This window comes from Symsagittifera roscoffensis, chromosome 10 (assembly GCF_963678635.1).
Source record: "Symsagittifera roscoffensis chromosome 10, txSymRosc1.1, whole genome shotgun sequence".
NCBI lineage: Eukaryota > Metazoa > Xenacoelomorpha > Acoela > Convolutidae > Symsagittifera > Symsagittifera roscoffensis.
The window spans coordinates 32348940-32420364 of NC_087071.1; the positions used below are offsets into that span (position 1 = coordinate 32348940).

The 71425-nt window shown below is 35.6% G+C and overlaps 5 protein-coding genes across 5 annotated transcripts in view; 1 reads left to right on the plus strand and 4 right to left on the minus strand.

Moving 5' to 3' along the window:
* Window positions 1-12338: 12338 nt before the first annotated feature.
* LOC134855539 (carbonic anhydrase 2-like) lies at window positions 12339-15759 on the minus strand. The gene is made up of 5 exons (XM_063872081.1): window positions 15271-15759; window positions 14587-14715; window positions 14127-14242; window positions 13409-13561; window positions 12339-12634 (listed from the first exon to the last, which is right to left on the minus strand). The coding sequence occupies exons 1-5, from the start codon at window positions 15527-15529 to the stop codon at window positions 12515-12517; spliced, it is 777 nt and encodes a 258-aa protein (XP_063728151.1). The 5' UTR covers window positions 15530-15759; the 3' UTR covers window positions 12339-12514.
* A 1725-nt stretch (window positions 15760-17484) lies between these two features.
* On the plus strand, window positions 17485-23365 carry LOC134855147 (uncharacterized). Its single transcript, XM_063871560.1, has 4 exons — window positions 17485-18178; window positions 20772-20900; window positions 21226-21385; window positions 22817-23365. The coding sequence occupies exons 1-4, from the start codon at window positions 17999-18001 to the stop codon at window positions 23098-23100; spliced, it is 753 nt and encodes a 250-aa protein (XP_063727630.1). The 5' UTR covers window positions 17485-17998; the 3' UTR covers window positions 23101-23365.
* A 107-nt stretch (window positions 23366-23472) lies between these two features.
* Window positions 23473-35911, minus strand: LOC134855148 (exostosin-1-like). The gene is made up of 10 exons (XM_063871561.1): window positions 35410-35911; window positions 34653-34777; window positions 34159-34282; window positions 30207-30388; window positions 29154-29355; window positions 25955-26074; window positions 25297-25569; window positions 24806-24988; window positions 24401-24564; window positions 23473-23844 (listed from the first exon to the last, which is right to left on the minus strand). The coding sequence occupies exons 1-10, from the start codon at window positions 35893-35895 to the stop codon at window positions 23505-23507; spliced, it is 2199 nt and encodes a 732-aa protein (XP_063727631.1). The 5' UTR covers window positions 35896-35911; the 3' UTR covers window positions 23473-23504.
* Window positions 35912-40014: 4103 nt separating this feature from the next.
* Window positions 40015-71425, minus strand: part of LOC134855152 (serine/threonine-protein kinase RIO1-like) — a 127196-nt gene continuing 95785 nt past the window's right edge. The window contains exons 2-8 of the mRNA XM_063871567.1: window positions 48152-48338; window positions 46959-47152; window positions 45803-46006; window positions 42083-42272; window positions 41276-41443; window positions 40677-41101; window positions 40015-40412 (exon numbers count right to left, since the gene is read on the minus strand). Coding sequence (XP_063727637.1) covers window positions 40062-40412; window positions 40677-41101; window positions 41276-41443; window positions 42083-42272; window positions 45803-46006; window positions 46959-47152; window positions 48152-48260 — 1641 coding nt within the window. The 5' untranslated portion in view covers window positions 48261-48338 and the 3' untranslated portion in view covers window positions 40015-40061. The remainder of the gene's footprint in view (window positions 40413-40676; window positions 41102-41275; window positions 41444-42082; window positions 42273-45802; window positions 46007-46958; window positions 47153-48151; window positions 48339-71425) is intronic.
* LOC134855149 (histone acetyltransferase KAT6B-like) overlaps window positions 52167-71425 on the minus strand; it is a 228685-nt gene continuing 209426 nt past the window's right edge. The window contains exons 2-13 of the mRNA XM_063871563.1: window positions 68139-68230; window positions 67859-68069; window positions 67568-67692; window positions 67410-67494; window positions 66454-67335; window positions 66102-66263; window positions 63289-63472; window positions 61577-61955; window positions 61138-61324; window positions 57867-58045; window positions 56500-56622; window positions 52167-56027 (exon numbers count right to left, since the gene is read on the minus strand). Of these exons, the coding sequence (XP_063727633.1) occupies window positions 52503-56027; window positions 56500-56622; window positions 57867-58045; window positions 61138-61324; window positions 61577-61955; window positions 63289-63472; window positions 66102-66263; window positions 66454-67335; window positions 67410-67494; window positions 67568-67692; window positions 67859-68069; window positions 68139-68171 (6075 nt within the window). The 5' untranslated portion in view covers window positions 68172-68230 and the 3' untranslated portion in view covers window positions 52167-52502. The remainder of the gene's footprint in view (window positions 56028-56499; window positions 56623-57866; window positions 58046-61137; window positions 61325-61576; window positions 61956-63288; window positions 63473-66101; window positions 66264-66453; window positions 67336-67409; window positions 67495-67567; window positions 67693-67858; window positions 68070-68138; window positions 68231-71425) is intronic.

Consider the following 71425-nt stretch of genomic DNA (forward strand, 5'->3'; position numbering starts at 1 on the left):
TCAAAGCCTTTAAAGCTACCGAAACGAAAGGATTCTTTCCCTATGAGTGGTTCGATAACCCAGACAAACTTGATCTTCTTGAATTGCCACGGTATGAAGCCTTTTTCAATAAACTTAGAAACAACAATCCTCTAGACAAAGACTTCGTCGATAATGAGCAGCTGAGAAAGAGTGGGCTTGACGAAAAACAAGCACTGAAAAACAGTCAAATCGAAACTGTGCCTCCATCTGGTTTGGATAATTAGAATTACTTACGAGAGACTTGGAAGAAAAATGGAATGACTGTAATCAAGACTTTTTGAAGTGGTACAATAACAAGGATGTAGTTCCAACCCTGGACGCAATGCAAAAACTGATTTAGTTTTATCATAACAAGGGAACTGACATGTTAAAACTTCAATGTACACTTCCAAATCTAGCAAAAATATGTCCACATAAATCTACAAATTACAGGTTTGATCCGTTTTGCGAAAGGGATAAAGATTTGTATGAAAAAATACGAGAAGACATGACCGGCGGGCCTTCCCTTGTATTCACTGGAGAAGCTGTGGTTGAATAAACATTCATCAGAAATTCATCAATTGTTTGTAAATTAATCGTTGGAATTGATGCAAGTCAGCTCTACCCCTTCTCAATGTGTCAAGCTATGCCAAATGGACTGTACACGAGATGAGAATTTGACACTGATATGCAAAAATTCAAGGCTAGATAAAACGGAACTCGCACTTTTGAGAATATGGTGATATATTTTTATCAGGAAACAAGATCAGAATGTAAAGTTGAGAGCTTTTTTAAATCTAGTAAGTAGAAAAAATTTCGACTGTTTTAATTTGGACGGTTATTGTGATCACTGTAAGACAGTGTTCGAAGCAATGGGACGTTACTGCCACTTTTGTTCTTGTCAAGAAGCTCGTCCCTCCTTAACAGATCACGATATTGAACGAAGAAATCAGAAGAGAGAGAGAGAGGGATGATATGAGACGGGAATACATAAAAAAGAAAGAATACAAAGTTAAGGAAATGTGGGAGTGTGAGTGGTGGGAAAGTTTCAAAACCAATAGCAAGATCAAAAATCATATCAAAACACTTTTTCCTTACAAAAAAAACTTCTTTCTACAGACTCCCTTCTAGCAAAAATAAAAGGTGGATCCCTTTTTGGCTATGTTCAGTGCAATTTAGTTGTTCCAGATGAAGTGAAATCAAAGTTTGCCAACTTTTCTTCATCTTTCAAAAACACCGATATTGGAAGAATGATATTGGAGACTACACGAAAAACTATGCAAACGAGAAGGAAATATTAAAACAACCTGAAAGAATGCTGATATCTAGTTTCAGACTAGAAAATGGAACAGTTACAACTCCTCTGTTCAGCTTTTGTTTAGAACTTGGGTTGCAGAGTACCAAATTTACCGTTTTGTTCAGTATACTCCACGGAAATGTTTCAAAAACTTCCTTCAATCAGTGGTTGATGCGAGAAGAGAAGGAGATGAAAACCCTCTATCAGGCGTTGTAGCAGAAACTATGAAACTTTTGCGTAATTCCTCCTATGGATATCAGATCATGAATAGATCCAGACATAGAATTACGAAGTATTTGAACGATGAAAAAACTCATAAAGCGATCAATGAGTTATTGTTCAAAAGATCAAATACAGTTGAAAAAGACTTGTATGAGGTGGAGTTGTTGAAATCAACCATTGAGCACCCCGAGAACCCATTATTGTTGGTTTTTTCATACTTAAGTTCTGTGATGTAAATAAATTTGAAGAATTGGGATGGACTCAGATTCACTTGACTTAGAACTTGTTGATCAAAACCTATACGACTGTATCCAACTAGAAAAAAGAGACATTTGGGAAAAAATGAGGGAAAATGACTGCAGGGACTCTTTCAATGCAGATGAAAAATCTAATTTCTTTCATCGAACGTGTTGCAGTATCAACAAAAAGTATGATAAGCGGGAGCCGGGAATTTTGAAAGAGAAATTTAGGTGCACAGAAATGCTAAGTTTATGTAGCAAGAAATATTGCTGCAATGGCAACAAGTCAGATAAATTCAAAATCAGTAGTAAAGGTTTGAACAAACCAGTTATAGAAGATTCTGGAGATGGACCCATGGCAAAGTACAGGAGAATGCTCGATGAAGCAGTTAACTTTACAACTACTAACAGATGATTGAGAACCGTAAACCGTATGGTGGCCACATATGAAGAACCAAAGATAGAACTTCGTTGTTTTTATTCAAAAAGACAAGTTCAAGATGACAAAACCATTGAACTTATAAGAAGTGATGCAATGAAAGAAATTTATAACAAGTGATGCAATGTATTAAAGTTTGTACGAAGCAGTATTTTGTTGGTGTTTTATTATAAAGTTGCTGTAGAATTCAAATACGATGCAGTGATTTAAATAATTTCTTGGTGATTCAATTTTTTTCTCGAAAAATTGACTTTATTCGAAGTTTCAGTAGGTTTCAGCGTAGTTTCAGAGAAATAAAACAATGTTTCAAAAAAGTAGGACTATCTAATAAATTAGTTAATAAGTCGAATTATAACAAATCTTATCGTTTTTTGAAGTTTTTTAAAAAAAAATCTCATTTTATACTCAAAAACTTTTATCATTGACTTACCATGTATCAAAAAACTAATTAGAAGACCTTCATTCCACAATCTATACGTAATTAACCATTAATTTTTTCCAAATAGATAACGCGCGCCGAGATTTTTGAGAAGAAACTAGACATCTCTACACAAAACCCAAAAAAACACAGATTTTTTCTATCATTACGTTACCATCACACAAACCATGAAAACTTACCATTAGTTTTCCCTATCTTTTTACCTTGTAGACTCTATACCCAAGGTTATTACAGCAAGGCTGACCCGGAATCTTTAACGTATCTTAATAGATAAGGTCAGCTACGCCCCCCCCCCCCCTGATCAGCCCAAACATCTACTACTATTTCTTTTCTATTTAAATCTCTTATTTTTTTTACAAATCACTAAAATTGTTGATATGAAAAGTGACATTAAAAAAGTAGAATCTACTTTTTCTTGGCGCAGGAATCCTTAAAGCAGACTCTTTTGCTCAATTTTCAAATCCAGTTTAAGTTTAAAAAAAGTGTTTTTGTGTTTTCTGATGTTTAGACCTATGTTTCGACTGTGCTCGACCTATGTTTTGACTTTCTAGACCTATGTTTTGACTTTCTCAACCGAAGTTGAGTTTGTTTCGATTTTGTGCTTGACTTAAAATTGCTTCTCGACCGCGGAACTTCAGCCGCAAAACTGCACTTGCTCGACTTTCAAAGTCGAAACATAAGTCGAGCACCTCGGCCCGGGTTGCAGCTATTATTTTGTTACAAACGGGTTTTTTATTTAGTTGCATAATTGTGCCATCATGTAAAATTGACCTGGATTAGGACTTGTGTAGATTTTTGTGTGTCTTCAATAACCCTGATAAACTTCCACTGTTAAAAAAATTGTTCCGAAGTTTGGTCCTTTATAAAATTGCTTCATACATCGAATAAAGCTAATAAATATTCTTCTCTAACTATTCACAGTAATAGAACCATTAAAAAAATTAAAACACGATGAAAAATTTACTTTTTATGTCCACACTCTTTTCTTGTTCAGTAATGTTTGTGCAAAATAGGGGCGGCAGCAGCAGCGGTAGTAGATCCCGAGGAGGTAGCTTGGGAGGGGGAGGGGGGTTCAATCTTAAAGCAGGTTGAGATGCCTTAGCGGGTTGGCTTCGTGGTCGCGAGAGCAGCCAGCCTTCTGTATTTCCACAAGAACGAAAAATTGAAGCAGGTGATGGAAGTGAAAAAAGCTGCGACTGAATTCAAAATTGTATGATTACCTCAATGTAACGAATTGCTAACATTTTGAAAAAATTGCTGTGATTCAAACTAATTGTTCTAATTATCATTAGAAAAAAACTGCAAATGACTATGAAATACATTTTTGGGCACTGTTTTCCAATAAGTTGATGAAAATATTCCTTTAATTTGCTTCATGTTGGCATTAAGGTTGCGGTAAGCAAAAGATTCACATCAAAAACGCTAGTTTGCGATCGATGTTACTCGTTATATTTTATTCGATGTACTTTATTTTCAATCGCTGTCATTTGTTTGAAATTCTTTTGCAATAAATCCACGTTTCCATTTGCATAACCACTTACACGTCCGTTATGGACAAGGCAGTCATTAAGAACCATTATGGACTGGTAAATGGTTATACAAACAGTTATACTTCGAACAATTAACGAAACAAACCAGTAGGTTAATTTGAAGCAATCCATAACAAAACTTAGAAGTAGTGCATCCGGGTCGAGATCCCGCTCAAAAACCGCTCAAGATATTGTTTTCCAGCAAGACTTGTTATCCAGCAAGATTTGAGCGGTTTGAGCGGTTTGGGCGGTTTGGGCGTTTTTTTTGGAAAAACCGCTCAAACCGCTCAAATCTCGTCTAACAAACCGCTCAAAAACCGCTTATTTCTTGCGGTGATTTTTGAACGGTTGTTCAAGCAAGATTTCAGCTGTTATTAAGCGGTTTTTGAGCGGTCTTATAAAGAAAACCAATTAAAACCAACAAAAAGGCCTGGAAAGGTAATGTGACGCTGAGATGCAGTTGAAATACTATCTACAATTTAAAAAAAGGGCTCAACGGTTCTCAACTCAAGCAAGATTTTTTTCGATGTCTTGACCAAAAACAATGTGAGCCACTTTTTTCAAATGCTCGAGCAAAATAACCACTGGAAAATATTTAAGTATCTGTATGTATGTATGTATGTAGATATGTATGTAACCCACATTTTCGATCGTTTCGAGCAAACACAAAACTGTATTTCCGCTTTTTTCAGTAGTTTTTTAAGAGTTATTTGTGTTCTTAATAACAGGTTACTCTTTCTCATTACATTTTTATGCTTGCCCGAGTCGAGATTTTTCACCTAATTTGAAGCAAGATTTGAGCGGCTTGAGCGGTTTTTTTAGACAATTGCGCTCAAAATCTTGCTTCGAAATTAGCGGTTTGAGCGGTTTTTGAACGTTTATCTAAAAAAAAACTCTCAAAAACCGCGCAAGATTTGAACGGTTTTGAGCGGTTTATCTAAAAAAACCGCTCAAAAACCGCGCAAGATTTGAACGGTTTTGAGCGGTTTATCCAAAAAAAAAACCGCTCAAAAACCTCGCAAGATTTGAGCGGTTTTTGAGCGGTTTTTTTTGGATAAACCGCTCGAAACCGTTCAAATCTTGTGCGGTTTTTGAGCTGTTTTCTTAGATAAACCGGGTTAAAAAGATCAGGTAATAATAATTTCAAAAAAAGGAACGATGGTACTTTTGTAACATGAAAACAATATAGGTTTCAAAATTTAAATTAACTATCGAAACCATGTTTTCATAAGAGCACCTGAACCGTGCGTCTCACTGAGTTTGATGACTTCGGTACAGAAAGCTGAGTCTCTTTGTTTTTAGCTCAGTGGTCACACAAATTTGACATTGAATAAATTAATAACAAAAATAATGTTTATGGATAACGATATGCAAATACTTCCAAGGCTGCAGTATGGTTATTGCAAAATGCAGTTGCAGCTGCTATACCACATTCCCCGGTTGTCAAGTAAATTTTATAAATTGTTATAAAATTTAATAACAAAGTCAAATAAGAATTTTGGTACTCAGTTTCAATTAGTTATTCCAAGTATTTTTCTTTCGGTTATCTTTAAACTTGCTATTTTCCTTCGTTTTCATCATGCTCTTCTTCAAATTGGAGTGGTAGCCGCCACTCAGCGTTTCAAGAACGATTGATGTCCAGTGCTTCGCTCCCGAATTTCCTTCTGAACAGATGCATTTCCAGAAGGCCAAGTTGGTCTCTTTGTGTCCGTCTTAAATGTTGCAAATTTAGTTCGGTATGCCTCCAGTGCGACCTTATTCAAATCCGTGAGATTCTCATCAGATGAAATGAGTTTTACGGAGTGTTTGATCGGGTCCCCGTACCGACTAGGGCCTTTCGTACTTCTTCACTTCTTCTTACGGATGTTCCTCCTTCGCCCGTTTCGTCCGAAAATCCGGGTGGAGTAATCTGGTATTCATCGTCTTCCCTAGCGTCCCTAGACGTCAGTATTTCCTCCGCTGCTCGTTGAACTCAACGTGCAAGACTTTGGTCCGCCATTCTGATCCATTCCGCAGGTGTTAAATTTCTGCTGTTGAACGTATCGAGGATTGTTTCTGGCGACGTATGTCGCGAGATCTACTTGCTTTTCTCATTGGGCTTTTTCTGAGGCGTTGGTGACGATGGGAGAACCGTCGCTGGGCTTGGCGGAAGCATTGTGTGTTCGTGATCTTAAGATATCGTCCAGAAAACAAAAAGCGTTTTTTGCATGGTTAAGTGTTCTATCCATTGCCTTCTGAAATTCGGCTGGCATGTCCGCCAGCCCGTAGAAACCTGTCAGAAACCTATATGTTCCGGTAGCCTGACCACCCACAATACTGAAATTGCACTGTTTGGCTGTGTCCGCAGTTAGTCGAAGTTGATTATAGGCATACTTCAGATCGAGCACCGTATATAGTGTACCGACTGTCTTTGCAGTTACTACTTGACTTACTCCATCTAGCAATTCGTCAACATTAGGCATCTGATATTTGTTTTTATATAGTTGTCTATTTATAGGTTTTGCGTCCAGGGCCAACTTAATGGAATCGTCTTTTTTCTTTTTTTACTGTGGTGACAATTGGAGCAACAAGACAATCACTTGTGCATATATCCAATTTGTCCATGTGTCCTTCCGACAACAATTTTGAAAGCTCCACTTGGACTTTATCCTGAATGTGTATTAGTGTTCGCCTACCTTTTTCTTGTATCGGGCATAGAGGGTATTTAAATTTTGTGCTCATTGTATGGATTTTTGATTCGGTTGTACGGTTAAAAAATGGCCTTGGAATTGTTCATAAAGTTTTTGTTTCCAACCTTCTGACGGCTCGCACAGTAGCACGTCAAACCTGGATCTCCGTGTTGGTGCCGCCCTTTGAGTTGTGTGAATCCCCATTTTACTTTAGAGGTCCAGTCACAGAATACATCTCGTACCTCGTTCTGTAACTAATAACGGCGCCTCCTTTACTTCCCAACCGGCTGACCGGATATTTGCTGTCAGTGTTCCCAGGATTAAGATAGGGCATTTGTTGTAGTCTACAAACTGTGCAGACAAGTTAAGTTTTTCCGCTGGAATAAATTTTGAGTTTGGAGATCCTTCCAAAATTAGTTTTGTCGTTGTTCAATTTAAGAACGATACCGGACTCCCCGTGTCTATAGTCACCATATTCACGATATGATTATCAGTTTTCACCAATGCTTTTAGTGCTTTTATTTGGTGCGATTGTGAGTTTCAACGCACCTCGATTTTGTCCGTTTGTTTATGTAATTCTCAACAGCTGCAATTGTCTTTAAATCAATTTTTACAGACATTATCTCGAACTCTTCACAGGAATCAAAGTTTTGTATTAGATTACATTCTTTTTCTGAGCTAGAATAATCGTTCACAACCTCGTTTACTTGCTGCGATTGACACATCTTAGAGAAATGGTTCGGTTTGTTGCAATTCTTATAGGACTTCCCCATCGCAGGGCAGCTTTTCAGGTGTCCCTCCTCGAATGGTCTTCCGCATCTTGTGCACTGTTTCTGATCCCCCTGGGACCGTGTGTTATTTCTGTTTTTATAGGTTTTCTTTTGGTTTGGTCTCGACTTTGTCTTCTAGGGTTTTGACCATTGTTCCCAATTGCCATGATTGCTTCCTGTTTTGTTTTGATTTGTGAACCTGAGAATGGACCTGTACTAATCGTACTCATTGATGATTTTTTCGAAATGCTTGTGTGTTTGTTTGGTCTGTTCGAATTTTATTGCTCGTTTCAGTACCTCTTCCGGTGTGAACGTTTCGAACGTTAACATGTGTTGCAGTACAACATTTCTCATCCGGGATATAATTAAATCGCTAACAAGTTCTGCCTCCAGTTCTCCTACTTCCGCTTTCGCTGCTTGTGCAGACAACGCCGCATGAAACAATTCCAGAGTCTCAATCATTTCATGCGATCTTGTGAACAATTTGTATCGCTCATAGGTGACGCTTTTTGTTTTTTCGAATGATTTTTTTGCCAATCTCACCATTTCTCTGAGCTCCACTTTGGATATTTCCGTGTGTGGATTTTTTTGTACGAATCTCTTTTTCCCTTCTGTGCCGAGGGCTAGATATAATCTGGATGTTAACCGTTTTTCTATTTCATGATAAAATAAGTTGTGCCCTACTTTCGGTTTTCGTGCATTACGTTCTTCATTTTCTAAGATGACTTTATCCCGTAATAATTTATCTCGAGCTTCTCGTTCTGGTATTGCCTGAGCACCTTCACCTGTTTTCGGCGTTTCCGTACGTGGAAGTGGTTCTTCTAATACTGCTTTTGGGTCTTCTAGTAATACTTCCGGAATCACGTTTTCTTTAACGGTAACTGCTAGCAGGAATTGGTCAAACCAAATTTTGAAGTTCCATATTGGATCCAAGTTTGGTGAAGTCCAGAAAACAGGAATTCCCATGTCTGTTCTGTTGTCTTGAGACAGGAATCTTGCTGGCTGCTCCATATGATACCAAGTAGAACGATGTTATTCTGTAACTTAAAAACGATCTAGGTTTCAAAAATTTAAATTAACTATCGAAACCATGTTTTCATAATAGCACCTGAATCGTGCGTCTCACTGAGTTTGATGACTACAGTACAGAGAACTGAGTCTCTTTGTTTTAAGGTCAGTGGTCACACAAATTTGAATGAATTAATAACAATCATAATGTTTATAGATAACAATATGCAAATACTTCCGAGTCTGTAGTACTGTTACTGCAAGTGCAGTTGCAGCTGCTATACCACACTGTGCATGTATTTAAAAAAGCAAATTTTTAAAAAATGCAAAAAAAAATAATTTCCATCATAGACGAAGTGTTTTGTGCTATAGCACAAAACATTTCGTCTCGGATGGATTTTTTTTACTTTTCAAAAATTCTATTAGTTAAGTTTTATCTTATTCCTAAGAAAGAGGAAACTAAGTAAAATATTGTAAAACATGATTCAAATAAAAGTTAAAAAAACCTTACATTTTTTTATGATTATAAACCTACTAGTTTGCATATATTTGCTCAATATTAGACAAAACGTCTATTTTTCTTAACTCTGAGAAGAACTTATGAATTTTTTAACATCTTCCGATTACAAAAAGGAGGGATTGAAATGGCATATCACTCAACATGTTCAACATACCATTCAACCCGTTCAAAAAAGAACCAATTTTGTTAATTGCGCGTCGTGAAAAAGAACAAAAAACCCCATTTTCCATTTTTTTGTTCTCGTGTTCTTTTCCGACTAAAATTTCTGAAAATCAAACGATAAACAGATTTTTTAATATAAAAATTTGGTTTTAATTTCCTGCATTACAAAAAATTGATCGTAAAATGATACAATTTTTAGTTAAAATAGATTTTGAAACTGTATAAATGAGTAAATATATAGCAAAACTACAAAGCTTATAACAGAACGAAAAGCCAAAAGTTTTGATGACACTTTCACTCCAATTTTTTCGTTCCGACCATTGAAAACTGTGGAAGAATTTCGTTTTTGGATGTCTTTTAGTTCTTTCTAGGCAAAATCAGGTACCACAAAGAAACATCGAACTGAGTCGAGTGAAATAATAGAGCTCTTTTAGTCGTGATTTTAACGACAATTAAAACTATCCAAAAAATTTTACCTCTACAAAAAACAAGTTTGAAACTTTTGATTTTTCGTCTAAATTCGGGCGAATAAAACGAGCGAGCATAAAACAAGCTTAAATTTTCTGATGTCAAAAAAAATCTAGCTCCTCCTTTGAGAACAAGTTTTAAAAAGCCAGCAAAAAAAAATTGTAAATAAATTAGAAACAAATTTCGAAAAACTTTTAGATTTTTTCAAATATTTATTTTATATAGAACTAATTTACTCAATTTGATTTTCCCATCAAAATTCTAAGTAGACCATGCTTCAAATTCACAGATCACCAGATCACGCCAAAAACAAAAAACGACGCTTTTTGAAAGAGGACTCTTTGTAGCTTTTTAATAAATATGGTCAGAACATTCTGTGCTACTTGCACAGCAACCCGCTATCTTTTTTGCTATACAATTTGATGAAAGTTTCAAAACTTAGATTTGAATATTTTATTTTTCATGTCGCATTTAGCGTCTAGCAACGTGTTAATGAGACAAAAAAGCATGTCTCAATTCAATGTGGAGTAATTTCTAGCCGCATCGAATTGCAGTTTACGCGTTAACTGCACGTTGAACTTCCTCATATTTATTAAAAATGATCACAAGAATTTTGAACTTAAGCTGTGAACTCAGAACATTTATTACATTTTAGATAGTTTCTAAAATTCTACACAAAAGGAGCTAGCTAAAAATTCAAAGCTTGCCTCATGATAAAAACAATACTGTTCGTATATCAAGATAAAGCTCTGAATAATCGTACTACCCTGTTTTTGATCTCATTTAGTTTCGGAGAAAGAAAAGTTATATGAATTATAGGTTTTCAATTGTTTGTTTTTTGTATCCTGATAACAACAGTAAATAAATCAGTTGTAAGCTTGGGTTGTAGAGGGATGAGATATGACCAATGAGATTGGCTCGATTCGTATTTGTAGCAAAATTGAAAGCGATATTAATTTTTTAACGTGGGATTAAATTAATCCAGAACATTGCCAAAAGTTTTACCAAAAAAACGACTGTAGCTAAATATATTTTACGTCTTAATATCTTCATTGGCTTACAAATTTTTTTTGTTAAAAATTTATGTTTGGTGTGAAGTAGAAAACATTGCAAGCATATCTACTTCTACCTTTTTCAAAACAAATCAATTTCTACGCCAAAATGGAAAATTAGAACAGCAAAAACCAAATAGAGCAAAACTTGACAGAACACTGTACAAACCGTAAAAAAAACAATCTGCGTGAAACGCAACAAAAAAAAAACAAGTTAACCGTATAAAAAGTTATCCAGTTCTAATTTTTGAACACTCCCATCTATTTATAGAAATGTGCGAGGGCATATTTAGAATTTTTCAAGGTGGGGCGGATTTTGAAATGAATTTAGAAAATTTTGTCGGTCTTTTTTTTCGGTCGACCAAATTGACTTCTTAAGCTCTCCCAAATCATTACAAAGACTCCATTTTGACAAAACTTTTTGCGCCGTACGCAATTTTTTTTTTGCAAAAACAGGCCAAAAAAGCGTTTTAGGGACTTCTTGGAAAAATTTGACCAAAAAGTTGCGTTTTTTCGGCGTTGCGCTCCCACCTCAAAATTGGATAAATTGGCTCCCTTAGAAATTTTTTAGAGTGCGTCATCCAAAAATGGATATTTCAAAATAGTGCAAAGGGGGATCCTTTGGGTAGGCAGGTGGTCGAATTCCTGAGGGGGGAAGCGTATAATTATAATTACAATAATTAGGTGTTTAAAGGACTTATAATTGGTTATAATCGTTATATTTTTCCAAGAGATTATAATCTCCGATAATCGATTATAATTGAAAACCCTTAAAATCAATTCTATTCGATTATAATCGATTATAATCTCTTATTTTGCCGTAATTTTGTCAATTCAAAACTAAAGTCGAATTATATCTTATGAGTTTTTATTTTTGTGTCAATAAAAAAATCTCTAAGAGAGAGATCTCTTGAACACTTTGGTTCATCTGAACACAAAGTTTTACCACGAAACAGAAGTTTCATAGAGATTCTTTCATATGAGTGGAAAGGTATCCGCGGTAGATGAAAAAAAGTCTTCCGAATCAATCATGAAACTAAATCAATTTGCTAAAGTTTTGGTGTTTAAAAAATCTTAAAATATGCATCACAAAACAACTCTAATGGTGAAGAAATTAAAAAAAAAACTTTTAAATTTGAATTAATTGGAAAACTTTAAAAATGTTTTTCTCATTTTTCATAGGAGCTAACGCCTACAAAAAGCATAAAATATAAGCTATTTAGATGCAATTTCGAAGACAAAATGGACAAACAAAAGGGATTATAATCAATTATAATCGATTATAATGGATTTTTGTGCAAAACTAATGAACTAGAAATTTGAATTAAAAAATGGATTGAAATCGATTATAATTGATTATAATTGCATCGAAAAATAGGCGAATAAATAATTGATTATAATCGATTATAATGCATTATAATTAATTATAATTTGATTTTAAAAAGAGAGATTAGAATCGGTTTTTAATTGATTAAAATCGATTGTTTCTCAATGTTAGTAAGACTGGTACTAAAATCGTAATATAATCAATTATTAACGCTTGAAACTGGATGCGGGAATATTAATTTGAATTTTTTTATAGGACAAAATAGTGTCTGTTCAAATCATCAATTGGTACATGATATAAGTTTTTTATCAATTTTGTAGAATTTTCAGTTTGTTCACGCATCAACTTGTTCACATTTTTGTTCACGCACCATCTAGCAGGACCAGTAGATCTTCCTGCCCTTCAGAGGCTGAACAGCCCTGTAGTTGGCATCTATCTTCCCGCCTCTCAAATCTCCCAACTTTCTCAATTTATCCATATAGCTTTTCGACACCTAAAAATAGAGATATCGATTGTGCTTCTAAATCCAAAAGCAAAGCAATTGAATGACGAGCGGAAGAATTCGTTCGGAAATAAGTCCGATGAGCTGGCGGAATACTTGTGAAGCGCCAATGTTATGCAAGTTTAATTTTTTACTCCAAATTCGATTCCGAATAGCACTTTTAGTAGTTTTTGAGGCTCAAATTTACACACGTGAGCAGTTTTTTTTGTCTTCGGACATACTCATTTTTTGTACACGTTTATGTGGAGGAATGGATGATTGAAGAAAAGTTTAAAAATTACAAAAACTCCATCTGAAAAACAATTTGATTGAGTGAGTATCAGAAAACTATTTTGATATGGACTCTTTAACCAAAACGAAAAAAAACACGCCCAAACAGTAAAAAAAATTTCATTCAATTACTTTCAGGAAATAAATTATATGCGTATTAAATTTTAGAACAATAAAATTTTTGTAATATGGGATTTTGGGAATCAACGCCCAAAAAAGGGAACCGGAGCCTCAAAGTTGCGCAAAAAAACTTATTTCACATGAGCATCGGTTACCTTTTTGAGCATCGATTCCTGAAAACCTGTATTGAAATGGTTTTTGCTGCTCTGAAACTTTTCAATGTGAACAAGCAAACCAATTCGGAAAACAGTTCTTGCGCAAAAAATGTACAATGAAAAATTTCTAGAAAAAAACTGTATTGAAGTTTTACGACTTTCAAAACCCATTTTTGCTTATAAAAAACTGTTATAGTAAGATTTGTATATTTTTATATACTTCTATGGCGTCTCTGAACACTATGTGCAAGACTACTTCTGCGAAGGGGGGAGTGGTGAGGGATCCCTGGTAGGCGAAGTACTCCGAGGATCCATGAGGGACCAGGGAGGCGAAGTTGATTGCGGGAATCGACACAGATCCCGGTTTGGTGACCTGGAAAAAAATAAAAGTTACAACTTTTCGTTAATATTTGAGAAGTAGCTATTATATAAGTTCGATATGGTCTAAAATTATAGTCATGGCCACACCTGGTCATACATGGTCATACCTTTGTTTGAAGTCACCCACTGTCTGTTGTACGAAAAAAACAGTGGATGACCTCAAAAGTGGCATAATCATGTATTACTATGAATATACAGAGGTTTTTGTGCCTTTTTTCTTTTGCAAAGCACCCTGCTAATCTTTACTGTTATATTTTTCTTCCAAAATGTCTATAGAAATCGACCCGCTGAAAAATTTTAGGCCAATCGAAATTTTTTTTAACTTCAAATTTAATCCTCCTGTAAAATCATTCGTTAGTTTTTATAATTGAAGCTGATGCGAAGTGAGGAAAAAGAAAAAAGCCGATTTTTCCAAAAATAAGTATTAGCAGTTAAAAAAACATACGGCATACAAAATACAAACAAATTAAACCATAGTATCATTTTTTCTTCTTACAATTGCGTTATCATATACAATGTTTTATCATTGTGTAACCAAGGAAATATTATTCGATGACCTTATGAATGTGTTTTCCGATGATGTCATCAAATGACCTCTGAGCTAGGGGCTCGGAACGTTCTGTCTCTTCCAGCATAATACCCCACACTGCCGCTTGGTCCTCGCAATCATGACCTATTAAAAAGAAACACTCAATTTTTTGAAGATTTCTGAATATGCTTTTTGGTTGATGGACTCAAATAGAAAATAGATGAAGTCAAAAATCCTTATCATCGACTGCATTCAATTTTTAGTCTATTTAAAGAGTCTGTATCTTCTATTTCAATTTTAAAATGTCTAAAAAAATTTGTGGTTATATTCATTCTCCTTGATAATTTAAATATTTTTACATTTTTAATTTTTTCATTTTTCATTTTTCATTAAAGCTGGAAAAGATATTCAATTGAACTTCTAACCTAAAGATTTATTTAGAATATATTGAAATTTGTAATCTAATTGAACAATTCGAAAAGTGTGACCTTGGCCTGGTGCCCACTTGAACACGAAGTGAGTCTCTCCCGCGAACTTCTGTCCCTCTATCAAGTGTTCACACCCGTAGTCCCCACTCTCCCCCCAGTGTGTGTGGAAGTGGTCCAGAATGTACTTCCCTAATAAATTCACAATTTACTCATAAGGAAAATCTAACAAAATGTCTTTCGGAGATCTTGCCTCCTTTTAAACTAATTACGGTTATGATCTTTAGATAAAAAGACTTCGATAAAATTCAGCAACAAGGAGAAGAAACTATCGTTGATTATTAGTCATTAATGAAAGCTGAGGCAGCTGGCAACTCACTAGCTGCAAGTTTCTGGCAAGTTTTGTACTTTTGTACTTAACCATGAATTGTAAGTATTTTGCATTTACTATTTTGAAAATGCAAACATAAGACTAGCAGGATATAAAAGTCAACTGATTACGTCTTTCCCAAGAACCCGCAAGATTGTTTTGAAAATGCCTGAGTTTCTGGGAAAACCGCGGTTGTGCCCCTGGTTAAGACCTATATTCAATTTTTTGGCTATTTTTGTGGGCTGGGTAAAGTTGTTTCACCTTCTAGCAACGAGCACGGATCATGGTGAGCCTCGAACATCCGACCATTCGATTTCAAGACACTAACCATTTCGATTTCTAACCACTTCAAGACACGCTTCACTATATTACCTTACCTTTTAGAAGACTACCCGACAGTTGCCATTTCACACCGCTAGGGGGAGCAATACTCAAAGTATGCCCATTATTAGTCATGGTCCAATCCGCTTTCGGGTCCCCCGCAACGCAGCTTAGTCGGAAGTGGGGCAGCAAAACCTTCTCGGCTTCTTTTTCCCGAATGTCGATTGGAGATTGCCTATTTCCCTTTATGGAAACTGGGAATTGTTTCGGCCAGCAAAACTGTTCGTTGTGGTGCCACGAATTATCGAAACTCATTTTGAAGAATTTTTAAATTAATTTCAGAAAAATATGTGTTTATAAAGAAAATTACAGCAAATGAATTGCCAAACTGAAGGCTAAATTTTTTTGACTGTTTGCTTAGATTCGTGAAAGTACATATAATGAAGACTTTTGAGCTCGTGATATATGTTTGAGAAAAACAGATTAATGATTATTTTTTTGTTTTGCAGGTTAAAAAATGTGACTGAGAAGGCGTTTTCAATAAACTGTGGTTAACTTATCTGATTGGTCGAATTTAACTTCATAAACTTCATAACTTTTTACTACTCTCGAGTTTGTTGTTTTCATTGCTTGATATTAGTTGATATTTAATTTGCTTACAAAACATCAGTTCATGTTGAGCGCTTGGTTTGCTCTTTAATGAAAAACTGCACAAGGTGTGACCAGGGCGTGCACTTTTTATCAAACAAAAAACGACATAGCATGTTTTTTTCTAATGGAAAAAAATAAATTTTGTACTGAAAACCGAAAGCGTGTAGACAATTTGGTTTCGCGATGGATTTTGTAGTCAACATTAGCTGCTAGAAAAAGTCGTTTCACAGAGTTGATTAATAATACTCAAAAATTCTGAAATAAACTGGGAGGCAAGAAAAACTCTGATTTTCACTGGTTTTCAATATATTTTTATCTCCAATTTGTTTTCATGAAATTAACTCTTTTATCTCAAAATACAAATCAAGTGAATGATTTCAAACATAGCAATCATTTATTGCATAAATGGCGTGGCCACGTTCTCAAAACGAAGTTTTAGAAACACGCGTTTTGTAAAGCAGCGCGTACTCTTTGATCCAGTTTGATCCCATCACATTAAACATAGCTTATATGTCGTTTGTGATACTAAATCTGAAAATAACATAATCATGAATACAAAAAGTTCAACTGAAAAAAAAATTGGGTTGACCTCACCTGGCAAATGTGGGTTGACCTCAAAAAGGGTAAATGTAGATTGACCTCAGAAAGGGCAATCTATCAATTTTTCAGTGGTAGTTTCTAAAATATTCATCAAAACAGAACAGAGTTAATTTACTTGCTCAGTTTTTAACATGGAATCGATCTAGATTACAATTATGGTTTCTGTAGAGGATCTATCAAAGACTAAGCAGCAGCCTGTCTAAGGATATTTCGTATCTCTTATTTCTCCACACTCCAGACAGTTATTTTGATAAGCTTTTCTTTTGCGACTTTAAGTCATTTTTGAGCATTTTACGAATATCAGACCATCAAATAAAGTTTAGCTGTTTGAGCGTCTAAGCCACAGTTTCATCGTTAAACAATTCTCAAAAATGTTCCTAAATCACAGAAGTCTCAAAAGCACGAAATCGTTTTTTTTTTGTATCAGGAAGTTTTAACCATCTTAGCATCTACAGATTGTCATCTGAGAAGCCTCAAATGGAAGGGAGTTAGGAGTTTTTTTTCAGGAAGTTTTAATCACCGTAGCATCTCTACGGATTGTCATCCGAAAAGCCTCAAATGGAAGGAAAATAGGAAGCGTCAAAGCGCAAAAAAAGGAGAGATGAATAGCCATTCAGGAAAAAGTTTCGAAGATTTTTGTATTGAGAAAATATCCACAGAGTGTGGATGAAATGATTTTGTAAAAACAAACACATAAAAACCACATAAGACTTTAAAAAATATATTGTACCCAGAATATGGCAATGACCAGTTTTCAAAGATATCAAAGTTCTGCTCAATCAATGTATTTAAGGCTATATTCTAATGCCTTTTGCATTTTTCGCGCATTTTAAATGAGCGTACCATTGCGCTTCAACTATTGACTTAATCTTGCCATGAAAGTGTGTAACTATACCATAATTTCTTAAACCCAAATGCTATGAAGTTTCTACTATGGCGTGTTAGTCTTAACGCCAAGCTATCGCTCGGTAACTCTTATGCAAACATCATTTCATAGAATAATTTGATTTGATCTAACTCGGACTTTTGAAAGCTCGGTTACTTGCAATATATTTATCGATAAGGTGCATTAAATAGCCCTTTCTATTATATTCAATTCTGAAATCATGTAGCTATTAGACCTTGAGTTACAACTGACAGTTTCGACCCATACCAATTTTTTTAATCTAAAAGTTACTTGTTAATTGAATCGAAAAAAACCTGCTTAGCTCATTTAAGAGGTCATCAACTGTCATTGTTCATTGGTCATTTCCATTCTTGCAACTTATTGTGCTAAACCGCACACTATATAGTTATAACAAGTTATAAACTTTTTATAATAGTTTTAAGCTATAACTGGCGACCAGTAGGCTGCAACCATGAATTGATATGATGAATTTCATCGTAAAAACGCATCAATAAGGTTTAATAAAATCAGAGAATCCTTCCTTGCGCCTTTTCATTACTTTTGCTATTAACCAGGGGGTGAAATCCAGTTACAAATCAGATAAATTACAAATCAGTTATAAATTATAACTCGGATTGATTACAAGAATGGGTCGTGAAAAAGCGGCCTTGTCTGTGGTGATTCTTCTGATCCAACTGTGTGTCATCAGTTTCACAGTGGTGAGTGTGACTAGTCCCAACTGGGGCTACCAGTCCAGTGAGTCCCCCCTCAACAGAGAAGATATAAGAGAGGTGGAGATAGGACTCTTCAGATTCTGCGACTCGTTGGTAAGTTAAAAACCATTAAGTTAAGAACCATTAAAACATTTGTATTTAAGATGATAATTATAATAATATTATTATTTTTAACTCAATAGCCAAGCACAGATTTCAGATTTTTCCATTAAGCAGCCTATTTTTCCTTAACCCACTCCACCTTGACAAATCTAATTTTCCATTTGCAAAGTAATTTTACATGTTATTATTACTAAAGTTTGTGATTTTTTTCTACTCGAAAACTTTCAAATGCATGGTTGTAAGTTGGTGTAAAAAATGAACCGCAACTGACAAAACTAGGACTAGGAGGACTTAAATTGAATATTGTAGAGATCTTACAGAGAATGAAAACCGATTTTGTAAACCCAATTGCTTAAGTAAATTGATTTAAAACGGATTTCGACGTTTTTTCTGTTGTATGAAATCTATTGAATTGCGCCAGAAGATTTAAATTGCTTTGATTGAATATTCACAGTTCACCAACTATATTGAAAGCAAAATTATTTTCAAGTTATCTGTTCCGACTTTCGATACGAAAGTAACGGAATATTTGTGCTCGGGGTGGGTTTTTTTTTCAGACAAATTTCGACTTATGAACTAGCCATTTTTGACGGAACTTTTTTTTATATCAGTCGAAAGGTATTGTTGTCTTGAGCTCAAATTTGAAAAGATATTTTACCTGTGATCATTTTTCGTAAAGTTACGGGGGTTTAAAGATTGCCATTTTGGCCAATTTGGGACAATTAACGCACGATAAATTTCGCGCTATTAACGCGTAAGCGGAGATTTAATCCGTCTTATAAATCATTCCAAATTGGTTCAAAGAAGCTTATTTGCCGTAAATGGCTTGTTACAAGGAGCGAAATCTATCCTTTTGTACTTTATATGGCGTGTGGGGTGATGATTTTCATTAAAAATTTCAAATTCAGAAAAAAAAATTTCAATTTATTTTATTTCATTGAATTTTTTAATGTTATTACGGCTCCATAAACCTTAAAAGGCAGTCGGAACATTCAGGGCTTCGCCCTGATACGAGCAGTCTTGTTTAATTTTGCTTTTCAAAATTTCTTCAATAAAAATCTGTCGGAATCGATGAAGCTACTTGAAAATTTGTTTAACGCTAGCTATATGTTTCAATGGATTCTATAAAAGTTTTGATGTTTCAGGGGTCTCCCGGTAGGAAGAGTAAACTTTTGAAAAAAAATTGTTGTATTTTTTTCTTAGTTGAAATGTTCGTAAACTTTTTCAGCGAAGTCGCCTCAGTACTTAGCAATCTAATTAAAGAAAAACATTTACCTGTGATGTATTCTCATTTCACTGACTTTTGTATTTGCGTTCTGGTCAAACGTCGTTACGAAAAACTGGGTCAATAGCATAAACTATGTTTTTAGTGATGCATAATTGGCAAATGTTTTGAACTAATTGGAAACTCAAAAATTGTTTGAAAGAATGAATGAAATTAATTTAAACCGATTTGAATTCGCCTTTAATTTACACGGTAATTGAAGCTGTATTTTTATGAAATGGATCCAAATAGTTCGAATGAATAATTTTAGCTATTTTTATGCTCAAGTTAAATCAATTTCAAATCGATTTGAAACCGAAATTTTGAAAAATTTTCTACAGTTTTTACATCAAATCTCAAAATACCATAATAGAAAAGGCGGTTCAAAGCTTTCCGTGTCAATCTTAAACTTTTGTATCAAGAAATAAATCAAAATTCAAACAGTTGAATTTGAGAAATATTCAATGCCGGTCGAAGTGAAGACCGATTTCTTTTCGTTTTCAGTGTGAAATTGTCAGAATTCAAAATTTCGATGTAGTTTTTTGAACAACTTTTAAAAATTTATAAACATGACACAGATTTTATCATTCGATAATAAACTAGATGATGTATATTCTCAGTTTACTGAGCATTGTCGAAACTAAACACTCGACTTCGTACATCGATGTCGTTATAAACTTTTCAAAGAAATTTTTTTTTTTATTGAGTGCTACATCATTATGGAACGACCTACATTAACATAATGTATAAATACAGAGGCAAACCTAACTTCGCACCAGTTGCGATAAAAAAAATGAATAACTATGATTACGTGAAAATGAATCAACTAGCCAAAACTGAAAGTCTAACAATTCAATATAATCGACAAATCCAAAATTCATTTGGCTACACCGTTAGAAACTTTACAAAGAGCAATTTAAAAGGAAAAAGAACCTTCAGGGCCAAATTTAAATGAACACTTTTACTTGCGAGTTAAGGTTAGAAAAAAGAAGGTTCGTACCAATACACTATGCTGCACGCTAGTGAAATAATATAAGCAAAATTAAATATTTATTACAGATGTGACAGCCTATGGAGAGATATCTTGGAATAAATTTAAATTCACATAATTTGTTCAATTGCGTTTAAAATTATTTCAGCCTATTTTTATTCCAACATGGTGCCTTTCATTTTGATTCTCTGCTTCTTAAAGAATAATGTGCTTTTTGTTTACCTTTTCCAGAATTTTATCAGCCCTGACACATTGAACTTAGCTGAATTTTATATCTAGATTTATTATAATACCCTTCATTGGTTCATGGGCTACAATTTTTTGGATAGCGTGACCGTGACATTCGGAGGGATGATGCGACCAAGTGTGTGCGATGCTTCAACACGGCTCTGGCTAAGACATACGACACTTACTTCACACTCGGAATATCACAGTCGTTTCTCCCTAGATCAACTCAGGTATATTTAACCGCAGTCATCGGTTATTTTGTTTCGATGAAAGTAGAAATATATTTATTCTAGTAAGCCAAAAATGTAAGTTTTATAGAATTTTCAGGATTAGCGGAGAATATTGGAGGTTAAATAATTTTATATGCAACATATCGATGAACCTCTTTTTTATGACATTTTCCAAAAATTTTCCAGCTAAGATGTTGTGATCATAAAATTGGCCGCTTTTAAATTTTGATCCATTGCTAATACAGTTTTTTTCACTTCAACTCATTTTACATTCAAATTTGTTGAGCTTTCGATAAAAAAAATAACCCCATTTTTCCAATTTCAGACGTCTTCCAATTCCCTGGCACGAAAGGGCGCGCTTCTACAGACACTGGCTATTGTGCTTTTGGTGGCTGAGACAGCGTTTTTCTTCCTGTTTCTCTTTTACAGTCAGTTTGCATTGCTCTTGAAAATCTACCGACGACTGCAAAATTATCTACTATTGGGTAAGTGTAGTAAGGAGCGGCGGATTTATTGCAGTCATAGAAAATTAACCCGCTCATCACAGGGATAAAGTTAACATTATTCATCTTAAATATACCCTTCTGTCCCAGTTCTGATTCTCAGTCTCACTATCTTTTTGGATTAAAAACACCTCGCGCTTTGTGTAAAATACTCAAATTTGATACTGTAATTAAACACAAAGGCGAAGCGGCGCTTCGCAAACACTTGCGAGAACACGACCAAAAAACAGCTCTATCAAGTGAAAAAAGAAAGTAGAAGTGCGACCTACTAAGAGAGTTCGAATATGCGACCTACTACAATCAAGAGATGTTGAGTCTCACGCATTATCCACTCAACCACGCAAGTTTAACAACCGACAAACACTAGTCATGAATAAACAGCTATATATGCTAATAAATTGCCAATGCGATTCATCCAAAGTCGCACCAAATACAGACTCAATTTTGCAAGTAAAAATTTGGAATATAACAAACTGAAGGCATCCCCACTATCTTGGCATGTAACAAATTGCAAAGCATAAAGCCACGTTGTCTACAAATTATGCATTTCAAAAAAATTGCGAGATATATTGAGTTGAAAAAATTTCCGAAAACGAGTTTTCATTATTGTAATGTTGTTTGAAACAGATCTCTTTTTTCGGTTCAATTGATGAAATATAAAACTGCAAAAATGCATCAACTGTGTTAACTTATTACTATTCAAATGTCAACGCACATGGTATCAAAAAGCTGTAAAGAAACACAAAAAGTGGCTACAATACTTGCGATTTAGGTTGGCAAAAAAGAAGGTTCGTACTAATACTCACTTCGCAAGTATAACTAAGAGGAAAGTAATCGTCCTCCTTCCTAAAGCGTTTTCGGGAGAGAAGAGAGGTTAACTTGGCCCACTCACCCTTGAATTTATTGGATAGGTACGGTACGACTTCGATTCTAGTCTAGATCTACCTCAAATAATTGAAAAAAATACGGTTTCAAGACACTGGTATTCACAAGGGAATGATATTTTAAATTTCAAATGCCAAGTTGGTTAAACTATGGTTGTCCTATAATCATGAGAGCTTACAAAATAATATGTTTTTTTTCTGCGTTGTTACAAATTGGGCTTCAATATTTGGATGAAACTGTTTGAAAAATGTCAAAAAAAAATTAAATAAAATTGGGAATGATTTTGTCGAACTACTAGAGGCGACAGTTCGACAAAATTATTCCCAATTTGAGCGTAAATAAGAAAAAGTCAGCCCACCGGATTTTCCGAACAAACTTTTTCATTATCTTTTCGAAATTAGAATTGCCACCGAAACGGCTGTTGCAATTAGAAATGTATAAATAAGTTTGAAGTCTTAGAACCATTTTGTAAAAGCTATCATAGATTCTGTCATTCTTAGAAACGATTTTCTTCTTTTCTGCTTTTAGCATCTCTAGTCTCCAACATCTGCGAACTCGCATGCTTAGCCGCCCTTTTAACTCTCTTCCGCGACAACTACAAAAACATCCAGATGGGTCTGGGACAATCTCTGGCATTCGCCACAGTCGCACTTGCAATTCTGAGAGTGTTCCTCATATTCAAGATAGTACATGTTATTGTCAGAGACTACAATCGGAGTTTGAGACGAGGTGGCAATGAAAACTACAGGATTCAGATGAAGAGAACTACTGTTACTAAGAGTACTAATAAAAGTGCTACCAGCAAAAGTTGAATAAGAAAGAGCTCAGAAAACGTCATCAAATATTATTTGATTTATATTTCGACCTCAGTTTAAAATAACCTATTTGAAGGCAATTGATCATTTTCGATTTTCAGTTTTCAATTTTAATAATCATTTGATGTTTTGTTTTTTATATTTGACTTCTCATCATAAAAACTTTGCAGTTTGAATTTAGCTATTAAGTTTGTTACCATTATCAACAATTGAAAATTATTCCTTTTTTAAAATAATTTAATGTAATTCTTATTTGAATCAATTTCTTTTTCAAGCCGACGCAGAAAATCTACTTGCAGTGCGTATAGTCACTGGCAAAAACTGAATAGATTATCAACTGTTCATTTTAAAAACTAAATGAAAATGTACAAAAATACAAAACTAACTCTAAAAAAATCTATCTATACTTGCACAATTGCATTTGAGCCTTTTAAAGGAACATATCCGATCACGTTTCTAAACCAGTTCAAACAGTCAGTCTCTATCGACAGTATCGTTTCTTTCGATTTCGATTCACTCTCTGATTCATCAATCTTCTCATCTATATTCTGATCATCGTCTCTATTTTCGACCTCCATTTCTTCCGGTTGTTTGTTTTTGTTCATTTTGACCCCAATTGATGGGGTTTGAGTCACGTGACCGACTAACATGTTCATGATGACTGAATTGCACTGTGGTTTGTTTCTCATTTCAGCTGTGATTGTCGAGTTAAAATAAGTTCTGAGAAGATGATAGTAGTACCTGAATTGAAACAAAAACTCACTTCAAATTTAGCCAGTATTAAACTCAAAACACAAAAAATTTCTACAAAGAAGAAGGTTGCTTTTGACGAAATTTTGAAGCATTTAACGCCGAAAGAAAATTAGATAGAAGCCACTATGTCGAAAATCTCCCAAAAAAACTTCCATAAATTTGTCTCCAATCGTTTTAAACAGTTCGTTTTGAGAAAAAGTAGGACAATTGAAGGTTAAACTAGCACAAGAGGAAAATGTACGAAGCGGTAACAAAGCCGACAACACTTGAACAGAAACTAGTTGAGCCTCGTTTTTGCTACCAAACTCAAAATCTCAAAAAATGGAAAAAATTCTAAAACTCGGTTGCAAGAAACTTGCTTATCGAAGGGATAAAACATGAATCTTTATGTTTAAATCAAATCAGATGTTTTACTGCATGTTTATTGAAGACGTTTAGCTGCATGCGCGCACGTTTTAAAATTGACCGAAGGGTCAGAACGCGGAACAAATATTTTACCGGTCAGATTATTGACATCTAAAACAACGCAGCACTATGTACTAACTTGTGATGTATGGCCATGGTTAGATTGACCATAGTATAATAGTCTTCTGTCTCTTTCACCACTGTGTATTCATTCTTCAGAGCAGACGAGAGATAGTGGTTGCTCATTTGAAAGCCAATCAGCCTGTCAGGATAATGCGAAGCAACTTCAATTAGCAACTCAATCTAAACAACATTGGCTTATATTTTAGATAACGCGGGGTTTTTGTATCAATTGTACGTGAAATTTGAATACTACTTTGAAGTTTATGTTTAAAACGCGCATTATAAAAACCCGCGATACATAAATCGCACATAAAAACAAATGCAAACCGAAGATTTAAGGGACCAAATGCTTTATATTCGGGGATCCGTCAAAAACTAAGTGAGCCAACTATCATATTTGTATGCAATTTGCAGTTCAAACCTGTTCAGGAGATAATTCCTCGCCATGACTGCAATCCAGCATTATCACAAAGGGCGCGTCCGATGGAGCTACGAGGTCCAAATCATAGACTGATTGCACGCTTTTCAATTGCACATTTGAAGGCAGCCAATCTGTCTGCATCTTTTTCAGGCTTAAGACTGGTTTCGAAATAGCGAGGATTACCTAGAAACAAAACCGATAGTTCAAATAACTGACAATAATATGTAAACGTGAATAAGTCCTTTCCCTCCCCTCCCCCTTTTTCTGCAGCCACTAATTCGTAGTTTGAGAGCGTGGAAACTTGCAATTTATGATCATAAAGCGAGGTTTGACCTAAGTATTGAAATTGATACTTGTGTGCGTCAATTTTTGCAATTATATATTTTCAATCCTACGAGGGTCCAAAAACAAGTTGATTGAAATTTTGAACGATTTTTAATTGATAGAAAATCTCACAAGCCAGACTGAAAGTCATTTGCATATATACATACATTATGAGCTTTCTTGTCTTTCGAAACAGCTTCAACAATACGGGAACACTTAGTCAATTCATTTCCGCTTTCGTTTTCACCACTCCAAACCACAATCGAATATCTCAATTCCGAATTGGCGTCTGATCCAGATGAAATATCATTTAAACTGTGTCTCCAAAATGGGAAGTCGACATAGTTTGTCGAGTAGTTGAGGTCGACAAAAAGAGCACCTGGATAGCTGTTCCAGACCCACTTTGGGAGGGGGTTGGGTTTCAATCTGTCGTACAGAATCTAAACAAGGACATCCGGATCTTTTTCTTTGGATCACAGTAAATACAGCAAGACCTGAAGCTCGTCTAAGCTGAATTTTTAAACATCAAAAAAATAAATGGTCAGAGCACAAACTACCTGGTCAAAAAAACCTTTAGAGCATTTTAGAAATTATAAATCAAATCTGGGTCTCTGGAAAAAGATAGCTATCATAAATAAGAATTTTCTATTCATCAAAGATGTTATTAAAATCTACTACAGATCCAATCATCATTTTTTGCTCAAAAAAAACATTTGATACAGATCTGGTTTACCATTAAAGGATCCTTCATATAATTATATTTTGATGATTATGAGTTTAATGAACTAAAATTGTTGTACAATTGAAAAAATCCTCTAAGCATACCTTGAACGTGGCTCTGAGTATGGTGTCTACAGATGAGAAGTAAGAATGGTACATGAAGTGGACTTGTCTCTTCATCTCAATCACCTCCTCACTCCTCATGTTGCGCAGGTGGGAGGGAATCTGGAACACAATCATTATAGTTTTCGTCTATATTGAAACTATATAATTAACAATACCCTTGTTTTCAAGGAAACAATTTGTTTATAATTTACAAAAATTATCAAAAAACAAATCCCAGGTGGGCCAGTTAGCTGCTTAACGACAGATGTCTTCAAATTGAACTTGTTTAGGCAATTTCAGATCGAAAGTGAAAAGTACAAATTTCATGTCAAAAATTTTTTTTATCACCAAGCTAAAATACTGAATCATAGCCAAAAGACAGCTGCAAAAGAGTCAATGAACTCAAGCAAACAGAAAAAAAAATAACTAATTTTGTTTGCAAAAATCTCAACTTTCGAATTTCAAAAAAGAAAAACATACCCTTAAAGCTCTTTGAATTTCTTGAACAATTTATGATTGGTAGTTTTTTGATAAAATTAACCCAATTTGAAAAAACTGAATCAATAATTAAAAATTTTATTTCGCTGGAAATCTGAAAACTTAATTCCACTTTCGAAACTAGAAGTCGATCACGTTTGCTGCGACCTTTACACTTTTGTTGTTCGATTGGAGTTTGCCTTCCTTTTAACAGAAGAAATTTGAGATAAAAAAAGTTGACAAGCCCTCAAATATGTGACAAAAACAGAGGCGAGCAAAAACATTCGCTTGCAGCCGAGAAGTGAGCGCAGAAACTTTATATCATGTTTTTCTGAGCGGAAAACTATTCATTTTGAGATTTTTTGCCATCTACTTCAAATTTTAGTTTTAAAAGGGTTTCCAACGTACGCGTTTAACTGAGAGAAACTATTATTAATTAAGCAGAAGCAAAACGACCTCGACATTATAAAATTCTACAAACAGAAGCGAAGCTGTGCTTCGCACCACTTGCGATACAAAGCAAGAAAGACGCTAAGTCGGAAAGAACCACAAAAAAAATCGAAAACGTGAAAAAAACAGATCTATCAAAATGAATCAGGCTAGTTTTGAAACAGAAACATGCCAACACAAGATAATGTGAAATTAGCATCGAAAGATAATATACCCAGCGGCAACAAAGCCGAAAATACTTTGTCGGAAACCCTTTAAGACAAAAAAATCAACAAGACTAGGCTTATAAAAATTTACACAAATTTAAAACGTCCCCCACGCCCTCAAAATACACAAACAAAAAAAAAACATTTTTTTTTGCCCGTGAAATAAAACAACCTGAGGCTAATAAGCCGATACAATATAGACCGAAACCTATTTAGCCAAAAAAGGTAAATAAAAAAGCCGAAAAACAATTCAAAATAATTTAGACTAATTAAAGGTCATTAGATCCCCTTCAGCCTCAAAACACACAAAAAAAACCATTCAATTTTTTTTCGCTCGTCAAAAGACGCAATGCGAGGTCATTAAATAAATATAATATAGGCCAAAATCAAACAAGCCGAAAAAAGGAACAGAAAAAAAAACAAACAAGCAATTTCAATAAAAGTTTCCATAGAAAAAAAACAATCATAATCAGAGAAATAATAAGCTGACAATTTTTTTTCGAAACGGAATATTTCACGTTTGAAAAAAAAGGTCCTATCAGATTCGAACCTAGGAAGTTTGCCGTCCCAGGCGTATTCATTAATTCCAGACCAACTGCGCCGGTGACGCAAAGATGTTTGAACTTTTTACACAGAGACAAAGCTGCGCAAGCACATGCGAGAACACGATCAAAAGGCAGCTCTATCAAAGGAAATGAGAAAATGTAGAAATAAGCCTCGAATTAGCAAAAAGTCGGCTACGTGTAGGATTCGAATCTGCGACCTACTGCAATCAGAGATTTTGAGTCTCACGCACTAACCACTCAGCTTTGCACGCTTAACCACATAAAAACACTAGTCACGAATAAAGCAGCTACATATGCTAACAAATTGCCAAAGCGTTTCAGCAGGTGGCACCAAATACAAATAGACACAATTTTGCAAGTCATAATTTGGAATATAACAAAGGCACCTACACTACTTTGCATATAGCAAACTGCAAAACATAAAGCCAGATTATGTATAAACTATGTATTTTTCAAAAAATTGCGAGATACATAGCGTTAAAAAAACTTCTGAACTCGACTTTTCATTTTTGTTATGCTGTTTGAAACAAATCACTTTTTTCGGTTCATTAGATGAATCAAAAATGCATCAAATAAGTTCACTTTCTAATATTCGAATGTCAAAGCACATGCTATCAAAAAGCTGTAAAGGTGCTCCAGCATTTTTGGGGTGCCACACCAATATGTGCGACTTAGGTTGGAAAAAAAGAAGGTTCGTACTAATACACTCGGTTCGCAATTGTTATCAACTGAACATAAATGTACCATTTCTAATTTTGACCATTCTGTGAACTAAATTATTCACGGGAAAAAGTCTAGTACCCGATTGCAATACCCTTGCTTATCGCAAGGGTTATAAAAAATACAAGACACTTTCATTTACAACAAAATTGGCTGTAAGCAAAAGATAGGTAAGAAGTGTGGAAACTAAGCCGACAAAACATACGCAGACAACTGATAGGTCGATTGATTTTTTATACACACTACTTTGGGTTTTAAAAACAGGTTCTGACCGATCTCGAGGCTAGGCCCTTAGCAGTCAACTAATTATCGTAATCAGTAGTTAAATTTGAATTTTCAAGAAACTGAGCACGTTTGCTGCAGAATTGAATACTGCACAATTGATTCAGTGATTTTGTTAAACTAATTGTTAACCCGAAAAAAGTCCGCTTTGATAACGCTTTTCAATCGCAAGCGTAATTAATACTCGGGACAAGTGAGACTCGTATTGCCAGTTACCCAAAAAAAATGCAACCCGGTTTTTTCTAAGCCATGTTTTTCTCTAAATTATGAACAGTTCCAAAAGACGGTCCTTCGTAGCCTCCTAATAATGAATTATCTAGCCAAAATTCCCGAATGCATTATGTACACTTAAACACATCTACAATTTCTTCTGACCTTCAGAACGAAATCAAAATTTTCAATTCTTTTAATTACTAACTTTTCAGACCAAATTAGTCTTGTATTTCGCCACGGGAACAATTGTCAAAACAAATTTAAACAGTGTCAATTTTTTCTAACCAGCGTGACTAATCTCTCATCTGCAATAACTGCAATCTTCTCCCACTCTATAACTTCATTAAATGGCAACACTTGATTATTGGACATGACAACTGGAATACATCCAGATCTCATCACTTCCAGCAGACGGAATGAGTCAGCCCGTCTGCCTCTGGGCACAAAACAGAAGGTGGAATTAAGCATGAGGGTGTTGTAGTCGTACCTATAAAACCAATCAGTTTCAAAAAAGTTCGACAAAAAACTCCCATGTAAATATCTGTTCAAAAAATAATTGACGAGCTTCAGCAATGGTGAAAATGAAAGTTGCCCTATTCCATTATACCCTATAGTACCAATTTATCCTATACTATACCTTCCAACAATGACAGAAGACATTGGATGAGGGCAATTTAATAATGATTTTAAAATATATAATCACCGAAACATTTCAAAAACAATTTTCAACAGTAAAAAGCAAAAAAAGAAACCGAGCTCGCTGCTAGTTTCTTTATGGGAAAGTTTGCGATCAAATACGTATATTTTTCTAGAGAACTTAGAAAAAAGGAACTTAACATCATTGAATGAATTTCGAACTATCATTTAGATACTGACGCAAAACACCACTCGAAAGGCGGTACTTCCAAAAATAAATTATTTATTTTTTTGACCTTGAAATTTTTCTGCGCCGCCGACAAATTTTTGCAAAAAAAACATGTCAGAAAAAATCAAAGAGCATTACTTTTGAGGAGAAACACAATTTAGTTGGCCAAAGACTTCTCTTAGACGTCATTTCTGACAGATTTTTTTCAAAAATTTGTCTGCTACGCAGAATATTTCCAAAGTCAACGAAACGAAATTTAAAATATATATTTTTTTAAATCCACGATTGCACAACCCTCGAGAAAAACCCAGAATCACATCTCATCATCATGTAATCGTATAAAGTGCCTTGAGAGAAATTTTTCAAAAAAAAGGTACCATAGGGGTCCTTTGAAGAGCAGGGAGGGGGGGGGGTTCCCTGAAACCACTGTTGATGATGGTTATAGTGATGATGATGGTATCTCGACTACTAACTCTGGTCTGTTGTACTCTCTGCTGCTCGCCTCACACTGGTACAACTCAATCGAACTGAGATGTCTCTTCCACTCCTCCCCATTGTGTTCACATGTCACCACTGACACTATGTCCTTCTGGTTAGATATCACAGGCAGGATGTCTCTCGTCTCACTCCCTACACCATGCACGTATCGCTTGCCCTAAACAAAATACAAACAACTGTTTTAAAGTAACATATAAATAACTGTTTGACATATAAATGTGATAATACATTCTGTGTTCCAATAATTCTCTTTCTTTCGCATGCCTGAAAAATTCCAACCTCAGTTCACATAGCAACAAAAGCGAAAAATAATAAGGAAAATTTCGAAACATTTTTGATTTTTTTTTTGCTTTAATAACTGATAAAAAGCATTTTAGATGACGCCATTTATACATATAAGCTGACCATTCGTTTATTGAGTAAAAAAACAAAAATCGCAGACTTTCTGAAAAAAAACTTATCTGAAAACCGAAACAAAATCAGACCACTTTTTCTCGACGTTCAGAATTGTTTGAAACGGGTTTTCCGATTCCCAATCACGACTGAAAGGCTTATATATGATTTCACACTCGATACCCTGCAAAACGACATCTTCTCATACTGCTCACTTTGAAGAACCAACTTCGATTAATTATGCTTAACTTGAGTTATAAGTCGAATTAAATTTCCCCAATATATCGCCCTCCAGACAAATATAGTCCACTATGAAAAAAACACTGTCTAGTCTAACCATAAGATCTTCGCTGGCCAGCTCGCAGCAAGAAGGGGTCAACAGATAAAAGATGCAAAAAAGATGTTGCTTTTAACTTTTTTTGAAACGAAATTACGACAGCATTCGAGCGTATTTTCTGCTGAAAAAATTCTAAGTGTGCATGAACTTTTTGTATAGGAGTTATTTAAATTTATGTTGCGATCCCTTGCTGGTCTACATTGTGAAAATTGTTAGAAAAATAATAGTAAATTTCGTGTCTGTACACAACAGTCCCATACAAAACAGTCCAATACAAAACAGTCCGAAAAAACATAGCAAAGTACAAAAAAAACAGTCCAATACAAAACAGTCCCAAAAATAGTCCGAAAAATAGTCCAAAAAACAGTCCCATTGATCGGATTGATAATTGTTCTAGAAGCTGATAAGCAAATTTATCTCATATTAAACACATTTTGATTCCATCTAATCAGGATAACAATAGGTAGTATAGTAGAGAAATTAGAACAACCTAGATAACAGCAGCGGCCACTCAAAAAAAGCAGTTATGTTCGAAATATTAAAGTTAACGCAATTTAAGAAAATGAACTCTTTTTTTAATCCATGCAAAAAGAGACAGGTTGTTCAATCTGTTTCATTTGCAAACACTTGGAAACACTCAATAGAAACGAAATTCACTATCTATCGATGGAAATCATACTTACAAACAAAAATTCTGAGTTACTGATTTTTGAAGGTTATGCTTATATTAAACACAGATGGAACGTTTTCGACTGCTCTCAATGTTTTCTATCAGATTTATACAATACACGCTTCTGTTGAAGGATGCCTTATTCCTATTGTTTACGCTCTGCTACCCGACAAAAAGGAATCAACTTATTGTCGCCTTCTCAGTATTCTAAAAGTTGATTCCCCAAAACGCGTCATAATTTGATTTTGAAGTAGCTGTGCGAAACTCAATAATAGCTACCCATCAGAGTGCTCAAAGTCAGTTTTGTTTTTCCATATGAGTCAAAGTGTCTGGCGAAATGTTCAGTCGTCAGGCAATACTCACAATTACAACAGTGACCTTAGTTTTCGCGAACTTATTCGATTGCTTCTCGCAACAGCATTTCTGCCCGTAGAGGACGTCCCCACAGCTTTCGAGCTTCTGCAAGGTATGGCATCTGAAGAAAGTCAACCGATTTTCAATTATTTCGAGGACACATATATTGGTAGACTGACTTCTCAAGGACGACAAAAGCCCAGATTTGATATGGAGCAATGGAGTTGCCATCAAAGAGTAAAAAACGACCTTCCCCGCACCAACAACGCTGTAGAAGGTTGGAACACCAATTTCGTGAAACTGGTCAATAGTAAGCATCCATCATTGCCAAAACTGATCGAGAAATTCCAGGACGAGCAAAAAAAATGCGGAAATACTGTTGGAAAAAATGTGCGCAGGACAAAAAGTAGCCAGACCCAAAAAAGCTAAATACCAAAAACTAGATAAAAACTTAATCACTATGATTAAGTCATATCAACCCAACGATATCATTGCATTGGTTTTTTGAAAGGATGTAGTAATAATATTAAATTATAATCAGATGTTTATTTTCTTTTCAATTTTCACATTTATTCCACATTGCCAAGCAATAAATTTTTCCAAGTTCAATTATTTTCCTTGATTTTTCAAAATTGAGCTAGAGTCGATTTAAAGCCGGCAAAATAATGAATACATACAAGGTGTTGATTATTTTCTTTTCTCTCCGCCCAACCCTCTAAGGTTGAACCCTTTGTTGTACCCTAGATATACCCGTTATCATATTTACCCGAATTTCAACTTTTTTTGGAAAATTTTTTGTGCCGCTAGAGATTCGATCCTTTGATCTCCTGAGTTTGAGACTAACGCTTTAAACACTATACCATTAGGCCTTTGATTTTCATCCGAATTATTGTTTCAACTTTGGCTCTTTGATCTTTAATTGCCCCTGTTTGAGTTTTCAAAGCGTAGATCAATTCTGTGGGCGCGAAAAGATTAAGGTCAAGAAATTCAACTGGTTTTGGACTGTTTTGTATGGCACTGTTTTTTAGAACCTTGTTTTTGATGTTTCGGACTCTTTTGTATATTTCGGACTGTTTTGTATATTTCGGACTGTTTTGCATATGCACCGTAAATTTGATGCTTTCACTTACTGTATACAAAGGTCAAGTCTCAATTTAAAAATTCCAAATTTAAAAAGCAATACTCAGAGAGCTTCATTAAGTTATAGAGGCTCGAAGTTTTTCAATCTATAAAGCAAAACTGATTGCTTCCATGTAAGCTTGACAATTTATCCCACGCTGATCTTCAAACAATTACCTAATATTTTTGGGATTTGTATATTTTAAGTAATGACAACACCATCAAATTTGTTTTTTCTTTTAAGAAACTAGCTTTTCTTTTCTTAAATATTTTTCTCGGAGGTCTCGTATGACTGACATTCCTAGCTTTCTAGACCCTAATTTCTAGACCCTAAAGCTGAACTTGTTCTATTAGCGGTTTCTGCGTTTTCTAACTTTATCTTGTCTGTAAAGCCTCACTGATACCAATGGAATTGGATGGCGGCTATTTGGATTCTTATTGAGCTCAACTAGCAGTAACCAGTTAACATGTCCAGTAAGGTTTTCAAACGATTTGAAAACCTTACTGGACATGTTAACTGGTTACTGCTAGTTGAGCTCAATAAGAATCCAAATAGCCGCCATCCAATTCCATTGGTATCAGTGAGGCTTTACAGACAAGATACAGTTAGAAAACGCAGAAACCGCTAATAGAACAAGTTCAGCTTTTGCTTTTGAACCGAAGAATGAGGGCAAAGACAAGCAAGTTTCAAGAATTATTATTCACTTTAATTAAATACGTTTTTTATGTTAATTTGTTTTGAAAATTGGACATTATAGCCACTTCCATTTAAGTAGCCATTCGTCCAGAGATTGCAGTGCTGCAATAGAGGTGCGATAGGCATTTCTCGGCAAAGTTTTGCTCGTTTTATCTAATTAGTTATTTTATTGTTATTCTTATTATTAAATGTGATTTTTTACAACAAAAATTGATTTTGATTGTCACCTACGTCTGTAAATTCAGGCCAGCACCTAGCAACTCATATGGATTTGCCAGCTGTGCACTCAGAATTATTATTTGGCAAGATGGATGGCAACTCTTTCCCACGGGTCTTATGAAAAAACAACGTACTTACCTTGAATGTGGCCAAGTAATGATCTTGAGACGATGATCGAAACTGGATGGGCATCTTGGGCAACAAATCAATCTGCATTAAGTTTACCAGAGGATAGGCCAGATCGTAGCCAAATCGAATGCTCCTAAAGTCAAACACAATGTCTAAAACGTAAAATTAAGATTTGATTTTTCATTTGAGCAGCTTCAATCGCAAAATGTAATTTTTTAGAACCATTTGTCCATAAACGCCACAAAGAAACAATCCTTTTAGAAAATTTACGAAATTTCCGGAGAACCACTGTTATTTCCCTGATTAAGACAATAAGATTGAGTCATTTTTATCGTAATTCGTTTGTTCGTCGGTGGTCGCTTTATGGTCTTGAGATTGCTTCTTCGCCCTCAAACAAAGAGCACTGACCGTTCTAATTAGGGACAGAAACATTATCCATTCCATGGCCATTTCTCTGGCAGAAAATGAGGAAAAGTATTCTTTTACACTTAATGCTTAGTTACTTGTAAGACACACTGCTCTTCACAAGAATCCCTTTCTGCACATCGAAGTCCACTTCTTCCGAGTAATCAGGAACTGTTCCGGAGAACGCATTGAAAAACACGAAATTCGTCCTACCCTCATTGTTCTTCAAATAGGCAATGTATTACTTCAGTCGTTTTTTTTTCAGTTTGTAAACTCAAATTCTACAAAGAAATTTTTTCAATTATGATTTCAATTTTCAGCTTTCTAATCGCTGTGACACTTCTATAAAATTTACACCTGATTTAAAAGACCACATCCGGGCTAACATCCAATTATGACATGACCGATGAATGCTCTAGTCTTTTCTTTTCTACGGCTTAAAAACACCAACTTCTTTATTTAGCCTATTTTTAATATAAATCGAAATTTTCTGAAGCTGAAATTAATTTCAACCAATCAAATTTGAGGATTATGATCCAATGTTTTAAATTACAAAAAAACCGACTTTGGGCCGTATAACAGAAAAGACCAGAACGCACTAAGCGCAGCACCCACTGAAACCAAAAACTCAGACGAACGGCCAGTTGAACTTTTCGACCTAGCGATTGAAAACTATGCATAGTATCAGATATTCTCCAGGCAATTTACTTACGTAGAAATTTCAAAAATATCAATTTCGCCAATTCAACGAAGTTTAATATCGGCTTTGTTTATGTCGTTGTTTCAAAACTTATACTGTTAAAAACTCGTTTATTTAATTGTTTAAATATAGGGACTACTATTGCGATATATTGCCTTCATGAATTTGGCAGCCAATGAGAAATCAGGAATCGTTGCTATTGTTTTCGGGTTCAAAATATCTCGGTCCAACACATCAATATTAAACATTGTGAAACACGAGTTCGAAACATCGTCAATTTTACGCTCAGACTCGGAATAATCAACATAGAAAGGTAAATGTTTCAAGGCTTGAAGTAAATAACCGAATTGAACTGTATGAAATTTGGCAGCGGTGCTGAATTTTTTCATGGATAATGTTAGCGTTTGGCAATAATTTCTGGACATACATTGGGAAATAGTGCAATTTTTTGGATCTAATGAGGGCTTAATGTCTTCAATTAATGGTGGAAATTCTGGGTTTTGGTTTATATCTGAATTGCAGGAAGATTTTTTGTCAAACTCAGGTCGAATAATTCTGAGGAATAACCTTTGAACGAACAGAAGTAGAAAAAAAGATAGAATAAAGCAGCAGATTAATGAGTACCGCGTAACAGTTTTCATTTTGGAGACATTCGATTAACCTGAAAATTACAAAAACTAACATTTTTCATCTATGTAATTTCACTCAATTGAACGGACTGAAATTATCTACAAAATTCAGCAATTCTCCGAAAATTCAATTTCAAAACAATTTTGTGCACCTCTAAAAACTAGAAGAAAAGCAGCAACCATTAATTATAGATTTCTTGTAAACCTATAAAAAAAACAAATTTCAAACTGAATAACTTAACATTTTGCAAATATCAGACCAACACGAGGAATAGTTGGAGACGATCTGAAGTTGAGATCGCAAGATAATTTTTTGGTTTTCCGTTGTAACATATTGGGAAGCATAAAACGTAAATTAGACTTGCTTGACTTTTTCTACTTGATCAGATACTTGCCACCTATACTTCATTTTCGGTGTTTTGATTTATTTTTGAGTAGTTCATGACTCAATAACTGTCTTTTCTTTTAGAGTTTTTCAATCCTTTCTGTCGGCTTTCAGTTTCAGACAACTTATCCTTTCAACTGTCACTCAACAGACTACCTGATACTTTTTTAGATTCATCACGAAATCAATTTTTTCTACATAGAGGCAAGGCTTTGCTTCGCAAACACAAGCGAGAACACGACAAAAAACAGCTCTACAAAGTGCAATAAAAAAGCAAAAAGTCGAAATTCAAAATCAAAATAGGTGGAAACAAATCAAATTTAGTCAAAAAAAGTACATTACCTAAATTTTCAAATTGTTTATAAATTTAAATGAGATCTAGTGTGAAAAACAAACCCTTTAGACATGTAAATCAAAATCATAGATAATATAAAAGGAGAAAAAGCTGCAGCCGAAAACATGAAAGAAAAGCTTTCGTACGATATAATTTTCAAACTATCTGCAGTCATTTTGCAGTTCGCCTTTCAAACATTGAACTTCAACAGTTGAAAGGAGCATAAAGATTTTTTGCAAAAAATAAAGTTTTGGCGAATTGAACTCAGGATAACTCTAATCAATCAGTTTCATTTCCCCTCCCTAACCTTTATTGTGATGCAAAGAATCGTTCATTATTTTTGAGTTGAATAATATGTTTTGTTAAACAGATAATGTCAAAACCGATAACCATTGCCGAAAAATAAAGTTTATACACGACATGTACCATCAGCAAAAACTGTTCGTTGAATTCAAAATCTGCTAAGCTTGTAGAAAACAAACACGCTCTAAAGTATTATCATGATTAAAATGAATATCTTTTGGCACAAGCTTTCATCGTGAAACTTAGCAGTTAGCAGTCATTAATTTGTTCAATTTATAATTTTTTTTGCGATATTTGCACTTTGAGAAACGGTGAGAACCTAATTTACGCGCTTTTTCTGTTAATGACTTGGAATTAGAAAATTTTTTAAAACAAATTGGATCAAATCTGGGGTAACATGAACTAAATAACCGTCACGAATTGAAGGTCACGAACGAGATTGGATCTAAACAAATCACAGGCACAACTTCGGTCACAGTTCCATCCCGTGTGGCAGGCTGGGGCAAAACGGATGAAATCGATCTCCCCACGGAAGCAAGGCCCAAACAGTAAGGCGGAAGTAGGGCCGCGGGCTAATAATGAAACGTATTAACAGCAGGGGCGGATCTAGTATTTTCTCGAGCGGCGGCCGGATTTTCAAAAAATTTTGACGACCTTTTATTTTTCGTCGACCGAATTGATTTTTCGAGCTCACCCAAAGCACTGTTTTGCCCCTATTTTGGCTAAATTTCCTGCGCCGCAGGCAATTTTTTTTGAAAAAACAGTCAAAAAAGCCGTTTTTGGGCACTTTTTGAAAGATTTTGACAAAAAAATCGCGTTTTTTTTGGCGCGCGCTCCCCCTCAAATTTAGTATATATTGGCGCCAATGGCGCCTTTAGAAAAATTTTAGGGTCGGTCAGCCAAAAAAAGATTTCTGAAAAAGTATCAAAGGGGGGACCCTTTGGGTCGAATCCCGGAGGGGGGGGGGCGTCCGCAACCCCCCCCCCCCCTCAAATCCGCCCATGATTAACAGTCTAATTAGACAACTTTAAACATGACTTTTTTTATAGGCAACTGATGATCAGCTTCAGGCTCATTTGCTTGTAGAATTACCTGAAAATGAGCCTTTTTGTTGCTTCATAGATACTGTTTTATGTGAACTGTAAAAGTAAATACTAATTCACACTGAAATTAGTTCACAAGGTGCATTTCATGAAAAATGGCTAGAATTTTGGAAGAGTAAAGTACAAAAAGGTCTATTTGATACAGTTTGAAGCTGATTTTCCGGATTTATTTCATGCCAAAACAAGAAATATATTTCCTTAAAAATCGGACAAAAAAATTTGCTAATAATTAAAAAAATTGTACACATCTTCGGAAATATTGTTAAAAAGTTTTTTTTTATTCGCCTAAGTCCTGTTCTGTGCAGGGATTAACCATGGGGGAGAGAGATGTCATCCATTTTGCCTCAGCCGGTCCCACCTTGAGGAGGCGGATGACTTTGGTACCACTCCAACCGTGACCGAATTGGGACTCGAACGCATGACCCTCGAGTTGAGAGACCACGGCTGCTCATTAAAAAAAAAACAGAGTAGACGGCTGCTGTGCAAGTAGCACAGAAAGTTCCGACCAAAAAACTAAAATAAAACACAACGTTTTTGAGCGTAGTGTGAGGAGAGAAACAAAAAAAGCTTATAACAATAGTTAGTTAATCATGTTCATCTACAACTTTTTTCGAACAAAGAAGTTATTTTAAAAAAAATCACTTTTTTTGCAAGTTTGTTTGAAAACTTTTTATAGCCAAAGAAGTGCTACATAAAGCTTCAAAGACCAATTTTTCACAGCTTGAATGAAAACTTTCTGTGCGATTATAAACCTATAATAAAATAAAAAAGTCAAAAGTAGCTCGAAGAAGACTAAAAAGCAAAAATGCCCACTTTCAGAAGTAGGAAAAAGAACGTCAGGTTATTAGTAAATAATTCCAAAAAACAAGTTACAACGAAAATAAGTTTAAAAAAATTTGAAGAAGCTATCATGCATGGCTATGTTAAATTTAACGCTTAAAAAATTACACTACATAAATTAACAAGTATACATTAGCTACTATTCTTGACTTTTTTTATTCCTTCTTATTCCTAATTTGTCAACCTACTTTTTTTGCTTGTCTCAATTTTAAATTTAAGCCTTCAAACCCAAATTAACAGCAATTTTTGCTTAAACTTTTCTTCTTCTGTATCATTGAGCGTAATTTGACAGCCGTGACTTTTCTCAACGGGTTTCCTTCAAATCGTTGACTTAAAAAGGCCATCCCATATTTTAATAAACTAATTAAATCAAGAAAACCAAAAATTCAGGGAAACACTTTTTCAAATTCAAAAAACGTTTATCATTGACTCTTTTTGATAAAACCAGCATTATTTGAGAAAAATAGATCAGAGGATTAATTTCTTATACGACAGTAAATTCAAAAGTTAACATCCACTTTCAAGCCCAAAAATTAGAATTTTTACCCCACCCTTGATATTTTGCTATTAAAGAACAACAGACTGTTGGAAAAGAGTCAATGAAAGCAAGGAAACAGAACAGAATTGACGTGTTTTTTTTTGGAAAAATATCAACTTTCGAAATTCAAAGAAAAAATATATGCACTTGGAGCTCTTTGAATTTCAGAAACAATTCATGATTGGAAATTTTTTGATAAAAAAGAACCCATTTTAACAACCCAATTTTTTATTCCGCTGCAAAATCTTGAAATTAAAATCCGCTTTCGAAACTAAAGTCGATCACGTTTTTCGTGACCTTTACACTTTTGTTGTTCGATAATGAAGTTTGCCTTCCATTTAACAAAGAAAATGAGCTGCACTTTAAAAAATCAAAGCACGAACAAAATTTGAGCGTGAACAAACTTCAGGATATTTTCCTGAAAAAAATCATCATGAGCTATATAGGAGTCTTCACTGCCATCATCGACTCTGTAAAATTTGACCCGTTTAAATAACAATTTATATCGTTCCTAAACACTTGAAAATAATCGAATTAATTTCTTTAGTCGATTGCTAGAAAGTTCGAAAAAAGAATCTTTTAACCACATTGCAGTTCAATCTCTATCAACCTGAGCTGACCAAAACAATGATTGAAAATTTTTATATATTACCACGCAAAACACTTTATATAAATCTATGCTTTCTTTCCATGTTTCCTTATTTTACACACTTTTTCCTCTCTTTTCTTCACATGTTTCGGCTTTTTGTTCTCTCTGCCCTCTTTTTGTATCTGCTTAACTGCCTTCTTTCTCTCTTTTCGCTCTTCTGCCGTTTCGCCTTTCTTCCGAATGAACATCCAAGGCACTTCTTTTGATTCTTTCTTGTCACCATTTTCATCTTCAGATAAATTATCCTCGTCTTCGCTTTCTGAATTTGAATCGGAGATAGAAGAGTTATCGTCTGTGTTTTCTGAAGTGCGTGATTTGAGTTTTGGTTTGTCGACAAAACTGACAACTGATTTGTAATACAAGTCTTTTTCACTCTCCTGCAAAAACAAAACGAGCAATTTTTTCGAAAAAGAAGGACCAGAAGTTTGGCTACTTAAGGAAAAAGGCCATTGTGTTTCATTTATAAAAAATCATTTCTAATTGGTGGTTTTTCCAGGCTATAAAATCCAGGCTATTGTTGGTTTTCCAGGCTTAAGCAACGAACACATTCAATTATTCAACAAATTTCGTTTCTTCAAACTTAAGCTGGATATTTTTTGCTGCAATCAGGGTTTCTATAAACATATAAACATTAATCATACCGTGTTCAATTTTTCAATATCTTTTTCCGCGTCCACGACTTGGTGCAAATTCTGCGGAATGAAAACTTTTTGAAAGGTCTCATCGTCAATATTTTCACCTTTTCCTTTCTTCGTTTTCTCATGTTTCTTATTTCTAATCATTTCTTCGAATTCTTTATCTTCAATTTCTAGCGTTTCATTTGCCCTTCCGCCTACTTTTTCAGACATCAACTCCAAATATCGAATCGGGTTATCAATAGTCGGGCTGGTTATAAACTCAAACAATTCACGCATAGTCATAACTGGTAGTTTATTCTTCTTGAAAAAGTTAGTAATATTTGTGCAATCCATTCTCAGGAAGTTCAATGCGTTCGGGTGGTTGCTTTCTACTGATTGCGACACGTCAATGTAATAAGCTTGCCCATTGTGATAAAGGATGTTGTATTCTAAAATAAAAGACGTTAGATCTTTTATTTGGTATATTTGTAAAAAAAATCAACATAAATTTCCAACGGATCAACGGGTATCTATGAGTCAGTTAAGCTATCTCATAGTTTTGTAAGGTGCCATACATTGTAATTAATCGCCACTATTAAAATCCATTATCATGGCCATTTTACCTGAGAAATCGGCGTGGGTAAGTTTCACTTCCCAGTACATAGTTCGCATATCTCTCACAATTTGGAAGTACAGTTCGCGCAGTTTCGACTCGGAGAGGTTTGCGTCTTTCAATTTAGGAGCTGGGTATCCGTCATCGCTTCCGAGGAACTCCATCACCAGGACGTGACCTGAAAAAGCGACAGCTTTGAATGGAAAGAAACGGGATGAAATTGAGATGGATACAATAGCTGTGGAGTTAAGAAGTTATGGGTGAAATACCAGGGCTGATTTTTTGGACTTACTTTAGACCCACCCCTCCTCCTCTCTTTCCCCACAACCAGGCAAAGGCGCAAATTGTCTGACTTAACCTAACCTGCAAGAAATCCCGTTTTGTAAATGTCGTCAATTGGAGTTTACGTTGGTATAAAAATTGAAAGGCGAAAAACAAGTTGGATAATATTTGTTTAAAACTGGAAGAAATCAATCCAAATCAAAATAATGCTAATTGGGTTCGGGCGAAAATTCATAACAAGTGACAAATACTAACAGGCGTCAAAAAGTAACAAGGCCTTGGTAAGCAGCGAACGCTGCTCCGCTTCGCTTAAACTCGGCAAGAGTGATCTATTCGAGAAATCGTGTTTACCGCTAGACCGTGTTACCAATAGTCGCATGTTAATAATTGTCACCTCTTACAAATTGTCGACTGTTACAAATTGTCGCCAGTTACTAATTGTCCACAATTACGATCAGCCGCAACTTTCGAATTACTGACGCCGGTTATGAATTTTCGGCTGCTACCAATTGTTACCAAAAAAACTACATCTCACCTTTGAGCATGATTGGATTGGGACAAGGAAGTGCAGAGTTGTGGAACCTGGTGAGATTCCTGAACTCCTTCTCCGCCCATGTCTGCACCATCTTCCTGTTATTCCCCCTGCAGTATCCATTTCTGAATCTGTACTCACCCGAGATGTATCTGTCTCTGTCTTTGAATGTCAGTATAGATGTTTTGAAAACCTAAACAGAGGAAAGTTTAACATAGATGCCTAGATTGAATTACATCACAAATCGTAATGATAATTTCACTTGAAGGACGATTAGAGTAACATGAATGCGCAGAATGAACTTCATCACAAACTGAAATCATAATGTAAATTTGATCGTTTCGAGCAAAATCGCAGATTTTTAGTAACTTCACAAAACACAGTTCGACCTTCAATTATTTCAAAATGATTTCCTCTCACTTCCATGCAATGTGTTAATATTACTTCGACTGGTAGCGTATGTCCCCCCCCCCCCCCTTGATTCAACCTAGACTTCTCAAAAGGTCTTTCCTTTGATAATATTAACCGACATCCATTTTTGGTTGACAAACCCAATAAATTGAAAGCGTGACAATCCCGCGAATTGATTTTAGAACCTAATAACGTTTCATCTTTCAGATTGAAAGGCTGCCGCCATCTACAAATCACCACTATCCCTTCACAAAATACTGGATTAGATTAAGTTGGACCCTTTCCCATTATTTTACATAGTAAACAGTACCCCGCGTACGTCCTCTCTTCAGCTGTCTTGCCATCAAAGCTGTTCATCTGCAAATTTCTTTTATCATCTCAAGTGACAGCACTTAACTCTGCATCAAACGCTTTATTGCTCAACGAGGAAAACCATCGAAAGGTTTCTGATTCTGGAACAATATTTTTTGGTTCTAATACTGAGCTGTCGAAATGCCTTGAAAGCTTACAGAAGAACAAAGAGTTTTGGGGCTTCATAAATTTATTGGACGTAACTTTTGAATGCAAATTCAACACTCCAGTGGGTGTCAATACACGAATTGATTTTAGAACCTATATACATTTTTGCATCGCAAATGTGGGCGGGTATCAAGTCCACGAATTGATTTTAGAACCTAACTACATTTTACAATACAACTAAGATAAAAACAATCAAATATTTCACAAAATCCAGTCAGTAACTTCACGCTTGATTCAAAACTTGAAATATAGGAACTTACTCCTTTGCAACAAAATTTCGGCTTTCAAGGTAACTGTTATCTTCACATATGCTTTCACTGGAATCTAACGTACTTTGTTCTTAGACTTAAACTTTTTTTATTCGATTGGTACCCCTTTTAGTCCCGCTCTCTTTTTTTTCTAATATACTAATTAGATAAATCGTAACCAATTGAAAACACTGTTTCCGGTAAATATATATTTACAAGTTTCTACTCAAGATTAAGACATTACATTTTTATGGACTACTTGGACTGAAATCTTCTACTAGTGCACTAAAATATAGCCAATCGAAGATTGAAAAAGAGTAATAAAAGAAAGTAAACATTAAAAAAAACACTGACTTTGTTGAAAAAATCTCAACTTTCGATTTTCAAAGAACACAATAGATGCCCATTGATCTCTTTGAATTTCTTCAACGATTAAAGATTGGCGCTTTTTTGATAACATTAACCCAACTTGAGAAAACTGGATCAACAGGTAAGTTTTTATTCCGCTGGAAATCTAAAAATTAAAATTCACTTTCGAAACTGGAAGTCATTTACGTTTTTTTGCGCCATTTCCACGTTCGTATTTGGAGAGTGGTATTTACGTCATTTTCAGCAGATGAATTTCAATTAAACTCAAAAAGTGCATATATACTTGCGTGCATTCATAAACGCATCAATATGTATGAAAGCACATCTGTACTTATTGGAGACTGTTATGCACTTTTCAAAATTTTTCCTGAAAAAAAAAACAAAAATCAGCAAAACCTACAGAAGAGTCTTCACTGCGTTCATTACTCTTAAAAACGTGAACGTTTATATGGCACTAATACGGAAAAAACCACCAAAAACGAAGGAGCCAAAGCGCGCCAAAAAAAACGACATACAAAGCCTTTCAAAATTTACCCTAAAACGACATTTAGGTCAGTTTTTTTTCAAAAACAAGCCTGCGGTGCCCAAACTTTTGAAAAAACTTATCTTGATTGACCTAAAAAGAGGACGAAATGTGTTTCGGATAAGATTAGCACAGGATCAGGCGATCAAACAAGCTACTGCTCTTCCAAAGATACAGGACGGAAGGTTAATCATGACGGAGGGTTATTGTTCGCATTTGCGTTGGTGCCTGGCAAAATTGGGCACAGAGGCGAACCTTCGCTTCGCAAACCTTTGAGAGAAAACAGCTCTATAGAGAGCAATAATAAAAATTAGAAATAAGCCTCGAATTAGTAAAAATTCGGCTACCTCTGAGATTCGAACATGCGACCAAGAGATTAAGAGTCTCACACACTAACCACTCAGCCACGGAAGCTTAATAGACACCAAACACTAGCCACAGCAAATAAAGCAGAGAACAGATGCTATACAATTTCCAATGCTACAAAGAAATATCCAAATAAGTGAACCCTTTTATTTGCTAGTTAGGTTAGAAAAAAGAAGGTTCGTAATAACACACTATGCTGATCGCAGGTGTAAATATGATATGCTAGCCCAGCATATATCGAATGTTCTTCGCCTGGTTCATCGTGACTGGTATTGACTGGAGTTGTTGCTGGTTCGGGTTTTTGTCGGCGTACTTTCTTGAGCCTCGCTAGGTTTACCGACGATTGATGAAATGGCAAAATGGACACGTGCCTGGGGCGGAGCCCTGACACTGTTTGTCATGGTTCGTCACGGCACTGGCGAAAGTTGTGAGGCATTTCTTGCATTCTCGTTTTCTTTTCTATTTTTTCGATGCATTTTTGTGATATGAATCTTGATGTTTCAGGTAGATTGTTTCGGGCATAGATCATGTGCCATGAAAATCACCGTCATATAACTATCATCATCATCATCAGGGGCGGATTTGCGGAGAAGGCGGTCGCCCCCTAGCCCCCCCCCCCCCCCCCCCCCTGCCGACCTTAATGGTCCCCTTTTACTTTTTTGAGATATCAATTGTTGGCGACGTACCCTAAAATTTGTCTATGGGCGCCTTCGGCACCAATCAATATATACTAACTTTGAAGATATTTTTAGATCAAAATGTTCGAAAAAAGCCTCAAAATGCCCTTTTGGCCGTTTTTTTTTACAATTTTGACTGCGGCGCAGAAATTTAGGCCAAAACAGGGTCTTTTGATTGCTTTGGGAGAACTCGGAAAATCAATTTGGCGGGTCGACCTAAAAAAAGCCCACAACATTTTCGAAATTCTTTTGAAACCCAACAGTCAATCAAGTCCATCTAAATTAGTGTAATAATAATCCTCAGAGGAATTCTTATATACACGGAAGCCGATCCAATTTGATCATTTTATTTTTCAAATGAACGCCACTAGACAGGATTACGTTTAAAAATGCGCCCTTCATTTCTCTACCCAACTTCAATTCATATTTCTCTTCTGAAATTCACTGACGAGAAAAAAATCTCATTTTCGTTAGATTCTAAAATTGGACTAGTGAACTGTTCTCTTGTATACAGTATTTTATAATATTTAGTTGTGCAGAAATGAATCGATGAGAAATTAACTCTTCATCTTCATCTCAATTATAAAGTGAAAAATAGACGAAAACTTACCTTAATAGCACACTGTCCATGTGCATCACTCGTACCATGATAAACATTAGCCTCTTTTCCCGTAGAGACACACCCATTGATGGATGAAATGACCTTCCTAGCTAGCAGTCTAAACAGGATAATTCTCGTGCGAGGATCCATCACCTGTTCTGTGGTTGCTCTGTCTGATTTGTCACGCTCACGCGCACGGTCTCCGTCCAGCTTCTGAAATAACAAATTGTTATATATTTTCTATTACACTTTCCATTTTTATTTCTGGTATACTGATTCTTCAGCTTGTTCGCTAAACATTTTTTTCTAAATTATCGAAAAAAACTCTGTGGAACAATATTTTTCGGATACCTTGTTGATATAAAAAACCGCCATGAAGACATGTTTTACACGATAAACGTCCCAACACCTTCTAGCAGCAGCTATTACGCAAACTATATTTTTGGTGAAACTTATGGCGAAATAACGAGCTAATTCTACTGGAAAAGTAAAAAAAATTTCAACATTCATGAAAGATTTTCACCAACAGCTAATTCATTAACCACAGTTCAACCGGTTATAGGCGGAATGTTATCGCCCATAGTCCGGTCAAGAGAAGAAAATCCAATTTTATCAGCCGTACAAGCGACCAGAAGTTTCAAAGTTACAGAACTATTTAAGAATTTCAATGGCTTCGACAGTGCTCATAACTATGAAAACTAATTTTGTTCAGAGAACCTGAATGCGTCGTCTGCTTACTACAAAATATAATTTGTGGTCGGCTGATGGAATAATCTAATTCACTTCAAAAGTTTTAACCACTTTCGTTCTGACTACTGAGAGTGAGGAGGAACTTTGTCTTTGGGTGTGTTTTATTTTATGATTTTTTTCCCACGCAAAATCAGGTACCACAAATAATCACTGAATGGGTCGAGTGATATATCACAACCAGCTGGTGGGCATGGTCGAATATCACGAGGACAACAAAACCTGAAATATAGCCCCTGCCAAGTCTATTCACAAAAACCATCTAGCCGCGTCACACTGTTGAGTGTTAAGTTTGCATTATTGGTGGGCTTTAAAAACGACCAAATATTGTGAAAATGAAAAAATGAAGATAAAAGAATTTCTGCTTTACGGCTAGAACTCTATAGAGTCAATAATAACCTAGTCTTTTCAAACTTACCTTCGAATACATTCCAACGTCCACTTTGTGTTCATACTTCTGACAGAACTGTTTCGTTGAAAACGTCGCACTCACACAATTGTCGCCGTAGTCATCGTCCAACTGCAACTCCTTCACCAGTTCTGCCATCTCAGCTTCGGCTAATTGCTGTTCGTAGACATCTTCATCTTGGCATTCTTCGCTGTCGCTTTCACCTGAAAAGCGATCACTCAATCGAGTGCTGAAAGTAGACGAAAAAAATTAATTAATGATTCCGACATTTTATGTCAGTCTTGCTAGTGTTTAGTTTCAGGCTTCTTTTCAATGAGATTACAACTCCGTTCCAAAAAATTATCGCTGATGAAAAGATTGTAAGTGATTCTCAGAGCACAACAGAAAATCCTAGCAAGGAAACTGATAGATTAAATCGTTAATGCATGTATATTTAAAAAAATGTTAAGCCCTGGGTAAAATAGCTTCAAATGATTTGTGATAGAGATAAATTCTTAAATTGGTAGTTTTGACTACAATTGGCATTTTTGAGAGATATATTCATTCCACGCTCAATTGGTTTACAAAAAAAAATGGATCTACTTCACAACCACCCCCCATATTTCAAAAAAAAACTGTCGAATTTTTGACCAATCAGAATGTAGGAAAATTACAGTTCTCAAAAGGGTTAGTTTACCTTTTTTTATTTACAGGTGTGGAGACTCTTTGGATCTACTTAACAACTTCCCCCACCCCAATGGTACTATGAGTTGTATCTATCAGGGGCGGATCTAGGGCTTTCTCGAGGTGGGGGGGGGGGGCGGATTTTCAAAAAATTTTCGAAAATTTTGACCTTTTTTTTAGGTCGACCAAATTGATTTTCCGAGCTCTCCTAAAGCACTAAAAAGAGGCTGTTTTGGCCAAATTTTCTGCGCCGCAGGCAAATTTTTGAAAAACAGGCCAAAAAAAGCCGTTTTGGTGCACTTTTTGAAAAATTTTGACAAAAAAATCGCATCCAAAAATGAATTTCTTAAAAAGTACCAAATAGGGGGACGCTTTGGGCCGGCAGGGGGTCGAATCCCTGAGGAGGGGCGTCCGCCCCTGGTATCTATGGTATCTAGAGTTGTATCTATGGTATCTAGAGATACCCTCTAGGGTATATAGAGTTGTGGATACCATAGAGGGGGATGGTTATAAAGATTTTAAAAAACGAAGCAACTCACCCGAGGACAACTCGTTCAAAGCGTTAGCTTCGTCTGTGTTTGCTATATCGGTTGTTATTTCCGAGGTATCACTAACAGTTGCATGTACAACCAACTCAGTTTCTGCCATTTATATTTTATGCACTTCAGTTGCGATGCTTTCAAGAATTAGAACTTAACACCAGCAGCAAACCTCAGATAATCTCTAAAAACAGAAAAAAATACTAATTATGCAGCAAAAAACCTCTATTTTGCTTTGCACGCTGCTCTGAAATTCGTACAAATTCAGTCTAAATAATCCAAACTGAGCCTCACAAGCAAATAAAAGGTCGCAAAAATGACGTACTAAAAAATCAGTGACTTCAAATATAAATTTAAATCTATTAATTTTATATTGGTACACTACGTCACGTTAAATTTAGAATGATTGAATCAATTCAAAACAAAATAGCTTTGTACCAGCATCAAATCAAACTCATCGAATAATTAGTTTTGACTAAACATTTAAAAAAAATCTAGAACATTCGAGAACTTTCACGAATTGTTCGTAGTAGGAAAAGATGAAGAATCTTTCAGTGCTCCGTATGGGTCTCGTTTGGGCGGCGGCTGCAGGATTGAAGTGATTAGCAAACTAGATACAATGATCCCACAGCAAGTCAGACGAAGATAAATTACCATCATTGGTGTTTTACGTCTCATTTCTATTGCAGAGATAAATTTAGATTTATAATAGCTTCTATTGCAAAAAAAGAAATCGATCTTGTTAACAGTACCCCCTCCCCCCTATGGTACCTTGTAATGAATTAGGACGTTTTTAGCAAAAAAAATCTGTGACTAAATTTCTAAGACCTTCAAAAATATTTGCGTATAGAAATATTTCTTCGTAAACTAAGCCAAACTCTCAATCATATCTTTTTCAGACCCTCACTTGTTTGTTTTGGTTCCTAAAACTGATAACTAAGGAATTTGGAAGCGTAACTTTAAAATTGATCCCTGGCTGCATTTTTCTAAGGCGTTTAATATAGGATCCTCCGGCAAAGAAAGTGACAAAAGAGGCTCCGAGACCCACAGCTACAAGTGGGTTTTCCTCCGCTTTCTGCCGGAAGCGGGACTTCTCCGAGTAGCGCGAATAGGGCCCCGACATGCTTAACTGAAAGTGTAATGAAAAATCTAACATTGTTAAACTATTTCAATTTCTTTTCAACAAAAAGGAGGAAAATCTTTATAAACAGGGGAAAATAACTGGATCTGAGGCAGGTCTGTCACTTTCATAGATAATTCGACAACTTCCATTAAATTGAATGAAAACATTCGCGTTTTCGCATGTGAAAAATAATGCCAAAAAGGGGTTTCTATAAAGTTCTGGAGAGCTCAGTAAATCAATTTAGCCGACCCTAATTCAGTTTATTACCTCATCTCCACCCCCTTCCCATCCCTCCCCCCCCCCCACCCCCCACACACACACCCAAGAGAAACTTTTTTTGTGAAGCACGCGCAGAACAGCTTCTGTTATCATTTGAACACAACACCAGAAGGCCTCAACGTAGTTCCAACAAATTGTTGAAATACTGAATGCATCAGAGGAATGGATAACTTTCAACACGTAATCTCCTTATAATTTTATGCCATTCACACAAAAGGGAACCAGAGCTTGGCATCATTTGTGATACAACGCATCCTTGCATTGCAAGGTAGCGAATCAAAAAGAGACGGAAAATTAAAATATCAGAAAAACAGTCGAGAGACACAACTACAAGCATTGAATAAAGGTTCAAAAATTACCGAGTGTACGACAAGGGTACACCGAGTGTACGACGTATTTACCGACGCGGTTACACTTCCCCTGAGTAAAAAAGCGACTAAGTTTTGAGCGATTAAGTTAACCTTTCAACTTTTACACCACGACCGACCTGAATTGTTTTGAATGAAAAGAATCAACTTTAGCTACAGAATAACTTGAATAATTATGAAACTGATTAAATTTTTTTGTAAATACTATGATCGACTACAAAAGATGCAGTTTCATTCAAAAGACAAGTAGTTTAAGAACTGACGGCCTTTGAAAATGAGCCCAAAATAACAGATGAAAGTATGGAAAAATTTTATTTTTGCTCTTTCCACGTTTGCTTAACTCCCGTAGTTGCGAGAAACTCTTGGAAGAGTTTTGCTTATCAAACTCACTTTTAATCTATCCGTTTTGTGTTAGAAGCAGTTCACACACTAATTTTATCGATATCACACTTTCAAGTCAATATCAAATTCCAAAATACATCAGAGGCTTTGAGAAAACTAACTCCGGCTGTTGTTTCAATTTTGATTTAAAACAAACTAAGTTTTGTGTTAAAAAACAGCAGTGAAAAGAAAGGGAAAATCGAAAAATTACTAAAAAGAAAAACCGGATACTACGAGATTCGAGACGGTACCTCCGGACTAAGAGTCACTTGTATATATTGCCTAAACCTACCTTCACGGTAAGTTTATTCTCAAATCTGGCAAAAAAAATACACTTTAATGAAGCAGATATAGCTAGATCATATGCTGTGTAATTAAAGCATAAGCCAAGTATAAACCTACGCTCAGAAGATTGTTGGACTAAAAAAGAATATCATCATACTATCATACTGGTAGTAGTTCCCCTTCAGCGTCATCATTGCAAAAAATCTTCAATAATATTTCAATCTTTCTTCATGTTTCTGCTTTTTTGGGAGCGACGGAAGGTTTATGTGCATTTTAAGCGAGGCCTCGCAAGGCAAAGCTGCATGTGCAAAAACAAGCAACACTTTCAAGGAATTTTCTCCTGAATTAAATAAATTTTGAGTTACCCTTTTTCGGCTCCAATGGGGACTCACAACAATGGAAAATTCACTCACACTTATCCGAAAAATCCAGCCTGAAAAAGCCAGCAGCAGGTTTAATTCAAGAAAACCGAAAAATTGGCTGATTACTTTTGTAGCTGAATACTTCGGGCTGCAAAATCGGCTGATTACACTTGTATCGAAAAAAATTTGCCGACAGACGGTTGGAAAATCGTTAAGGAATACAAAAAAAAAACAAATAATTGATCCCTTGGAAAATCAATTAAACTTTATGATTGACATTTTTACCAAAAAAAAACTCAATCATAAAAAACTGCATCTAAACGCTTTTTATTCCGCTGGGAAAACTAAAAAACTTAGCCAACAGACAGTTGGAACATAGTTTCCGGGATCTGATTATTTTCATGATTTCGAAAGTTTTCAAATAAAGACTGATTGATGTTTATTATTTATTTACGCTTAATACAGCGATTGATTACAGATGATATACTCACGGATTATTGAAATTGAATAACTAACTTAAGCCACAGCGCTATAAACTTCAAATTTAGTGAATTTTAAAACTTACAAAAAATCATAATAAACGTCATAAATTGAAGCTTAAAGGAAATGAGCAGTCATAGTTGGAGACCAGATTTGCAATCACTGGGAGTAACTTGACAGCTCTCCACATGGGGGTTGATAATTTTTTTTAAGCCCATGAAAAAGTTTTGAGATTTCGCGTTCCAAAAAATAAGAAACAACTGTAGGGTTAAAGCATTCGTGTTCGAGCATATTTCGGCTGAAAACCGTGGACGACTTTGGAAATTTAAAATCAATTGTTCGTTGAAACAAACAGAACTACTTTAACATTCGTACTAAACGGTGCAATATATTCACATTTTAAGGTATCCACATTAAGACTTGAACATTTTACATATCATTACATGGACTTCAGGACTCAAGTGAAACGCCAAATGAACGATGTTTAGTTCCTGTTCCGGTGGACCACTCCTACTCCCGCGACATCATGAAGTAACCGGAATATTATTAATAACCTGAGCTATGCGACTCGCCCATTGTTCACTCAAATTTGATCTCTGCCCACTTTGAGTCAAACACAAACCGTTAGACTGATTAGTTAACTGATTGTTAGTCTGGTCAAATTTTCCTCGTCGCTAACTTTGCCACCATCTCTATTTCTCCTTACTCAAGTACAGAAGATTCGTTAGATACTGTAATCAATTGAATTAATTCAAAAAATGGGAACAAAATAAAATGGGGCAGCTGGCTTGCAGATTAATTACAGCGAAAGAATTACGAAATATAAAACAAAACTTACATCAAATGATTAATAACGCGAAAGATTCGATTCAAGTAGAGAAAGAAATCAATTCTAGCAAGCTTCGACTAGATTCACTAGCTGTAGATTAACAATTTAGAACCAATTTCCACAAATAAATTAACTACACGTTGTAAAACGACATACATAATACAGGGAACAAGTCTATGCTTGGGGTCACTCGTTTTTCCAGAAACTTTGGAGCTCCAAAATCGCAAAAGGGCGATCACTTGAGTTACCAATTGCCATGATCATACTCATTAGAAGCCAGATGCTTGTACGGGCGTTCCGAGCACCTATGATCGTATTGATTCTCTGGGCTTTCCGTGCGATCCAGTGGAATATTCAAGGGAAACGATCGGAAGTCAACCGGATTTGGATTCTCGACTCGGCGGTCTTCACTGGTCGACTGTCGGAAACTCCTTCGGTCAAGTTTGATTCTTCGTCCCGTAGAGGGACTTGGGTCGGTTGGCGAATGACTTGACGTTCCGACCGCACTCGCAATGGTTCCGGGCGAGATCACTGGAGCTTCCCGAGGTGGACTTTGATCATTATTGTTATTATGTCGTCTCCAATTTTTCCAACTTTCAACCGATTCCTCATTATTATTCATCCTGTGAATCGGAATAATTGGCGGCGGATTCGACTCCAATGAGGCACTTCTTACTTGCGAGGGCGAAATTAAAGACGCTAAAAATTGTGATCTTCTAGGGGGTTCCGGTGTTGGATCCCGACCTAAATTGCTTCGCCAGGGAAAATCTGCGGATCCTGCCGAAAAACTTCCAGGCACGGAACTTGACGGCGACGTGCCGAGGCGTCTTGCATTACCAGGAGCTCCACTCCAGGTTCTAGGCGAGTCCCACTGGGTACGATTCCTGTTCAGATCTTGCTCCAATCTTTGAAACGAATCTTGAGGAGCCGCGGAACATTCAGATTTTTTATTAGGCATTATTGACTCAAAGGAGTCTTCTATAGGTTCATGTGAGAACGTAGACCCATTTTCGGAATGTTGAGATGAGCTCTCAAGTGATATTGGTTTTGGCCTTCCGAACGAAGGAATATTATCCATTAGTAGCCCTATAGGAATTTCAGGCACAAAATTATTGATATCGTTATTTGGCGCCTCCTGACTGAACGATTGATTTACAGAGGAATCTTGACTTAGCATTGATGTTGTATGACGCCAATCAACATCATGAAAAGTTTCATAGTTTCCATTTTCCGGATTGGCAGTTTGATCGAAATATTCTTGATTCCCAATAGAATTAGTTTGACAATTATTTTCTTCGTTTACACATGAAGCTTGATTTGCGAATGATTGATCAATGCAATCGTAAAATTTTTCATTTTCTTCGAGGAGATTTTGTGATTTAACTTCATTTTCAATTTCGGAATTGGGATAGATAATTTGTCGGCTCTCTTCATTTTCGACTTCGGCGTCCGAGTAGCTCAGTTCAATTTCACAAACTTCTATGCTTCCTTCGTCATCTGTGAGAGAATTAACCAATTCTGGCACTTCAGTTTTCACCTCCAATACTTCCGATTTCGAAGCAAAATCTGAAGCATCTTTGCTAAATTTTAATTCGGAACTTTCATCACAGAATTCCGTTTTAAAACCAATGTTTTCCAATTGAGCCGAACTTTCATTCAAATCTGTTTCAGATTTAATATTCAATATATTTTCTTTTACTTCAACTGCTAAGTTCTTATTACTCGAGATATTAGTTTTGATTTTTAGGTCTGACTTTTGACTAGACGCAGTATCCGCCAAATTTTGATTCGCCTGCAAGATTGACTTTTGTTCTGAAGAACGCATTTGTAAAAACTCGGATCTGATAATTTCTGGCTCCGGTGAACGGTCAACGTACTTGGGTGAATGACAAATTTTGGCTTGTTTCGGGGAAGGAATTTCATCTGAGGAGGAATCCGTTCGTTTTGTTTTACTTGAAATGATCATCTCAACATCGGGAGTGGTCGAATCAGGAAGCGTCGACTCCTCGACTACGATTCTAGACGTCGGCAAATTCAAACTATGGGCATTAGTTATAACTCCACTAGTTACAAAATTACTATCACTACATTGCACTTCTTTAGCTAATGGACTGGATTCTGACTCATAGAATATCTCAGGCTCTTCTATATTATAACTTCTAGTACTTGAAACTGAATTAGTTCTAACTTGGACTCCTATTTCGCCGTCTGAAGAAACAGTTGAATCACAAACAAAAAATGCATCGAAAACATTTTTCCTTTTCGGGTCATGATTTGAAAGGTCGACATCGATATTGATATTATTGTTATTATGCAATGTTGCCGTATTTACTTGACAAACAGGGCTATTATTTGTCACTTTTCTAAGAGGATAGACTGAATCCGTGCGATTAGAAACATCCTTTCTCCTAGGCGACGAGCGTTCTGGTTCCAAATTTTTATTCGATTCCGTCGCACCGTTCATCGTAGTATTGTCCGCTCCTTTTTCTGATTTATCTGGAGATCTTGAAGAATTTCGAGTTGATATTACACTTTTTGGTGACGCTTCTTTATCATTGTCATCTGACTCCTCTGATAAATCTCCGTTTTTGATTTCATTTTCGTCGTTTTTAGTTTTGAGACTTTTCTGTTTCTTTCGATTCTTCGGAATTTTGTAATCTTTGAGAGAAGGTAGCCTCTGTACTGATTGACCATGTTTTGCTCTTTTGCTTTCTTGATAATCATTCACTTCCGATTGTGGTGTAGAATTACTAAACTTTGTCGACTTTTGACTTGAATCAATGCCGTTATTTGATACTTCACTTTTCGATGCCTCAACTGAGCACTGAAGTCGTCTCTTCGCCGCTCTGGATTTCTCTTGACTGGTCAAGTTACTCTCATTTGAGCCCCATTTCCTTTTACCTCCTTTGATATCGAATCTAGGGAACATTTGTCTGGCTCTCAGCTTAGATGCTTCAGCTCGTGTCATCTTAGCACCAGCTCCTGATCCGGGAGGCCTTGGTAATATTTTCACAAGCTCTGAATTATTTTCATGCTTCAAACTTGACGACGAACCGTTGTGTGTCGATATTTCCGACCGAGTTGCTCTTTTGCTCGTGATCGGCGAGTATTTTGCATTATCAGGGGCGAACAACTTTTCAGAAATATTGATTTTACTACACGTTTTATGTTTATTAGTCTTTTCTGTCATCGCTATATTGGGAAGTGTCACTATTATACCACCTGAATTTGATTTCCTAGGTTCATTTTGCTTGGAATCTGCAGTTTTTTCATGAAGTTTCTTTGAATTATCTGCACTGAGCTTCGGCGTTTCAGCTTTTGGCGGGGAAGCAAATTTTCCATCGCTCTTCCGAAATGTATTAGAGGGTCCTGGTGTCTTTTTAACATCAGGGCTACTCTGTGGTGTCATAGACAAATTAAACCTTCTCAACTTTCCCGTTTTCGATTCTTGAACTGTCGAATTAATCGTTTCTGTTTCCTTTTTGATTCCATTTGGCGTTTCCGATTCTTTTTTGACATCTCCCAGTAATTTTCGATTTGGAGTTTCTGGTATCTCCATTTTAGAAGCAAGACTTTTCCGCCGTTCAACTAGCAGCTCACTTTCTCTTATTTCTGAGCTGTTAGACCTCGGATCCGATTTTCGCTTGTGTTTCCTCGATTTATTTTTGTCGTCTGTGGTCGGAGGTCTGCCTCTTACTCGAGGGGAGACTAGAGTGACGTCTGGTTCCGAGTCCTCGGAAGACCCGATAGCGGAAGGCGAGGTCAAGCGCTAAAAAACCCACGTTATTGCTACTCTCACGATACCAGTGAAATGGAAACTTCCAAAAACTTCGTATGATCTTTCAACAAAACCTATTTAAATTCAAAATTGTCTATGTGAAGCGTTTTCATATTGCACTTTTAAAGTTAAAACAGGCAGCTAACGAGTTGGACTGACATTTAACAAACAATAAAAACTAGAACTGTTTGGGTCTTAATTAATGTCGATATTCCATGCCATACCGTAAAACATAGAAAAAACATCGGGAATTAGGAAAGATAAAACAATCGATTATTTCCTATCATGGCCAATTAAAATGCCAGCGATACCCTTTCGTTCAACGATACTGTCCGAGGTTCAGTGATGTAAATTGGGTCAAAAAATTAACCGAAAATGAAACATTTTCACCGTGAGTTAAGGAGATCAAAGACAACGATATTATTTCCAACTTCGGATCAAGAATAAAAAGATGCTGCCTCACCTTATGGGGACTTGGTGATCTAGATCGATCTATTGGAGTCCAGTGCAGATACCTCGCATCCAGTTCTATTGAGGGTCCTTTAGCTTCTTTTGCCTTCAACTCTTCCTGCTGCCATTTTGTTACCTGGAACACAAGCTGAAGATTATCGCTTCGATAAGACGTAAAGCATTGATAATCATCTATGGTTGGCCTCGAGCTGAGGTACCTGGGCCACTTTTCCAATAAAAAGCGCAGGCACTAGTGATTTCGCCATCAAGATCATTTTTTCAAAGATGTTATTTTTTCACATGAAAGTCAATTTCAAAAAAATTACCGGCGATACAACACAAACATAGCATGGCAAGCTAGCCGACAGAAAATGAACTGATAGTAAACTTGGGGTCTTTTTCATTATGACCTCGTCCTCCTCTCCTTTCCTCTCCCCACCCAATAATTTACTTAATAAGCAGTTAATAATAATTTACTGAAGCAGCTCGTTCTGTAATTTACACATCACAACCGACCTTATTATTTTGAAAACAATAATAACCAATTTTTTCCCTGCAAGCGACCCAAAATAAATTGATTAGGCCAAATAAAACTGATTAATTCAAAAACTTTGAAGCGAAAAACAACACCAAAACAATGATAACATGCAGCGTCTAAGTTAACAAAATGATAAAATTACAGTAGAACAACAACACTTGAAACTACCATGAAAAATGTTTACAGCTCACGAAAAGTCTGCGATGAAGTAACTAAGCCGACAAAAATATGAATTTCATGTACACTGAAAAAAAATGCCAGACCAGGTCTTTGGGTGAACTAACTCCGGGTAATTGGGTGAAACGGTAAACGTGTTAAAACTATGCAAAGCGGGAAGGAGACTGAAATAGGTTAAGGTTCAAGGCAAATTCAGTTTCTCACACATTTGTAAGCATTGGTTAACGGGAAAAGCCTTGCTCACGAAGTCTTGTTCTCGACATCATCAAGTTTAATAGTAGAATCTATTTTTGCGTGTAAAAAAAAATAAACACTCGAATACAAATTTCATGGGCACTTTGTGTTCGGAACATCAAAAGCAGCTCATCAAGGTAAACATATAGGACTCCAAAACTCGATATTTTAGATTTCAGATAAAAATGCATATTTTAGCCTTCAAAACTGTATGAGCGGTAATCTTATCGTAGTTGGATCCCCAGAAAATACAAACATGAACAATGGATCCTGTCAGTTTTACGAGGAGCTGAAAAACGCTATTAACCAATGCAAGTTTCCACAGCTTTTAAGGTGCATAAGTCTTCAAGGACCCATCTATATTGTAGGTAAGTATCATGCTTTGAGCCTCAAGAGCTTTCGCGACCATATAGTATAATATTCTGATTAACCTCAATGCACACTTGTGGGACCTCCATTGAGTCCTTCGGTTTGGTTGTGGTGACGTAGCCCAGCTTCATCAGTGCCACTGCCACATCCGCAGCACTCATTCCAGTCATGTTGCACAGATCCCTGATCTTCAGTTCTTCCACAAAAGTGAAGTTCCGATCCAGCAATTTACTGATCACTCCTACATCAAGTACACACATGTACAAAAAATGAATAAAATGCAACAAAAAAAGTAAGCAAAAGAACTAGGAAAATCAAAAGCTCCTGTTTATGCTAAGACATTTTTTAATGTAAACTCAGCGGTGGATTTTAATTATTTTACATTTTAATATCCAACATGTTTTATTTCTAATACAGTGTAAATGATTCAAAATCGAGGCTGTTTCACCCAGGGATGAATCATTTACACAGTATTAGAAATAATACATGTTGGATATTAAAATAAAAAATAATTAAAAGCCTTGATTTTAAGCCAGGTAAAATATTGAGCTATTAATTAAATATGCTGCAAAATTATGTACACAAGAGGCGAAGCGGATGTACACTATGGTAAAAAAAAACTAAAAATTTAAAATATATGGTTGAATTCAAATGAAATTCAATCTGAACAGCTACGTATTGTAGTAGTCTCTATTTCAAAATATTTCATGTCAACAAAGGACAAAAACTACTAGTGAAAACACTAATTGCTTTTTAAATATTGTATCTTAAATCTAATAATACTTAAAACTGCGCTGAACATATTCCAAAACGGAATTTTTCAGAAAAAAGATGACTTGGAGTAAGCGAGAAGTAAACGAACCATACGGTTAGTTGCAGCAAAAATAACTAGAATCGAATTTTTTTCTGATTACTCGGGTGTTTTTTCTCAGTTCAATTCATCACATAATCAGCGCATATATTGTAACAAGAGCCTTCGCATATCAAGGCAAAGCCCTGAATGTTCCAACTAATTTTTGGATTCCCAAAATGGCGCAAAAAACTCCAATACTCGAGTAAAACTAAGTTTTCACGGCATAAATTAAACATAACACAGAAGTGAAGCTTCGCTTAGAGAACAATGGCGAGAACACGACAAAAAGCAGCTCTAGAAAGTTCAATTAGAAAAAATAGAAATATGCCTCGAATTAGCAAAAATTCGGCTAGGTCTAGGATTCGACCTGCGACCTACTCTAACCAAGAGATTTTGAGTATCACGCACAAACCACTCAGCTTCGCACGCTTAACCACATACAACCACTAGTCACAGATAGAGCAGCTCTATATGCTAAAAAATTCCCAATACGATTCAGCAAAAATGGCACCAATACAAATAGACACAATTTTGCAAGTACTAATTTGGAATATAACAATCTAAAGGCATCCACTCAAACTTTGCATGAAACAAATTGCAAAGCTAAAGCCAAATAATGAATAAACTATGCATTTTTAAAAATTGCCAGATATATTGAGTTAGAAATATTCTGCAATTGACTTTTTATTATTGCTGTTGTTTGAAACAAATAAGCTTTTTTCGATTAATTTGATGAATGAAAAATGCATCAACTGTCTTAAATTATTACTATTCGAATGTCAAAGCACGTGCTATCAAAAAGCTGTAATGGTGTCACAATAGTGGCACCAATATTTGCGACTTAGGTTAGAAAAAAAAATAAGTTTCTAAACAATACACTAAGCTGACGCGAATGTAAATAAGCTACTTAAAGCCTGCTCGCTCACCTTATTCGCTCGAAATTAGAACAAAAATTTCAAACAGAGTTGTATAAACACGTGAAAAACTATTTTTCAAACTTTCTAAATGTCATTCGAATCACAACTGAAAGCGCCTTAATATGATTTATCACTCGACACATTGTGGTACCTGATTTTGCGTAGAAAACAATAAAAAAGAAAAAACTAAAACACATCAGAATTCAAAGTTCATCCTCATTTTCAATGGCAGCACCCCAGAAGCATCGACCGTCACGCTAAAAATTTGATAGGGCTTTAAATCTGCTCATATGGAGCAATTGAGCAAATAAAAGACCAAAAACTATGCTGATTTATTTTTCAGACATAAAAAAAATCAAGATCAAAATTTTAAAATATAGCCAATCGAAGATTGGAAAAGAAAAATGAACGCAAATAAACATAAAAAACACTGACTTTCTTGAAAAAATCTCAACTTTCGAATTTCAAAGGAAAAATAGATGCCCTTTAAGCTGTTTGAATTTCTAGAACAATTTATGATTGACGCTTTTTTGAAAACATGAACCCAACTTGAGAAAAATGGATCAACAGTAAAGTTTATATTCCGCTGGAAATCTAAAAATTCCTCTTTCGAAACTAGAAATCGTTCACAATTTTTTCGCGCCATTTCCACGTTTGTATTTGGAGAGTGCTATTTACGTCACTTTCAGCAGATAAATTTCAATTGAACTCAAAAAGTGCATTATACCTAAAGGCATCAATATTTTAAGTCTTTTTCCTGCAAAAAAAACAGCAAGACCTATATAAGAGTCTTCATTACGTATTCAAATAAGAATTTCAGGTGGACTCCCAGCAAGTATACAACTACCATTTAATCTTTAAATCTTGATTATACTGAGAGTTTGAAGAAAAATGAGCGGAAACCAAGCTCATATAATTTCGGAGGAAATCGTTCAACCAAAAAATCGTGAACACGACTCAAGCTGAGCATACGCATAAAAACTCATTCTGGCAACAACGCCGACTAAGTTGGTGCCGAAAAACTGGAAAAGTTCAGACAATGACTAGAACTTATTCCCATTTCGGAAAACATTCGACGACCTATGTGCCTTTTAGAATATTATGCGCAGATGAATCAGCACATTAAAAAAGACTTTTTTTGTTTGAAAATTAATTGCATAAAATCCGCAAACGCTTTTTTCGATCAAATCCCACCAACGCTTTTTTTAACAATTAGACAAAACTAGATCAGTAGATTAGTTAAAATCTAGGAACTAATACGAGAGCGTAGTTTTCCTTCTTCCTTTTCGCGAATGCATTTGAATTGAACATAAAAATAAATAATGTCAAACTACTTAAGATAAAATTAGGCGTTATCCTGAAGAAACTAAACTCACCACATCTATATAAGTGTTATCAGTACGTTCATTGACATTTAAAAACGATCCAAGCAAACAAACATTCAGGTTAATCCTAAACACTAAGCTTTTGTGGAAAAACAACCAAATATATAACTCCAAATATGCAAAATTGGTTCTCTGAACATTCAAAAAAAGATCTGGATTTGCTATTCGCAATGATCACCTTTCCAGTAGCAGTAGTAACTTATTCTTCCCAGGTCACTAAGTGGTTTCTCCGGACTACCCAGTTGGTTCTCTGCCCGACTTAGGAGGTAGGAGAAGTCGATGAGGAGTTTGCCGTAGCCTTTCTTCTGGTACGAAGGAAGAACCATAATACAACTGAGATTGTACTTCTGTTGGCAGAACTTTTCCTAAAAAAACATCATTGTAAACTTCAACTATAATCCACATTAAACAATTCATGAAAATTGAAAAAGATTCAAAAACGATAAAAATCTACAAAGTTTGTAGTTTAATTATTTTTCCAACACTAGGACTTGGTTTTCAGTTTTCAATGGGTTATTGAATTAATTATGTAGACGCAACTGATTGTAGATTTATTCAGTATAAAACATTTCAATCAGCTTAAATGTATTCGTTGAAGAAAATAATTTGAATCTTACCTTCGAGAAGTACCCCACAAAATGACACCCCCTCGCATTATCCACAGCCAAAACATAAAACAAAAACGGCTCCACGTCATAATACAGCGTCTTATGATCCAGAAACAACTTGGCCAGCAAGCATATATTCTGGCAATACAACTTCGCCTGATTTCCATCCACTTCAAAAATTGCTAAATTATTCTGCCTGTAGATCTCTCGGCCAGGGGGGTGTCGATTAGCACACTTGCGCATATGGCCGATGAGCGTTTGTCTAGACTTGACATATTGCAGACACATTTCACAGAGGAATAGTCGTTGTAGCCTATATTCTTGTGGGTATGGTGATGAGTACCATGTTGTTATTTCACATTGCGCAAATTCGACGACTGACGGACATCTGAAAAATTAAACGGTTGATGCTAGGTTCATGGAAATATACACTTTTTTCACAAACCTAGCCTATAGAGGAAAAGCATAGCCAACAGACAGTTGTAAAAAAGTCATAAACGCATAAAAACAGAAAAACATAGCCAATCGAAGATTGGTAAAGAGTAATGAACGCAATTTAACATTAAAAAAAACACTGACTTTGTTGTAAAAAATCTCATCTTTCGAATTTCGAAGAAAAAAATAGATGCCTTTTCAGCTTTTTGAATTTTTAGAACAATTTATGATTGGCATTTTTTTGATAACATAAACCCAATTTGAGAAAACTGGACCAATGGGTAAAGTTTTTATTCAGCTGGAAACCTAAAAATAAAATCCACATTCGACACTAGAACTCGTTCACGTTTTTTCGCGCCATTTCCACATTCGTATTTGGAGAGTGCTAGTTACGTCACTCTCAGTAGATGAATTTCAATTAAACTCAAAAAGTGCAATATACCTAAGTGCATCAATATTTTAAGTTAAGACTTTTTCCTGGAAAAAACAAACAAAAAAATCAGCAAGACCTATATAAGAGTCTTCACTACGTTCATTACTCTTAAAAATACTGACTTGAAAACTTCAACTTTCCAATTTCAAAGAAAAAAATACATGGCCTCCTTGAATTTCGCGAACAAAAAATGATTGACACTTTTGTGATAAAATTAACCCAATTTGAGAAAACTGGATCAATAGCTTAAGTTTCACTTCGCTGGAAAATCTGAAAAAAAATCCTATTTCGAAACTAGAAGTTATTCACATTTTTTGCGCCATTTCAGCTTTCGTAATTGGAGAGCGCAATTTAACTTTTAGCGAACGAACTTAATTGAACTCCAAAATTGCACGTACCTAGGGTCATTCATAAATGCATTAACATGTATGGATGCACTTCTGTAACTATTAGAGCATTTTAAGACTTTTTCCTGAAAAAATACGAACAAAAAATCACCAAGACATATATACGAGTAATCACTACGTTCATTGCTCTTTACTAGGTCTAAAAGCAAATTTTTCTTTCGCCGGGAGATTAAATTCCTCTTTCGAAACTAAAAGAAATTCCCTACATTTCCACTTTCGCAATTAGGATGATTAATTCGCTTTCCTTGCAGCAAATGAATTCGAATTGAACTTACAACTAAAGAAGTCCTGTTTTTTTTTAAAAAAACAAGACCTAGTAAAGTAAATAACAGCTTAAAATTAATGCAGAAGTTCTTACTGCCAGAATTTTTCTTCCAGGCTTGAACTGATAAAATAGTTTGAATGAAACGCCAAATTGATTTTTTTTTTTGCAATGCAGTACTCGCCTGATGTTCGGATTATCGATGCGAGTCAGTCCCAGTTCGCTTTCGATCTCCGCTTTCTTCATGAGGTTCCAGTCTTCCATGGAGCAGCCAGGCGGGAGGTTCTTGGGAACTGGGATCGACTTCAATTGCTGTTCGGTAACTATTCGCGCTTTTTCCTCTTGCTGCTGGGACGAATGGGACATGTCTAGAACAATTCAATTTTCATTAATTAAATTTTAACGGCCTTAAAAAACTATAACAACAAAAACTTCCTGTTTGTATCGGATGAGGTTCATAAATAACCTTAGAACAAATTGATAACCAATATTCAAATTTTTCGCCCAAACTTTAAGCGAAAACGAAAACAATGAGATATTCTAAAAATCTAAAAATAAGGATAGCCGCCAGTTGCTGAGCAAGTAGCATATGAAGTTCGAACATTCAAAACTTATGTAAAAACAAAGCAAATCGAACTTGAAACAAGGAAAAGTGGTTACAGTGCAAGTAGCACAAAATGTTCCGACCATATTCATAAAAAAACTAGAAACGGTTTTTTTTCTTTTCTTCAAATTAGTGTCGTTTTTTTTGCGCGGTTAATTCGAAAGCTATACAAACGTGTAAAAAATAGTGATTTAGGCATAATCGGGGGCTATTCTCATGCACGAAGGACTAATGAGCGAAAAAATTCGTGAACGAAAGACCGAAAACAAAATGAGCCGAAATTTTTAAAAAGAAGCAATTGCCATTCAATTAAAATGAACTAAATGAAGCAATGTTTTGCTTCTTTCATAACGAAACCCTTGAAATATAAAATTTGTCCCAATTTTGCAGCGGTCAATAACAATTTGAAAATTTTGCATATTTCTGCCGTTTTTATATTCGGCCTATATCAATACTCCAGTCCCTGGAAATGTTTACTTTCTTTCCAAATTTTAGATTACTGAAATCTCATTAGCTGATTTTTGTTTTCGCGCACTCGGTCCTTCGCGTATGAGGGATTCCACCGGCAAAACCGACAACATTTTAATTCAAAAAGCGAATACCAAATAGAAAAAGGAAAAAATAATAATTTTACTTTTATTTTTCGGATAACCTTTTTTGCCAAATAATTGCTGAATGAAATATCCAAAACTAGTTTTTTTTAGTAAAATCAAGTTTTGTGAGCCTAAAAGTCATTTTTTCATATAACGAACATTACTCGCTCGAAATTAGACTTAATCTCAAAAAATTCCAACTAGTTATTCTTAACACTGGGACTGTTTTTTGAAACTGTTTCAATTTCGTTTCAATCACGACTGAAAGGGCTTCAAAATGATATATCACTCAACCCATTCCGATGATTAATTATGGAACCTGATTTTGCGTGGAAAATTTAAAAAAAAAGAAAAACTAAAACACACCCGAAACGAAAAAAAATCATCCAGACCTATATAAGAGTACTCACTACGTTCATTACTCTTATTAAAATTATCATATTTGGAAAAACTGGATCAATAGGCAAAACTATATTTCGCTTGGAAATCTGAAAAATAAATTCCATTTTCAAAATTAGAACTCGATCACGTTTTTTGGGACCTTTATAATTTGCTGTTCGATAGTGGAGTTTGCCTTCATTTTAACAAAAGAAATGCACTGAACTTAATAAGAAATCAAGTCAAACCGCGAAAAAATTTGATCGTGAACAAAACTTTTAAGACTTTTTCTTATAAAACATCACAACCTATATAAAAGGCTGAACTACGATCATCGAGCCTTGAAAATTTACTTTCCATCAGAGGTATTGATTGTATGTTATCCATCAGAGGTATTCCATCAGAGGATATTGATTGTATCCATCAGAGGTATTGAAATTTCAATTTAATTGAGCACGTAAACAGCTTTTGCACGTTTTTCTTCAACATTTCACAGAAAAGTTGTTTCCTGAGAAAAGTCAAGTACCCTATTACAAGACACTTTAACGAGCTTTAATCAGCAAAATCATTTCAAGTTAATTAGCATTTGATTTTTGGCAAGAAAAAAGTAAGCCACTTAAGATGTTGTCCGATGTGGGAGTTCGAAGTAATTTATCATAATGAGACCCTTCCTCCTTGATTTGTGCTGCAACAAAAAATAAGATCGACTAAAAACGGCCGGGGTATTTCGACAATAAAGAGTCAACGAACGCAATGAAACAGAAAAAAAAGCTGAATTTTTTTTGAAAAAATCTCAACTCAAAAAAATGCATTTAAAGCTCTTTGAATTTCTAGAACAATTTATGATAGTAACTTTCTCTGATAAAACTCAACCAATTTGAGAAAACTGGATCAATAAGTATTTTTTTGCTCGGAAATCTGAAAATGAAACTAAAGTTCGATCACATTTTATTGTCCTTCACATTTTTTTCTATTCGATAGTGGAGTTTGCCTTCCTTTTTATAGGAAATGAACTGAACTTAAAAAGATACCATCAAACGAACCGCAAAGAAAAAATTAAGCCTGAACAAATCATAGATTTTTTCTGACAAAAAAATAATCACGATCTATAGAAGAGTCTGAGCCTGAACTACGGTCATCGAATCTTAGACAATTATAAGCAAAAAAAATGGTACATTGAAGAGCTTTTTTCGCATGATGTGGCCTTAAGTTTTTCTGCGGAAAAAAATTGTAAGAAAACAGAACTTCACTGCAAATCGAATCACTACCAAAACGGTTTGAAAATGAAGTACTATTGAAACCCGTCCGAACTTTTTTTGCAATATCTCATATTGCGTGAAAAAAAAAACCAAATCCAAAATTTCTCAGCATCTTCGCTGGTAGGGACAACAAACCCTATTTATTTTTTCTACCCCACCGCACCTGATTCTTCTGACAAGGGGACACTGTCTTCATTCACGAGAACCGGCGGTGTCGCCACTAAAGGAGGGAAGTCCAAATTCTTCGGCTTCACTTTCCTGAAGGAGCGCGTTGTGGTTGTAGTCAACATGTTATTACTACGAATCACTCCGTCTCTCTTTTTATCTAAATCACGAGATATTTATTACATTTTAATCAATGCAAAAGAGCGATCACTACACCAGCTTCTTCGAATAATGCAATTAAAATGAGGGTTCTAATATTTCGGTCTGATGAATAATTACCATAGAGACGTGTTTCCGATATTTGATCAAACAATTGCACAGTTCAATATTTTGCAGAAAAAATAACTTACTTAGAAGTTCTTTGAACGACTTCGGAGGTACTTTTAATCCGGATGTCGAAGGCTTCTCCACTTTGTACAAATGCGACAGACCATCAATTAAACCATTGATCCCCGTCTTCCTTTTCATTGCTGTCAGCGTATTTCTTTGTGTTTTAACATTATTCTGATTGTTTATTGCATTCTTAACATATTTTTTCTTCAGGTTATTTGATGTCCACTGCGAGCCCCAACGTTTCTGCATCGACAGAAAACTTTTTTCGGTTTTTAAAGTTGTACGTCTGCTACCTGCAGTAGGCACGAAAAACGAAGTCAAACCATCCACTAACTCTTTCGGCTTACTCGGTTTTAGATCTTCTGAGCTTCTAATTTTTTTCAGCAAGGAGCCTGATTTAGGGAGCGAAATCTGATCAACTGAAGGATGAGAAGAATTTGAATCTTCTGAATGACTCGAAAACGATTCTGGGCTACTCGATTTCATTGCTGGATTTGAATATTGCGACATCAGTCGGTTAGTTGTCGATGGACTGACTTGACATCGAACTGCTATATTCTGTTGCTGTCGCAAATAGTTGAGGTTCAAGTACAGACCGCGTTTTATATGATCATCGCATTTTTCGCACATCCAGTTTAACAATTTCTTACGATCTTTTGGATTTGGATTCGATTTAGATGACAGACAACGAGTGTGGTAGAGTAAATCGCAATTACTGCACGCTACGTGAGTAGTTGCACTAGCTGTTGAAGTTCTAGCGACTGTTTGTTGTGGATTGTAATAAGACGGCATTCCACATGAAGCACATGTTTTGCAGTCCCAACATGTCCAAGAGAAGCTATCGGTTTTGACGAGAACTTCTATCAACTCAGGGGAGTAATGGAGACAGATAACGTGGACTAAAGCAAAACCCGGAAACTTTGAGATTTTGAAAACTTATATCAAACTAAACTTTTTTGTTTCTTATTCATACCTGAACATTCGCACTGAGTGCATTTGATGAAATTTTTTAAACTACCAGACTTCTGGCAAATTGTACACAGATGAAGCTTCCTTGGCTGTAAAAAAAAAAACAGTTTAAATTCATCCCTTATTAAATTAGTTCAAAATCCGAGGAAAAGCTTGACATACTGCAACATCTGGAATATTCTGTGACAACGTAGTCTTTCTCTTTTCCTTTTGGACTTTTAAGGGAGGCGCATAATCGTATGAGAAACTCGTTAGCTTGTATCTATTTCCACGCTTCTCCAGTGCGCCTGAAAATTTCAACCACCAATTAAAATAAATCGAATAATTTCTGACGACAAAATAAATTGACGAAATCCAATGAAATACTCAGACAGTCAATGAACATCCAACTTCAGAAATTCATCCTGTAAAAATTCCGAAACTGTGAAAATAAATGAAACGATTAACACCAACCTTCTTCGTGTGCTGTTTTCAAAGCTCTTCTCAAGCTGTTCCGAACATCGATGCTGGAATTTCCACCAGGTTGACATCCAGGCAACCTGATAACGCATTTCGACAGAATGAAATCTTCGATAAATTTCGATGTCGCCCAATCGGAATGCTGGCCTGATGAGTCTTCTAATGCCCGGATAATGGCACTCCAAACATCGTTGCTATCGTATATCTAGGCAAAACGTCAAATTTTGACATGAAAACTTGATAATTATATTCATTCACGAAATTTAAAATTCACCGTCAGCAAGGCGACTTTCTTCCTATTTGCCATTTTCAGAGTTGCTTCATTTAGGGCAATCAAAAACTTTCAATATTAGCAACATGACATCTGAAAAGTGAAGTGTACAAATGTTCTATGAGGAGATGATTATTGTAAAGGCAAAAAACGTTCAAAAAAACGATCAATCCTCAACAAAATTTCAGAAAAATAACAAAAAGTTGGTTGACTGAACTATAAAATTTAAATAATACGTATTAAGTTAATTAAATTGCCTTAAGTTACTGAGAACACGCTCAGAGAATTATATAGAACCAAACTTTTCGCTATTTTGTTTTCATGGGGTAACCAGAAGCTCAAAAGTATCATAGCGAATGCAACAACTGCAGACCTGAAGAAACTTACACTTATAACTGAAAACTAAACTTTGAACAATGCAATGACTGGGTTTTATGCGAACCCTTGGATTATATTCCTAAATCCTTTATTATTATTATTATTATTATTATTATTATTATTATGATTATAGCAACCGCGGTTACAGTCAGGAGTCCCTTCATCACATATTGCAGTCGAAATCCTTGGAATTTTCTAGATAAGGAAGTGATAATGATAAAAGAAGATGACAAGTGTTGGTGTCCTTACAATTAGACTAGATAAGTGTTACGTTTCTTCAATAAGAACACGCAACTCGACACGAGAAAATATAATGTACAATTATAATTTTGTTACACATAAAAAATTTCGTCGATAGTTATTTTGTCATAAGTTGTTCCGAGTACGCAAGCGTCGTCCGCAATCTGTTCTCTGTTTTAAGGAGCTGCCTGCTCTGAGTTCCTCTCTGTTTTAAAGAGCTGCCTGCTCTGAGTTCCTCAGTGGATATGCTTAAGTTCTTACAAAGCTTGCTCAAAAAATTTCTGTGCTTGGGCCGGCCGCGCGCTGAATCTCAAAAGCTAGCGGTTGAAAAAGATACCCATCATCTACTAAGTCTTTATCAGAAAATGTCAAGGAAATCTGCCCTGAACGTCAGAAAAAGGTGACTAAAGGGGTAGAATGAACTTGTTTGAATTGGTACCACTAAGGGTGTTGTAACATATCGGAATCCGAATACGCAGACATCGCTGAAACAGTATGGTATTGCATGATTTGCAGAAAACAACAGGAAGCAGATCGGACTGAGAATGGTGTTTAAATTTTTCTAAGATATCTTGACGACATAGTTAGAATGGTCAAGGCCAATCCTAGCGTAGTTCTCGAGGCTACCAATAAGTTGCATCCAAACTTGCAATTCACCATAGAAGAACTTGATAGTAACGGTAATTTGGCCTTTTTGGACTTAAATGTCAACGTGGATTCAGCAAAAAAGGTCACATGTAGTTGGTACCAAAAACGCACTGATACCGTCACCATTCTAAATTCCAGAGTCTGCGCACCTTTGCAGTACAAAAGAAACGTTAATGAAGGGACGGTTCATAGAACTTTCAGAAGTACCTCAACATGGGAAGATTTTGACCAGGCAATGGAAAAAAATCGGAAACAATGGATTGAAAATCATTATCCGAAAAATTAGTCTGACAGGATAGTGTTTGAAACTCTTAACAAGATCATTGAGGGAAAGAAAAATTTAGAGGTGAAGGCATCAGAACCGAGAAATGATAAATGGTTAGAAGACTAACCACCCCTCCTTACAATGCAATATCGAGGCAATCCATCTCGACTTTTAGCTGCAAAGGTTCGGCAATTATCCGGGCACAAATAATTTTTACGACCAGAAAATTGAAAACATGCTTGTCAACCCTCGAAACTTCTTTTGCTCGTGAACTGAGACCCACCTATGTCGGCCAGAAAGTCCGACATTTAGCCACGAGAGCCGATGAACACCATAAAGGTGACACCCCAGTAGGACAACACTTGTTAGAATGTAATAAGTAGCTTGGTGATACTGCTTAGCTGAAGTCAGAGACTATAGACCAAACAGCCAACACTCATAAGCTACTCACACTAGAGGCTTTGCATACTTGGAGGGAGAGGCCGAGAATCAACACACGCGATGAATTCAGGAGCCGGAAATTGACACTAAAATTAAAGTCTATGTATAATATGGCTAAATTTTAAAAAACTGACATGTCAGAATCAAAATTATTCCCAAATCGAAACTTTATAACCATGAAAGAACAAAAAAAAACTCAGAAATTTACAGGAAAATGTTATAATAATTATTTAATTTTATTATGTACTTACAGTTGTTTAAATTTGACTGGTCATAACCTTTTGAAGCATTTGTAGACATATTTCTCATTTTTCAGATCTTTGATCTTTTTGTAAATATATTGTGAAAAATTTAATCCTGATGATGCACAAAATGTGCGAAAACATTTGAAATAACATTTGAAGGCTTAACTGCCAAATCGAACAACATCGGAGGGGTGAATTTGGATCGAAGTGCGCTCTGTATTTAGACAACCGCGTAATCAAACTTGTCAATAAGCAGACAAATACTGTATCAGCAATCAGTGTAACAGTCGCCTACTTCGGTCACATAGGAGGTTTAAGAAAAATAGGCCCTATAACCATTGGCTCAAGAGTCAGGGACACTATCTCTTGTGTTTTTCTACCTCAAAAACGGTCGGAGCCAATTCGGTTCGCTTGCGACATGAGACTAGAACCCGTTACAGCATAAAGGCCACTACCAAAATACCCCCCACTCTAGAAAATAAGAACGTCCCCATACTTAGGTCTCAAAATACCCAAAACACACGAACGCCGTTAAAAACAGGGTCGGAACAATCCGTTAAGTTACTTTTTATTGGACAGTGGAACATTGATCCATTTCAGATGGATCAACCTGAAACTCGCCTTACCTCAACATACTTATTATAAAATGCACTCGGGAAAACTAAATTTGGTACTTACATAGCAGCACACTTGAGAAACAGAGCAATTAAGCTAATTAATAACTCTAGCATAAATATAATCGAATATAACACAAGAATCTGCTCTTGTGTTTGTTTGGTCTCCTATATCAGATAGGACAACTCTACTCTCGTTTTCTACTACGACGGAAAGTGCGAATAGCAATTTCCCACTGTGTTTATTTGACAACTTTCCCGCCTTTTTAACTCGGTTGTTCTGACTTTAGATTTGATGTTTTCAGTTGTCGCGAGAAAACTGAGCATGACAGGCTCCATTCGAATTTTTGAAAAATTAAACTTCATTCCAAAACCACATATTTAGTGTTCCTCAAAATCAAACTTCCAGATATGACCGACTGGCACACAGAAGGGAGCAAGTTTACGAAGTAAATAACT

Bases quoted from the DNA above. Each gene is read 5' to 3' on its own strand.
- LOC134855148 (XM_063871561.1), bottom strand. From the start codon at position 35,895: ATGAAAACTGTTACGCGGTACTCATTAATCTGCTGCTTTATTCTATCT. The intron at 30,389-34,158 runs GTAAGTACGTTG...TATTTTGTTTAG, and splicing joins ATTACTTGGCCACATTCAAG to GGCAAGCGATACGTGCATGG. The intron at 29,356-30,206 runs GTTAGTAGTCGA...TTGGTTTTATAG, and splicing joins AGAGAGTACAACAGACCAGA to GTACGACTACAACACCCTCA.
- LOC134855147 (XM_063871560.1), top strand. From the start codon at position 17,999: ATGGGTCGTGAAAAAGCGGCCTTGTCTGTGGTGATTCTTCTGATCCAA. The intron at 18,179-20,771 runs GTAAGTTAAAAA...TTTTTTGGATAG, and splicing joins TCAGATTCTGCGACTCGTTG to CGTGACCGTGACATTCGGAG. The intron at 20,901-21,225 runs GTATATTTAACC...TTCCAATTTCAG, and splicing joins TTCTCCCTAGATCAACTCAG to ACGTCTTCCAATTCCCTGGC.
- LOC134855539 (XM_063872081.1), bottom strand. From the start codon at position 15,529: ATGAGTTTCGATAATTCGTGGCACCACAACGAACAGTTTTGCTGGCCG. The intron at 14,243-14,586 runs GTCACACTTTTC...TCTTTTTAATAG, and splicing joins CAAGTGGGCACCAGGCCAAG to GTCATGATTGCGAGGACCAA. The intron at 12,635-13,408 runs GTATATAAAAAT...CTCTATTTTTAG, and splicing joins TGTTCAGAGACGCCATAGAA to GTGTCGAAAAGCTATATGGA.